The sequence below is a fragment of the Elgaria multicarinata genome, chromosome 5 (genome assembly GCF_023053635.1).
Source record: "Elgaria multicarinata webbii isolate HBS135686 ecotype San Diego chromosome 5, rElgMul1.1.pri, whole genome shotgun sequence".
NCBI classification, from domain to species: Eukaryota; Metazoa; Chordata; class Lepidosauria; order Squamata; family Anguidae; genus Elgaria; species Elgaria multicarinata.
The window spans coordinates 4,443,586-4,515,674 of NC_086175.1; positions in this window are offsets into that span (position 1 = coordinate 4,443,586).

Consider the following 72,089-nt stretch of genomic DNA (forward strand, 5'->3'; position numbering starts at 1 on the left):
AAGAGAAAAGCATTATCTGTCCATCCCCATCAAAACAGGCCAATACGCGTATACATTGAAACATGTTCTCCAGGCCTGGTTTCCCATGCGTTTCCATGGGTCTACTCTGAGTAGGACTATTTTCGTGTTTCTTTATATACATAACGTAAGTTTTGTGTTTTGTTGCCAATTCTAGTTAAACCCTTCAATAAAACGATCCACAGGTGTCTTTACTATATATTGCAGTAGTCTGAGCGTTTTTGGTAACATATCACAAAAAGTCCTTTTTAAGAGAAATGCATGCCAATCTACTGATTTACATTGAAACCCGTTCTCACGGCCTGGTTTCCAATGCATTTCCATGGGTCTACTCTGAGTAGGACTATTTTCGTGTTTCTTTATAAACATGAGGAAAGTTTTTGTTTTGTTGCCAATTCTATTTACACTCTGTAATAAGGCACTCTATTGGAATCTCTACTATACTGCAGGAGATTGAGCGTTTCTGAGGTCACTGGTAACATCTCATTAATAAGCCCTTTTTAAGAGAAAAGCATTATCTTTCCATCCCCATCAAAACAGGCCAATACGCGTATACATTGAAACATGTTTTCCAGGCCTGGTTTCCCATGCGCTTCCATGGGTCTACTCTGAGTAGGACTATTTTCGTGTTTCTTTAATACATAACGTAAGTTTTGTGTTTTGTTGCCAATTCTTGTTAAACCCTTCAATAAAACGTTCCACAGGAGTCTTTACTTATTGCAGTAGTCTGAGCGTTTTTGGTAACATATCACAAAAAGTCCTTTTTAAGAGAAACGCATGCCAATCTACTGATTTACATTGAAACCCGTTCTCACGGCCTGGTTTCCAATGCATTTCCATGGGTCTACTCTGAGTAGGACTATTTTCGTGGTTCTTTATATACATAACGTAAGTTTTGTGTTTTGTTGCCAATTCTATTTACACTCTGTAATAAGGCACTCTATTGGAATCTCTACTATACTGAAGGAGATTGAGCGTTTCTGAAGTCACTGGTAACATCTCATTAATAAGCTCTTTTTAAGAGAAAAGTATTATCTGTCCATCCCCATCAAAACAGGACAATATGCGTATATATCGAAACATGTTCTCCAGGCCTAGTTTCCAATGCTCTTCCATGGGTCTACTCTGAGTAGGACGATTTTCTTGTTTCTTTATATACATAACGTAAGTTTTGTGTTTTGTTGCCAATTCTAGTTAAACCCTTCAATAAAACGTTCCACAGGAGTCTTTACTCTATATTGCAGTAGTCTGAGCGTTTTTGGTAACATATCACAAAAAGTCCTTTTTAAGAGAAACGCATGCCAACCTACTGATTTACATTGAAACCCATTCTCACGGCCTGGTTTCCAATGCATTTCCATGGGTCTACTCTGAGTAGGACTATTTTCATGTTTCTTTATAAACATGAGGAAAGTTTTTGTTTTGTTGCCAATTCTATTTACACTCTGTAATAAGGCACTCTATTGGAATCTCTACTATACTGCAGGAGATTGAGCGTTTCTGAAGTCTCTGGTAACATCTCATTAAAAAGCCCTTTTTAAGAGAAAAGCATTATTTGTCCATCCCCATCAAAACAGGACAATATGCGTATACATTGAAACATGTTCTCCAGGCCTGGTTTCCAATGCGCTTCCATGGGTCTACTCTTAGTAGGACTATTTTCGTGTTTATTTATAAACATGAGGGAAGTTTTTGTTTTGTTGCCAATTCTATTTACACTCTGTAATAAGGCACTCTATTGGAATCTCTACTATACTGCAGGAGATTGAGCGTTTCTGAAGTCACTGGTAACATCTCATTAATAAGCCCTTTTTAAGAGAAAAGCATTATCTGTCCATCCCCATCAAAACAGGCCAATACGCGTATACAGGCCTTGTTTCCAATGCGTTTCCATGGGTCTACTCTGAGTAGGACTATTTTCATGTTTCTTTATAAACATGAGGAAAGTTTTGTGTTTTGTTGCCAATTCTTGTTAAACCCTTCAATAAAACGTTAAAAAGCATTAAAAAGCATTAAAAAGCATAAAAATACACGTATACATTGAAACATGTTCTCCAGGCCTGTTTTCCAATGCGTTTCCATGGGTCTACTCGGAGTAGGACTATTTTCGTGTTTCTTTATAAACATGCGGAAAGTTTTGTGTTTTGTTGCCAATTCTATTTACACTCTGTAATAAGGCACTCTATTGGAATCTCGACTATACTGCAGGAGATTGAGCGTTTCTGAAGTCACTGGTAACATCTCATTAATAAGCCCTTTTTAAGAGAAAAGCATTATCTGTGCATCCCCATCAAAACAGGCCAATACGCATATACATTGAAACATGTTCTCCAGGCCTGGTTTCCAATGCGTTTCCATGGGTCTACTCTGAGTAGGACTATTTTCTTGTTTCTTTATATACATGACGTAAGTTATGTGTTTTGTTGCCAATTCTAGTTAAACCCTTCAATAAAACGTTCCACAGGAGTCTTTATTATATATTGCAGTAGTCTGAGCGTTTTTGGTAACATATCACAAAAAGTCCTTTTTAAGAGAAACGCATGCCAATCTACAGATTTACATTGAAACCCGTTCTCACGGCCTGGTTTCCAATGCGTTTCCATGGGTCTTCTCTGAGTAGGACTATTTTCGTGTTTCTTTATAAACATGAGGAAAGTATTGTGTTTTGTTGCCAATTCTAGTTAAACCCTTCAATAAAACGTTAAAAAGCATTAAAAAGCATTAAAAAGCATAAAAATACACGTATACATTGAAACATGTTTTCCAGGCCTGATTTTCAATGCGTTTCCATGGGTCTACTCTGAGTAGGACTATTTTCGTGTTTTTTTATAAACACCAGGAAAGTTTTGTGTTTTGTTGCCAATTCTAGTTAAACCCTTCAATAAAACGTTCCACAGGAGTCTTTACTATATATTGCAGTAGTCTGAGCATTTTTGGTAACATATCACAAAAAGTCCTTTTTAAGAGAAAGGAATGCCAATCTACTGATTTACATTGAAACCCGTTTTCACGGCCTGGTTTCCAATGCATTTCCATGGGTCTACTCTGAGTAGGACTATTTTCGTGTTTCTTTATATACATAACGTAAGTTTTGTGTTTTGTTGCCAATTCTATTTACACTCTGTAATAAGGCACTCTATTGGAATCTCGACTATACTGCAGGAGATTGAGCGTTTCTGAAGTCACTGGTAACATCTCATTAATAAGCCCTTTTTAAGAGAAAAGCATTATCTGTCCATCCACATTAAAACAGGCCAATACGCGTATACATTGAAAAATGTTCTCCAGGCCTGGTTTCCAATGCGTTTCCATGGGTCTTCTCTGAGTAGGACTATTTTCCTGTTTCTTTATAAACATGAGGAATGTTTTGTGTTTTGTTGCCAAATCTAGTTAAACCCTTCAATAAAACGTTAAAAAGCATTAAAAAGCAATAAAAAACATAAAAACATACGTATACATTGAAACATGTTCTCCAGGCCTGGTTTCCAATGCGTTTCCATGGGTCTACTCTGAGTAGGACTGTTTTCGTGTTTCTTTATATACATAACGTAAGTTTTGTGTTTTGTTGCCAATTCTTGTTAAACCCTTCAATAAAACGTTCCACAGGAGTCTTTACTTATTGCAGTAGTCTGAGCGTTTTTGGTAACATATCACAAAAAGTCCTTTTTAAGAGAAAGGAATGCCAATCTACTGATTTACATTGAAGCCCGTTCTCACGGCCTGGTTTCCAATGCATTTCTATGGGTCTACTCTGAGTAGGACTATTTTCGTGTTTCTTTATATACATAACGTAAGTTTTGTGTTTTGTTGCCAATACTATTTACACTCTGTAATAAGGCACTCTATTGGAATCTCGACTATACTGCAGGAGATTGAGCGTTTCTGAAGTCACTGGTAACATCTCATTAATAAGCTCTTTTTAAGAGAAAAGTATTATCTGTCCATCCCCATCAAAACAGGCCAATACGCGTATACATTGAAACATGTTCTCCAGGCCTAGTTTCCAATGCTCTTCCATGGGTCTACTCTGAGTAGGACTATTTTCGTGTTTCTTTATATACATAACGTAAGTTTTGTGTTTTGTTGCCAATTCTATTTACACTCTGTAATAAGGCACTCTATTGGAATCTCTACTATACTGCAGGAGATTGAGCGTTTCTGAAGTCTTTCTTGTCCATTAAAACAGGCCAATACGCGTATACAGGCCTGGTTTCCAATGCGTTTCCATGGGTCTACTCTGAGTAGGACTATTTTCTTGTTTCTTTATATACATAATGTAAGTTTTGTGTTTTGTTGCCAATTCTAGTTAAACCCTTCAATAAAACGTTCCACAGGAGTCTTTACTATATATTGCAGTAGTCTGAGCGTTTTTGGTAACATATCACAAAAAGTCCTTTTTAAGAGAAACGCATGCCAACCTACTGATTTACATTGAAACCCATTCTCACGGCCTGGTTTCCAATGCATTTCCATGGGTCTACTCTGAGTAGGACTATTTTCGTGTTTCTTTATAAACATGAGGAAAGTTTTTGTTTTGTTGCCAATTCTATTTACACTCTGTAATAAGGCACTCTATTGGAATCTCTACTATACTGCAGGAGATTGAGCGTTTCTGAAGTCTCTGGTAACATCTCATTAATAAGCCCTTTTTAAGAGAAAAGCATTATTTGTCCATCCCCATCAAAACAGGACAATATGCGTATACATTGAAACCCGTTCTCACGGCCTGGTTTCCAATGCATTTCCATGGGTCTACTCTGAGTAGGACTATTTTCGTGTTTCTTTATATACATAACGTAAGTTTTGTGTTTTGTTGCCAATTCTATTTACACTCTGTAATAAGGCACTCTATTGGAATCTCTACTATACTGCAGGAGATTGAGCGTTTCTGAAGTCTTTCTTGTCCATTAAAACAGGCCAATACGCGTATACATTGAAAAATGTTCTTCAGGCCTGGTTTCTAATGCGTTTCCATGGGTCTTCTCTGAGTAGGACTATTTTCGTGTTTCTTTATAAACATGAGGAAAGTTTTGTGTTTTGTTGCCAAATCTAGTTAAACCCTTCAATAAAACGTTAAAAAGCATTAAAAAGCATTAAAAAGCATAAAAACATACGTATACATTGAAACATGTTCTCCAGGCCTGGTTTCCAATGCGTTTCCATGGGTCTAAACATCAGATTAATAAGCCCTTTTTAAGAGAAAAGCATTATCTGTCCATCCCCATCAAAACAGGCCAAAACGCGTATACATTGAAACATGTACTCCAGGCCTGGTTTCCAATGCGCTTCATGGGTCTACTCTGAGTAGGACTATTTTCGTGTTTCTTTATATACATAACGTAAGTTTTGTGTTTTGTTGCCAATTCTATTTAAACCCTTCAATAAAACGTTCCACAGGAGTCTTTACTATATATTGCAGTAGTCTGAGCGTTTTTGGTAACATATCACAAAAAGTCCTTTTTAAGAGAAACGCATGCCAATCTACTGATTTACATTGAAACCCGTTCTCACGGCCTGGTTTCCAATGCATTTCCATGGGTCTACTCTGAGTAGTACTATTTTCGTGTTTCTTTATAAACATGAGGAAAGTTTTTGTTTTGTTGCCAATTCTATTTACACTCTGTAATAAGGCACTCTATTGGAATCTCGACTATACTGCAGGAGATTGAGCGTTTCTGAAGTCACTGGTAACATCTCATTAATAAGCCCTTTTTAAGAGAAAAACATTATCTGTCCATCCCCATCAAAACAGGCCAATACGCATATACATTGAAACATGTTCTCCAGGCCTGGTTTCCAATGCGTTTCCATGGGTCTACTCTATTTTCTTGTTTCTTTATATACATGACGTAAGTTATGTGTTTTGTTGCCAATTCTAGTTAAACCCTTCAATAAAACGTTCCACAGGCGTTTTTATTATATATTGCAGTAGTCTGAGCGTTTTTGGTAACATATCACAAAAAGTCCTTTTTAAGAGAAACGCATGCCAATCTACAGATTTACATTGAAACCCGTTCTCACGGCCTGGTTTCCAATGCGTTTCCATACGTATACCAATACGCGTATACATTGAAAAATGTTCTCCAGGCCTGGTTTCCAATGCATTTCCATGGGTCTTCTCTGAGTAGGACTATTTTCGTGTTTCTTTATAAACATGAGGAAAGTTTTGTGTTTTGTTGCCAAATCTAGTTAAACCCTTCAATAAAACGTTAAAAAGAATTAAAAAGCATTAAAAAGCATAAAAACATACGTATACATTGAAACATGTTCTCCAGGCCTGGTTTCCAATGCGTTTCCATGGGTCTACTCTGAGTAGAACTGTTTTCGTGTTTCTTTATATACATAACGTAAGTTTTGTGTTTTGTTGCCAATTCTATTTACACTCTGTAATAAGGCACTCTATTGGAATCTCTTCTATACTGCAGGAGATTGAGCGTTTCTGAAGTCACTGGTAACATCAGATTAATAAGCCCTTTTTAAGAGAAAAGCATTATCTGTCCATCCCCATCAAAACAGGCCAAAACGCGTATACATTGAAACATGTACTCCAGGCCTGGTTTCCAATGCGCTTCCATGGGTCTACTCTGAGTAGGACTATTTTCGTGTTTCTTTATATACATAACGTACGTTTTGTGTTTTGTTGCCAATTCTAGTTAAACCCTTTAATAAAACGTTCCACAGGAGTTTTTACTATATATTGCAGTAGTCTGAGCGTTTTGGGTAACATATCACAAAAAGTCCTTTTTAAGAGAAACGCATGCCAATCTACTGATTTACATTGAAACCCTTTCTCACGGCCTGGTTTCCAATGCATTTCCATGGGTCTACTCTGAGTAGGACTATTTTCGTGTTTCTTTATAAACATGAGGAAAGTTTTTGTTTTGTTGCCAATTCTATTTACACTCTGTAATAAGGCACTCTATTGGAATTTCGACTATACTGCAGGAGATTGAGCGTTTCTGAAGTCACTGGTAACATCTCATTAATAAGCCCTTTTTAAGAGAAAAGCATTATCTGTCCATCCCCATCAAAACAGGCCAATACGCATATACATTGAAACATGTTCTCCAGGCCTGGTTTCCAATGCGTTTCCATGGGTCTACTCTGAGTAGGACTATTTTCTTGTTTCTTTATATACATGACGTAAGTTATGTGTTTTGTTGCCAATTCTAGTTAAACCCTTCAATAAAACGTTCCACAGGAGTCTTTATTATATATTGCAGTAGTCTGAGCGTTTTTGGTAACATATCACAAAAAGTCCTTTTTAAGAGAAACGCATGCCAATCTACAGATTTACATTGAAACCCGTTCTCTCGGCCTGGTTTCCAATGCGTTTCCATGGGTCTTCTCTGAGTAGGACTATTTTCGTGTTTCTTTATAAACATGAGGAAAGTATTGTGTTTTGTTGCCAATTCTAGTTAAACCCTTCAATAAAACGTTAAAAAGCATTAAAAAGCATTAAAAAGCATAAAAATACACGTATACATTGAAATATGTTTTCCAGGCCTGATTTTCAATGCGTTTCCATGGGTCTACTCTGAGTAGGACTATTTTCGTGTTTTTTATATACACCAGGAAAGTTTTGTGTTTTGTTGCCAATTCTAGTTAAACCCTTCAATAAAACGTTCCACAGGAATCTTTACTATATATTGCAGTAGTCTGAGCATTTTTGGTAACATATCACAAAAAGTCCTTTTTAAGAGAAAGGAATGCCAATCTACTGATTTACATTGAAACCCGTTTTAACGGCCTGGTTTCCACTGCATTTCCATGGGTCTACTCTGAGTAGGACTATTTTCGTGTTTCTTTATATACATAACGTAAGTTTTGTGTTTTGTTGCCAATTCTATTTACACTCTGTAATAAGGCACTCTATTGGAATCTCTGCTATACTGCAGGAGATTGAGCGTTTCTGAAGTCACTGGTAACATCTCATTAATAAGCCCTTAAGAGAAAAGCATTATCTGTCCATCCCCATCAAAACAGGCCAATACGCGTATACATTGAAACATGTTCACCAGGCCTGGTTTCCCATGCGTTTCCATGGGTCTACTCTGAGTAGGACTATTTTCGTGTTTCTTTATATACATAACGTAAGTTTTGTGTTTTGTTGCCAATTCTATTTAAACCCTTCAATAAAACGTTCCACAGGAGTCTTTACTATATATTGCAGTAGTCTGAGCGTTTTTGGTAACATATCACAAAAAGTCCTTTTTAAGAGAAACGCATGCCAATCTACTGATTTACATTGAAACCCGTTCTCACGGCCTGGTTTCCAATGCATTTCCATGGGTCTACTCTGAGTAGGACTATTTTCGTGTTTCTTTATAAACATGAGAAAAGTTTTTGTTTTGTTGCCAATTCTATTTACACTCTGTAATAAGGCACTCTATTGGAATCTCTACTATACTTCAGGAGATTTAGCGTTTCTGAAGTCACTGGTAACATCTCATTAACAAGCCCTTTTTAAGAGAAAAGCATTATTTGTCCATCCCCATCAAAACAGGACAATATGCGTATACATTGAAACATGTTCTCCAGGACTGGTTTCCAATGCGTTCCCATGGGTCTGAGTAGGACTATTTTCTTGTTTCTTTATATACATAACGTAAGTTTTGTGTTTCGTTGCCAATTCTAGTTAAACCCTTCAATAAAACGTTCCACAGGAGTCTTTACTATATATTGCAGTAGTCTGAGCGTTTTTGGTAACATATCACAAAAAGTCCTTTTTAAGAGAAACGCTTGCCAATCTACTGATTTACATTGAAACCCGTTCTCACGGCCTGGTTTCCAATGCATTTCCATGGGTCTACTCTGAGTAGGACTATTTTCGTGTTTCTTTATATACATAACGTAAGTTTTGTGTTTTGTTGCCAATTCTATTTACACTCTGTAATAAGGCACTCTATTGGAATCTCTACTATACTGAAGGAGATTGAGCGTTTCTGAAGTCACTGGTAACATCTCATTAATAAGCTCTTTTTAAGAGAAAAGTATTATCTGTCCATCCCCATCAAAACCGGCCAATACGCGTATACATTGAAACATGTTCTCCAGGCCTCGTTTCCAATGCTCTTCCAGGGGTCTACTCTGAGTAGGACGATTTTCGTGTTTCTTTATATACATAACGTAAGTTTTGTGTTTTGTTGCCAATTCTAGTTAAACCCTTCAATAAAACCTTCCACAGGAGTCTTTACTATATATTGCAGTAGTCTGAGCGTTTTTGGTAACATATCACAAAAAGTTCTTTTTAAGAGAAACGCATGCCAACCTACTGATTTACATTGAAACCCATTCTCACGGCCTGGTTTCCAATGCATTTCCATGGGTCTACTCTGAGTAGGACTATTTTCGTGTTTCTTTATAAACATGAGGAAAGTTTTTGTTTTGTTGCCAATTCTATTTACACTCTGTAATAAGGCACTCTATTGGAATCTCTACTATACTGCAGGAGATTGAGCGTTTCTGAAGTCTCTGGTAACATCTCATTAATAAGCCCTTTTTAAGAGAAAAGCATTATTTGTCCATCCCCATCAAAACAGGACAATATGCGTATACATTGAAACATGTTCTCCAGGCCTGGTTTCCAATGCGCTTCCATGGGTCTACTCTGAGTAGGACTATTTTTGTGTTTATTTATAAACATGAGGGAAGTTTTTGTTTTGTTGCCAATTCTATTTACACTCTGTAATAAGGCACTCTATTGGAATCTCTACTATACTGCAGGAGATTGAGCGTTTCTGAAGTCACTGGTAACATCTCATTAATAAGCCCTTTTTAAGAGAAAAGCATTATCTGTCCATCCCCATCAAAACAGGCCAATACGCGTATACAGGCCTGGTTTCCAATGCGTTTCCATGGGTCTACTCTGAGTAGGACTATTTTCTTGTTTCTTTATATACATAACGTAAGTTTTGTGTTTTGTTGCCAATTCTAGTTAAACCCTTCAATAAAACGTTCCACAGGTGTCTTTACTATATATTGCAGTAGTCTGAGCGTTTTTGGTAACATATCACAAAAAGTCCTTTTTAAGAGAAACGCATGCCAATCTACTGATTTACATTGAAACCCGTTCTCACAGCCTGGTTTCCAATGCATTTCCATGGGTCTACTCTGAGTAGGACTATTTTCGTGTTTCTTTATAAACATGAGGAAAGTTTTTGTTTTGTTGCCAATTCTATTTACACTCTGTAATAAGGCACTCTATTGGAATCTCTACTATACTGCAGGAGATTGAGCGTTTCTGAAGTCACTGGTAACATCTCATTAATAAGCTCTTTTTAAGAGAAAATTATTATCTGTCCATCCCCATCAAAACAGGCCAATACGCGTATACAATGAAACATGTTCTCCAGGCCTAGTTTCCAATGCGCTTCCATGGGTCTACTCTGAGTAGGACTATTTTCGTGTTTCTTTATATACATAACGTAAGTTTTGTGTTTTGTTGCCAATTCTAGTTAAACCCTTCAATAAAACGTTCCACAGGAGTCTTTACTATATATTGCAGTAGTCTGAGCGTTTTTTGTAACATATCACAAAAAGTCCTTTTTAAGAGAAACGCATGCCAACCTACTGATTTACATTGAAACCCATTCTCACAGCCTGGTTTCCAATGCATTTCCATGGGTCTACTCTGAGTAGGACTATTTTCGTCTTTCTTTATAAACATGAGGAAAGTTTTTGTTTTGTTGCCAATTCTATTTACACTCTGTAATAAGGCACTCTATTGGAATCTCTACTGTACTGCAGGAGATTGAGCGTTTCTGAAGTCACTGGTAACATCTCATTAATAAGCCCTTTTTAAGAGAAACGCATTATTTGTCCATCCCCATCAAAACAGGACAATATGCGTATACATTGAAACATGTTCTCCAGGCCTGGTTTCCAATGCGCTTCGATGGGTCTACTCTGAATAGGACCATTTTCGTGTTCTTTATAAACATGAGGAAAGTTTTTGTTTTGTTGCCAATTCTATTTACACTCTGTAATAAGGCACTCTATTGGAATCTCTACTATACTGCAGGAGATTGAGCGTTTCTGAAGTCACTGGTAACATCTCATTAATAAGCCCTTTTTAAGAGAAAAGCATTATCTGTCCATCCCCATCAAAACAGGCCAATACGCGTATACATTGAAACATGTTCTCCAGGCCTGGTTTCCCATGCGTTTCCATGGGTCTACTCTGAGTAGGACTATTTTCTTGTTTCTTTATATACATAACGTAGGTTTTGTGTTTTGTTGCCAATTCTAGTTAAACCCTTCAATAAAACGTTCCACAGGTGTCTTTACTATATATTGCAGTAGTCTGAGCGTTTTTGGTAACATCACAAAAAGTCCTTTTTAAGAGAAACGCATGCCAATCTACAGATTTACATTGAAACCCGTTCTCACGGCCTGGTTTCCAATGCGTTTCCATGGGTCTTCTCTGAGTAGGACTATTTTCGTGTTTCTTTATAAACATGAGGAAAGTTTTGTGTTTTGTTGCCAATTCTAGTTAAACCCTTCAATAATACGTTAAAAACCATTAAAAAGCATTAAAAAGAATAAAAATACACGTATACATTGAAACATGTTTTCCAGGCCTGATTTTCAATGCGTTTCCATGGGTCTACTCTGAGTAGGACTATTTTCGTGTTTTTTATTAACACCAGGAAAGTTTTGTGTTTTGTTGCCAATTCTAGTTAAACCCTTCAATAAAACATTCCACAGGAGTATTTACTATATATTGCAGTAGTCTGAGCATTTTTGGTAACATATCACAAAAAGTCCTTTTTAAGAGAAAGGAATGCCAATCTACTGATTTACATTGAAACCCGTTTTCACGGCCTGGTTTCCAATGCATTTCCATGGGTCTACCCTGAGTAGGACTATTTTCGTGTTTCTTTATAAACATGAGGAACGTTTTGTGTTTTGTTGCCAATTCTAGTTAAACCCTTCAATAAAACGTTCCACAGTAGTCTTTACTATATATTGCAGTAGTCTGAGCGTTTTTGGTAACATATCACAAAAAGTCCTTTTTAAGAGAAATGCATGCCAATCTACAGATTTACATTGAAACCCGTTCTCACGGCCTGGTTTCCAATGCGTTTCCATGTGTCTTCTCTGAGTAGGACTATTTTCATGTTTCTTTATAAACATGAGGAAAGTTTTGTGTTTTGTTGCCAATTCTTGTTAAACGTTTCAATAAAACGTTAAAAAGCATTAAAAAGCATTAAAAAGCATAAAAATACACGTATACATTGAAACATGTTCTCCAGGCCTGTTTTCCAATGCGTTTCCATGGGTCTACTCGGAGTAGGACTATTTTCGTGTTTCTTTATAAACATGAGGAAAGTTTTTGTTTTGTTGCCCATTCTATTTACACTCTGTAATAAGGCACTCTATTGGAATCTCTACTATACTGCAGGAGATTGAGCGTTTCTGAAGTCACTGGTAACATCTCATTAATAAGCCCTTTTTTCAGAGAAAAGCATTATCTGTCCATCCCCATCAAAACAGGCCAATACGCGTATACATTGAAACATGTTCTCTAGGCCTGGTTTCCAATGCGCTTCCATGGGTCTACTCTGAGTAGGACTATTTTCGTGTTTCTTTATAAACATGAGGAAATTTTTTGTTTTGTTGCCAATTCTATGTACACTCTTTAATAAGGCACTCTATTGGAATCTCTACTATACTGCAGGAGATTGAGCGTTTCTGAAGTCACTGGTTACATCTCATTAATAAGCCCTTAAGAGAAAAGCATTATCTGTCCATCCCCATCAAAACAGGCCAATACGCGTATACATTGAAACATGTTCTCCAGGCCTGGTTTCCCATGCGTTTCCATGGGTCTACTCTGAGTAGGACTATTTTCGTGTTTCTTTATATACATAACGTAAGTTTTGTGTTTTGTTGCCAATTCTAGTTAAACCCTTCAATAAAACGATCCACAGGTGTCTTTACTATATATTGCAGTAGTCTGAGCGTTTTTGGTAACATATCACAAAAAGTCCTTTTTAAGAGAAATGCATGCCAATCTACTGATTTACATTGAAACCCGTTCTCACGGCCTGGTTTCCAATGCATTTCCATGGGTCTACTCTGAGTAGGACTATTTTCGTGTTTCTTTATAAACATGAGGAAAGTTTTTGTTTTGTTGCCAATTCTATTTACACTCTGTAATAAGGCACTCTATTGGAATCTCTACTATACTGCAGGAGATTGAGCGTTTCTGAGGTCACTGGTAACATCTCATTAATAAGCCCTTTTTAAGAGAAAAGCATTATCTTTCCATCCCCATCAAAACAGGCCAATACGCGTATACATTGAAACATGTTTTCCAGGCCTGGTTTCCCATGCGCTTCCATGGGTCTACTCTGAGTAGGACTATTTTCGTGTTTCTTTAATACATAACGTAAGTTTTGTGTTTTGTTGCCAATTCTTGTTAAACCCTTCAATAAAACGTTCCACAGGAGTCTTTACTTATTGCAGTAGTCTGAGCGTTTTTGGTAACATATCACAAAAAGTCCTTTTTAAGAGAAACGCATGCCAATCTACTGATTTACATTGAAACCCGTTCTCACGGCCTGGTTTCCAATGCATTTCCATGGGTCTACTCTGAGTAGGACTATTTTCGTGGTTCTTTATATACATAACGTAAGTTTTGTGTTTTGTTGCCAATTCTATTTACACTCTGTAATAAGGCACTCTATTGGAATCTCTACTATACTGAAGGAGATTGAGCGTTTCTGAAGTCACTGGTAACATCTCATTAATAAGCTCTTTTTAAGAGAAAAGTATTATCTGTCCATCCCCATCAAAACAGGACAATATGCGTATATATCGAAACATGTTCTCCAGGCCTAGTTTCCAATGCTCTTCCATGGGTCTACTCTGAGTAGGACGATTTTCTTGTTTCTTTATATACATAACGTAAGTTTTGTGTTTTGTTGCCAATTCTAGTTAAACCCTTCAATAAAACGTTCCACAGGAGTCTTTACTCTATATTGCAGTAGTCTGAGCGTTTTTGGTAACATATCACAAAAAGTCCTTTTTAAGAGAAACGCATGCCAACCTACTGATTTACATTGAAACCCATTCTCACGGCCTGGTTTCCAATGCATTTCCATGGGTCTACTCTGAGTAGGACTATTTTCATGTTTCTTTATAAACATGAGGAAAGTTTTTGTTTTGTTGCCAATTCTATTTACACTCTGTAATAAGGCACTCTATTGGAATCTCTACTATACTGCAGGAGATTGAGCGTTTCTGAAGTCTCTGGTAACATCTCATTAAAAAGCCCTTTTTAAGAGAAAAGCATTATTTGTCCATCCCCATCAAAACAGGACAATATGCGTATACATTGAAACATGTTCTCCAGGCCTGGTTTCCAATGCGCTTCCATGGGTCTACTCTTAGTAGGACTATTTTCGTGTTTATTTATAAACATGAGGGAAGTTTTTGTTTTGTTGCCAATTCTATTTACACTCTGTAATAAGGCACTCTATTGGAATCTCTACTATACTGCAGGAGATTGAGCGTTTCTGAAGTCACTGGTAACATCTCATTAATAAGCCCTTTTTAAGAGAAAAGCATTATCTGTCCATCCCCATCAAAACAGGCCAATACGCGTATACAGGCCTTGTTTCCAATGCGTTTCCATGGGTCTACTCTGAGTAGGACTATTTTCATGTTTCTTTATAAACATGAGGAAAGTTTTGTGTTTTGTTGCCAATTCTTGTTAAACCCTTCAATAAAACGTTAAAAAGCATTAAAAAGCATTAAAAAGCATAAAAATACACGTATACATTGAAACATGTTCTCCAGGCCTGTTTTCCAATGCGTTTCCATGGGTCTACTCGGAGTAGGACTATTTTCGTGTTTCTTTATAAACATGCGGAAAGTTTTGTGTTTTGTTGCCAATTCTATTTACACTCTGTAATAAGGCACTCTATTGGAATCTCGACTATACTGCAGGAGATTGAGCGTTTCTGAAGTCACTGGTAACATCTCATTAATAAGCCCTTTTTAAGAGAAAAGCATTATCTGTCCATCCCCATCAAAACAGGCCAATACGCATATACATTGAAACATGTTCTCCAGGCCTGGTTTCCAATGCGTTTCCATGGGTCTACTCTGAGTAGGACTATTTTCTTGTTTCTTTATATACATGACGTAAGTTATGTGTTTTGTTGCCAATTCTAGTTAAACCCTTCAATAAAACGTTCCACAGGAGTCTTTATTATATATTGCAGTAGTCTGAGCGTTTTTGGTAACATATCACAAAAAGTCCTTTTTAAGAGAAACGCATGCCAATCTACAGATTTACATTGAAACCCGTTCTCACGGCCTGGTTTCCAATGCGTTTCCATGGGTCTTCTCTGAGTAGGACTATTTTCGTGTTTCTTTATAAACATGAGGAAAGTATTGTGTTTTGTTGCCAATTCTAGTTAAACCCTTCAATAAAACGTTAAAAAGCATTAAAAAGCATTAAAAAGCATAAAAATACACGTATACATTGAAACATGTTTTCCAGGCCTGATTTTCAATGCGTTTCCATGGGTCTACTCTGAGTAGGACTATTTTCGTGTTTTTTTATAAACACCAGGAAAGTTTTGTGTTTTGTTGCCAATTCTAGTTAAACCCTTCAATAAAACGTTCCACAGGAGTCTTTACTATATATTGCAGTAGTCTGAGCATTTTTGGTAACATATCACAAAAAGTCCTTTTTAAGAGAAAGGAATGCCAATCTACTGATTTACATTGAAACCCGTTTTCACGGCCTGGTTTCCAATGCATTTCCATGGGTCTACTCTGAGTAGGACTATTTTCGTGTTTCTTTATATACATAACGTAAGTTTTGTGTTTTGTTGCCAATTCTATTTACACTCTGTAATAAGGCACTCTATTGGAATCTCGACTATACTGCAGGAGATTGAGCGTTTCTGAAGTCACTGGTAACATCTCATTAATAAGCCCTTTTTAAGAGAAAAGCATTATCTGTCCATCCACATTAAAACAGGCCAATACGCGTATACATTGAAAAATGTTCTCCAGGCCTGGTTTCCAATGCGTTTCCATGGGTCTTCTCTGAGTAGGACTATTTTCCTGTTTCTTTATAAACATGAGGAATGTTTTGTGTTTTGTTGCCAAATCTAGTTAAACCCTTCAATAAAACGTTAAAAAGCATTAAAAAGCAATAAAAAACATAAAAACATACGTATACATTGAAACATGTTCTCCAGGCCTGGTTTCCAATGCGTTTCCATGGGTCTACTCTGAGTAGGACTGTTTTCGTGTTTCTTTATATACATAACGTAAGTTTTGTGTTTTGTTGCCAATTCTTGTTAAACCCTTCAATAAAACGTTCCACAGGAGTCTTTACTTATTGCAGTAGTCTGAGCGTTTTTGGTAACATATCACAAAAAGTCCTTTTTAAGAGAAACGCATGCCAATCTACTGATTTACATTGAAGCCCGTTCTCACGGCCTGGTTTCCAATGCATTTCTATGGGTCTACTCTGAGTAGGACTATTTTCGTGTTTCTTTATATACATAACGTAAGTTTTGTGTTTTGTTGCCAATACTATTTACACTCTGTAATAAGGCACTCTATTGGAATCTCGACTATACTGCAGGAGATTGAGCGTTTCTGAAGTCACTGGTAACATCTCATTAATAAGCTCTTTTTAAGAGAAAAGTATTATCTGTCCATCCCCATCAAAACAGGCCAATACGCGTATACATTGAAACATGTTCTCCAGGCCTAGTTTCCAATGCTCTTCCATGGGTCTACTCTGAGTAGGACTATTTTCGTGTTTCTTTATATACATAACGTAAGTTTTGTGTTTTGTTGCCAATTCTATTTACACTCTGTAATAAGGCACTCTATTGGAATCTCTACTATACTGCAGGAGATTGAGCGTTTCTGAAGTCTTTCTTGTCCATTAAAACAGGCCAATACGCGTATACAGGCCTGGTTTCCAATGCGTTTCCATGGGTCTACTCTGAGTAGGACTATTTTCTTGTTTCTTTATATACATAATGTAAGTTTTGTGTTTTGTTGCCAATTCTAGTTAAACCCTTCAATAAAACGTTCCACAGGAGTCTTTACTATATATTGCAGTAGTCTGAGCGTTTTTGGTAACATATCACAAAAAGTCCTTTTTAAGAGAAACGCATGCCAACCTACTGATTTACATTGAAACCCATTCTCACGGCCTGGTTTCCAATGCATTTCCATGGGTCTACTCTGAGTAGGACTATTTTCGTGTTTCTTTATAAACATGAGGAAAGTTTTTGTTTTGTTGCCAATTCTATTTACACTCTGTAATAAGGCACTCTATTGGAATCTCTACTATACTGCAGGAGATTGAGCGTTTCTGAAGTCTCTGGTAACATCTCATTAATAAGCCCTTTTTAAGAGAAAAGCATTATTTGTCCATCCCCATCAAAACAGGACAATATGCGTATACATTGAAACCCGTTCTCACGGCCTGGTTTCCAATGCATTTCCATGGGTCTACTCTGAGTAGGACTATTTTCGTGTTTCTTTATATACATAACGTAAGTTTTGTGTTTTGTTGCCAATTCTATTTACACTCTGTAATAAGGCACTCTATTGGAATCTCTACTATACTGCAGGAGATTGAGCGTTTCTGAAGTCTTTCTTGTCCATTAAAACAGGCCAATACGCGTATACATTGAAAAATGTTCTTCAGGCCTGGTTTCTAATGCGTTTCCATGGGTCTTCTCTGAGTAGGACTATTTTCGTGTTTCTTTATAAACATGAGGAAAGTTTTGTGTTTTGTTGCCAAATCTAGTTAAACCCTTCAATAAAACGTTAAAAAGCATTAAAAAGCATTAAAAAGCATAAAAACATACGTATACATTGAAACATGTTCTCCAGGCCTGGTTTCCAATGCGTTTCCATGGGTCTAAACATCAGATTAATAAGCCCTTTTTAAGAGAAAAGCATTATCTGTCCATCCCCATCAAAACAGGCCAAAACGCGTATACATTGAAACATGTACTCCAGGCCTGGTTTCCAATGCGCTTCATGGGTCTACTCTGAGTAGGACTATTTTCGTGTTTCTTTATATACATAACGTACGTTTTGTGTTTTGTTGCCAATTCTAGTTAAACCCTTCAATAAAACGTTCCACAGGAGTCTTTACTATATATTGCAGTAGTCTGAGCGTTTTGGGTAACATATCACAAAAAGTCCTTTTTAAGAGAAACGCATGCCAATCTACTGATTTACATTGAAACCCGTTCTCACGGCCTGGTTTCCAATGCATTTCCATGGGTCTACTCTGAGTAGTACTATTTTCGTGTTTCTTTATAAACATGAGGAAAGTTTTTGTTTTGTTGCCAATTCTATTTACACTCTGTAATAAGGCACTCTATTGGAATCTCGACTATACTGCAGGAGATTGAGCGTTTCTGAAGTCACTGGTAACATCTCATTAATAAGCCCTTTTTAAGAGAAAAGCATTATCTGTCCATCCCCATCAAAACAGGCCAATACGCATATACATTGAAACATGTTCTCCAGGCCTGGTTTCCAATGCGTTTCCATGGGTCTACTCTATTTTCTTGTTTCTTTATATACATGACGTAAGTTATGTGTTTTGTTGCCAATTCTAGTTAAACCCTTCAATAAAACGTTCCACAGGAGTTTTTATTATATATTGCAGTAGTCTGAGCGTTTTTGGTAACATATCACAAAAAGTCCTTTTTAAGAGAAACGCATGCCAATCTACAGATTTACATTGAAACCCGTTCTCACGGCCTGGTTTCCAATGCGTTTCCATACGTATACCAATACGCGTATACATTGAAAAATGTTCTCCAGGCCTGGTTTCCAATGCATTTCCATGGGTCTTCTCTGAGTAGGACTATTTTCGTGTTTCTTTATAAACATGAGGAAAGTTTTGTGTTTTGTTGCCAAATCTAGTTAAACCCTTCAATAAAACGTTAAAAAGAATTAAAAAGCATTAAAAAGCATAAAAACATACGTATACATTGAAACATGTTCTCCAGGCCTGGTTTCCAATGCGTTTCCATGGGTCTACTCTGAGTAGAACTGTTTTCGTGTTTCTTTATATACATAACGTAAGTTTTGTGTTTTGTTGCCAATTCTATTTACACTCTGTAATAAGGCACTCTATTGGAATCTCTTCTATACTGCAGGAGATTGAGCGTTTCTGAAGTCACTGGTAACATCAGATTAATAAGCCCTTTTAAAGAGAAAAGCATTATCTGTCCATCCCCATCAAAACAGGCCAAAACGCGTATACATTGAAACATGTACTCCAGGCCTGGTTTCCAATGCGCTTCCATGGGTCTACTCTGAGTAGGACTATTTTCGTGTTTCTTTATATACATAACGTACGTTTTGTGTTTTGTTGCCAATTCTAGTTAAACCCTTCAATAAAACGTTCCACAGGAGTCTTTATTATATATTGCAGTAGTCTGAGCGTTTTTGGTAACATATCACAAAAAGTCCTTTTTAAGAGAAACGCATGCCAATCTACAGATTTACATTGAAACCCGTTCTCTCGGCCTGGTTTCCAATGCGTTTCCATGGGTCTTCTCTGAGTAGGACTATTTTCGTGTTTCTTTATAAACATGAGGAAAGTATTGTGTTTTGTTGCCAATTCTAGTTAAACCCTTCAATAAAACGTTAAAAAGCATTAAAAAGCATTAAAAAGCATAAAAATACACGTATACATTGAAATATGTTTTCCAGGCCTGATTTTCAATGCGTTTCCATGGGTCTACTCTGAGTAGGACTATTTTCGTGTTTTTTATATACACCAGGAAAGTTTTGTGTTTTGTTGCCAATTCTAGTTAAACCCTTCAATAAAACGTTCCACAGGAATCTTTACTATATATTGCAGTAGTCTGAGCATTTTTGGTAACATATCACAAAAAGTCCTTTTTAAGAGAAAGGAATGCCAATCTACTGATTTACATTGAAACCCGTTTTAACGGCCTGGTTTCCACTGCATTTCCATGGGTCTACTCTGAGTAGGACTATTTTCGTGTTTCTTTATATACATAACGTAAGTTTTGTGTTTTGTTGCCAATTCTATTTACACTCTGTAATAAGGCACTCTATTGGAATCTCTGCTATACTGCAGGAGATTGAGCGTTTCTGAAGTCACTGGTAACATCTCATTAATAAGCCCTTAAGAGAAAAGCATTATCTGTCCATCCCCATCAAAACAGGCCAATACGCGTATACATTGAAACATGTTCACCAGGCCTGGTTTCCCATGCGTTTCCATGGGTCTACTCTGAGTAGGACTATTTTCGTGTTTCTTTATATACATAACGTAAGTTTTGTGTTTTGTTGCCAATTCTATTTAAACCCTTCAATAAAACGTTCCACAGGAGTCTTTACTATATATTGCAGTAGTCTGAGCGTTTTTGGTAACATATCACAAAAAGTCCTTTTTAAGAGAAACGCATGCCAATCTACTGATTTACATTGAAACCCGTTCTCACGGCCTGGTTTCCAATGCATTTCCATGGGTCTACTCTGAGTAGGACTATTTTCGTGTTTCTTTATAAACATGAGAAAAGTTTTTGTTTTGTTGCCAATTCTATTTACACTCTGTAATAAGGCACTCTATTGGAATCTCTACTATACTTCAGGAGATTTAGCGTTTCTGAAGTCACTGGTAACATCTCATTAACAAGCCCTTTTTAAGAGAAAAGCATTATTTGTCCATCCCCATCAAAACAGGACAATATGCGTATACATTGAAACATGTTCTCCAGGACTGGTTTCCAATGCGTTCCCATGGGTCTGAGTAGGACTATTTTCTTGTTTCTTTATATACATAACGTAAGTTTTGTGTTTCGTTGCCAATTCTAGTTAAACCCTTCAATAAAACGTTCCACAGGAGTCTTTACTATATATTGCAGTAGTCTGAGCGTTTTTGGTAACATATCACAAAAAGTCCTTTTTAAGAGAAACGCATGCCAATCTACTGATTTACATTGAAACCCGTTCTCACGGCCTGGTTTCCAATGCATTTCCATGGGTCTACTCTGAGTAGGACTATTTTCGTGTTTCTTTATATACATAACGTAAGTTTTGTGTTTTGTTGCCAATTCTATTTACACTCTGTAATAAGGCACTCTATTGGAATCTCTACTATACTGAAGGAGATTGAGCGTTTCTGAAGTCACTGGTAACATCTCATTAATAAGCTCTTTTTAAGAGAAAAGTATTATCTGTCCATCCCCATCAAAACCGGCCAATACGCGTATACATTGAAACATGTTCTCCAGGCCTCGTTTCCAATGCTCTTCCAGGGGTCTACTCTGAGTAGGACGATTTTCGTGTTTCTTTATATACATAACGTAAGTTTTGTGTTTTGTTGCCAATTCTAGTTAAACCCTTCAATAAAACGTTCCACAGGAGTCTTTACTATATATTGCAGTAGTCTGAGCGTTTTTGGTAACATATCACAAAAAGTTCTTTTTAAGAGAAACGCATGCCAACCTACTGATTTACATTGAAACCCATTCTCACGGCCTGGTTTCCAATGCATTTCCATGGGTCTACTCTGAGTAGGACTATTTTCGTGTTTCTTTATAAACATGAGGAAAGTTTTTGTTTTGTTGCCAATTCTATTTACACTCTGTAATAAGGCACTCTATTGGAATCTCTACTATACTGCAGGAGATTGAGCGTTTCTGAAGTCTCTGGTAACATCTCATTAATAAGCCCTTTTTAAGAGAAAAGCATTATTTGTCCATCCCCATCAAAACAGGACAATATGCGTATACATTGAAACATGTTCTCCAGGCCTGGTTTCCAATGCGCTTCCATGGGTCTACTCTGAGTAGGACTATTTTTGTGTTTATTTATAAACATGAGGGAAGTTTTTGTTTTGTTGCCAATTCTATTTACACTCTGTAATAAGGCACTCTATTGGAATCTCTACTATACTGCAGGAGATTGAGCGTTTCTGAAGTCACTGGTAACATCTCATTAATAAGCCCTTTTTAAGAGAAAAGCATTATCTGTCCATCCCCATCAAAACAGGCCAATACGCGTATACAGGCCTGGTTTCCAATGCGTTTCCATGGGTCTACTCTGAGTAGGACTATTTTCTTGTTTCTTTATATACATAACGTAAGTTTTGTGTTTTGTTGCCAATTCTAGTTAAACCCTTCAATAAAACGTTCCACAGGTGTCTTTACTATATATTGCAGTAGTCTGAGCGTTTTTGGTAACATATCACAAAAAGTCCTTTTTAAGAGAAACGCATGCCAATCTACTGATTTACATTGAAACCCGTTCTCACAGCCTGGTTTCCAATGCATTTCCATGGGTCTACTCTGAGTAGGACTATTTTCGTGTTTCTTTATAAACATGAGGAAAGTTTTTGTTTTGTTGCCAATTCTATTTACACTCTGTAATAAGGCACTCTATTGGAATCTCTACTATACTGCAGGAGATTGAGCGTTTCTGAAGTCACTGGTAACATCTCATTAATAAGCTCTTTTTAAGAGAAAATTATTATCTGTCCATCCCCATCAAAACACGCCAATACGCGTATACAATGAAACATGTTCTCCAGGCCTAGTTTCCAATGCGCTTCCATGGGTCTACTCTGAGTAGGACTATTTTCGTGTTTCTTTATATACATAACGTAAGTTTTGTGTTTTGTTGCCAATTCTAGTTAAACCCTTCAATAAAACGTTCCACAGGAGTCTTTACTATATATTGCAGTAGTCTGAGCGTTTTTTGTAACATATCACAAAAAGTCCTTTTTAAGAGAAACGCATGCCAACCTACTGATTTACATTGAAACCCATTCTCACAGCCTGGTTTCCAATGCATTTCCATGGGTCTACTCTGAGTAGGACTATTTTCGTCTTTCTTTATAAACATGAGGAAAGTTTTTGTTTTGTTGCCAATTCTATTTACACTCTGTAATAAGGCACTCTATTGGAATCTCTACTGTACTGCAGGAGATTGAGCGTTTCTGAAGTCACTGGTAACATCTCATTAATAAGCCCTTTTTAAGAGAAACGCATTATTTGTCCATCCCCATCAAAACAGGACAATATGCGTATACATTGAAACATGTTCTCCAGGCCTGGTTTCCAATGCGCTTCTATGGGTCTACTCTGAATAGGACTATTTTCGTCTTTCTTTATAAACATGAGGAAAGTTTTTGTTTTGTTGCCAATTCTATTTACACTCTGTAATAAGGCACTCTATTGGAATCTCTACTGTACTGCAGGAGATTGAGCGTTTCTGAAGTCACTGGTAACATCTCATTAATAAGCCCTTTTTAAGAGTAAAGCATTATTTGTCCATCCCCATCAAAACAGGACAATATGCGTATACATTGAAACATGTTCTCCAGGCCTGGTTTCCAATGCGCTTCGATGGGTCTACTCTGAATAGGACCATTTTCGTGTTCTTTATAAACATGAGGAAAGTTTTTGTTTTGTTGCCAATTCTATTTACACTCTGTAATAAGGCACTCTATTGGAATCTCTACTATACTGCAGGAGATTGAGCGTTTCTGAAGTCACTGGTAACATCTCATTAATAAGCCCTTTTTAAGAGAAAAGCATTATCTGCCCATCCCCATCAAAACAGGCCAATACGCGTATACATTGAAACATGTTCTCCAGGCCTGGTTTCCCATGCGCTTCCATGGATCTACTCTGAGTAGGACTATTTTCGTGTTTCTTTATAAACATGAGGAAAGTTTTGTGTTTTGTTGCCAATTCTAGTTAAACCCTTCAATAAAACGTTCCACAGGAGTCTTTACTATATATTGCAGTAGTCTGAGCGTTTTTGGTAACATATCACAAAAAGTCCTTTTTAAGAGAAACGCATGCCAATTCTATTTACACTCTGTAATAAGGCACTCTATTGGAATCTCTACTATACTGCAGGAGATTGAGCGTTTCTGAAGTCACTGGTAACATCCCATTAATAAGCCCTTTTTAAGAGAAAAGCATTATCTGTCCATATCTGGTTTCCAATGCGTTTCCATGGGTCTACTCTGAGTAGGACTATTTTCGTGTTCTCAGTCAGCCTCAGTATCACCATCATTTGCAGCATCAGCATCATTATCAATATCAGCATCCTTTATCATTATTAGCATCACCATCATTAGCAGCAGCAGCAGCAGCATTATCAATATCATCAACCCTCCCCTCTCCCATGATTTGATTAAGATCATTCCCATCCTCCACCCCCAAGTGGCTATTAAACCTTTTCCCTAGGGGAAAACCCCCCAGTCTTACATCCTATTTCCTACTTCTCCTCCTCCTCCTTGGTTGATGATCACACCAGCCCAAGAGAAGAGGATGAAATCGCGCTGGGGGGGAGCTTGAGGACAGAACACGTCCTCTGCCCTCCCCACCATGGGCCTGGGCAGGCACAATTGCACCCGCCCAGCTGAAGCCTACAGCAGCTCTGGGAGGGCTGCTCCATGGCACACACATTCCTGGAAGTCCGAGGATGCATGGCGCAACCCCTTTTTGCCCGGACAAAACCAGGAAAATGGGGATTTCTCCCCGGATCAGGTTTGGGCCTCCCATTTCCAGTCATGTCCGGGCAAATCCGGACATATGGTCACCCTATCTTAACAAACTGTATCTTGCTGCTTTAGGAACATGAAATATATAATGTATAACTTAGCACAAAATGGTACTAATTTTAATTTTAATTTTAATGGAAGGGAAAGAACTCCAGGTGCACACAGCCAGAAGTTGCTTTGCAATTGCCATCATTATATTTCCACTGTGCAATGAAAACTAAAGCGCTCCCATCATAGGCTTGATCTTCTCAGCGAGATGTCTGGCTCACCACTAGGTGGCAGTAATGTTCCATTCAAACACCAGCTCTGCTGTCTGCCTGGGCTTTCTCTTATAGGTTTGCTTTCAGTGTTATCAAGCATGCAAGAATTCTCATACGTGTACAAAAGAGAATCATGGGCTGCTTGTTGCAATAATAATCTGGGTGGCATGGCAGCAGTTCTCCATGTAGAGTATATGAGGGAGAATATGCTGGATGGCTGGAGAGCTTTCTCTCTTTTGCCATTCCTGTTTCTCCAAACAGCTGTGCAAAGGAGAATTCTGGTCCTTTATCTTCTCCCTTGCCAAGAGCAGCACCTAGAGCGATAAAGGCCTATGAGGGAGGGCCTTTTTCCAGCTGGTCTAGGTTGGTGGTTTGTGGGTTGCTTCCCTCCTCTGGCAACACTGCTGGAGAAGTGGAACAGAGTGGGAAAGGCTGAGGCCAGGCTGTTTCATCAGGAAGAAAGCTGATGGGGTGGGATAAGAAAGCAGAGCACAGGCTGACACAACATGCCTTTCAACTAGGTTAGGCACGAGGGCAGTGGGCCGGCCTGCCCTCACTGAGGAACATGTGGGCTTTTCTAGGGTGTGGGTGACTTGACTGACGTAAGCTGTTGGCCACAGATAAAACCCTTACTATCCATGCCAAGTCGTAATGCCGCCTGTTCACAAATAGCATTATCACACCACTGGGGTATAACACTTCTACGCATGCTGTTGTAGAGTCCTTAGAGTGAGCCAGAGAGCAGGGGGCAGCAAGTGGGGCTAGTGTGTGGGCATGCAGTAGCAGTGGGGATTGCGGGAGAGGTGGTGGGGCTGGTGGAATCTGATGACAACCTCAGGACAGCTTGTAGCGCTGCTGGTCAGAGGACAGACCTCTATTTGAAGGTGTGCTCTGTTCCATGGGCTGGTCAGTCCAAGTCTGGTTGAAAGCCGAAGAACTATAAGAAGGGAGAAGCCGGCAGGGACCTGGGAGTCACCTGTAGCCCTTTAGCATCTAGATGCCAAACTGAGCAGGCACACGCCAGTCACCTAGTTAATCTCCTCCACCATGGGGAGCTGTGCTGTATTTCTATTTAAACTATTTATTTATTTATGACATTTCTCATCCACTTTTCATTATAAAGAAATCCCAAAATGGAATACAAGCAATAAAACATGTTGCCTCCAAATAGAGAGGTGGCATATAGCCATCAGGACTAGAAGCCATTGACAATTTTATCCTTGTTGACTTTCTCTAATCCCCTTTGAAGCCATCCAAGCTGATGGCCATCACTACATCTTGAGGTAGCAAATTTCGTAGTTTAACTCTGCATTGTGGGAAGAATTTCTTCTGTTTATCTGTCCTGAATTTCACACCATTCAGGTTCATTGGATAACCCCACATTCTAGTATTTTATTTAATTTAAACTATTTCTAAGACACTTCAGAGCAGGAGCCCTCCTAAGGCAAGAGAGGGAGAAAAACACATTTTTACAGCTCCATCGTGTTCTTACTCCCTATCTCTCTCCCTTTTTCTAAGCTAAGCCCTATCCCCAATGTTGTAACCTTTTCTCAAACGGGCATGGCTCCTGCCCCTTTATCATGTTGGTTGCCCTGTTTTGTTTTGTTTTGCAATTTTACAATATCATGTTGAGGTGGTGTGACTAGAACTGTGCATAGTACTCCCAAATGTGGTCATACCATAAATTTGTATAACAAAATACCAATATTGGCAGTTCTAACTTTTTAGCTCCTTCCTAATGATCCCTGGATTGGAATTTGCTTCTTTCAGAGTGGATGCATATAAGGCCAACGTTTGTACTGGGCCATCCACCATGGTCCCAGAATTGCTTTCTTGGAGAGTCACTGCTAACCCTTAACCCCTGTCAATGTATATGTAAAGTTAGGGGGTTTTGCTCCAGTGCTGCTGAACACTTTGCACTAGGGATGTGCTCTGCTTCTCCTCGAACCGGAGAAGCAGGAGCAGAGCAGGGGGCTTCGCCTACCCTTAAGGCAGAGGCGAAGAGAGTCAGGGGGCTGCGGATCGAGGCGAAGAGGATCGCCTCAATCCGGAACTTCGCCTGCAGGTAAGTGGGGGGGAGGGGGACTAAACTGGCGCTGCCGGCGCCGCCATCCATGCGGCTGTGGCGGCGGCAGCACCAGGTAAGGGAGCAGGCAGGAGGGACGCTTACCTTCCTCCATTGCCGGCTTCAATTGAGGCCCCATTCTCTTGCGCCACTGCCGTCCATATAATGAGGGCAGCGAAACCGGATCTCGCTCCGCAGAGTGGAGCGGGAGATGGGCGGAGCGGCGCAAAGAGGATCGGGCCCGATCCGGATTTTCTGGATCGGGCCATGAGGCGGATTGGGGGGTCCGTGCACACCCCTACTTTGCACTTGCTTATAATGAACTACATTTTCCATTTTGATGCCCATTTCTCCCAGTTTGGAGAGAGAGTTTTGGAGCTCTTTGTAATCCTATTTTGTTTTTACCACCCTGAATAATCTGAGGTGCTTTCAGATGGAGTGCTCCCAGTCCGAACCGTCAAAAGGCATTGTACAGCTATTCTGACTTTTTGCACTTTAGCTGATTTTCTTTCTTGTAAGGAAAAATATATATTAGAATTGGTGGGAAAATAAAGGAGGATTGCAAATCGAAGGCAATGTTGTCTGAGCTGCTTCCAAATGAAGGGCTCTTAGTGCTAGCACTCAGAAGGCACTGTTCAGCAATTTTGTATTCCCTCCCCACCCCCACCCCACCCCATCTGCTAATGGAGTGTGTTTTGTTGGAATGTGGTGATTTTCATGTGGTCATGGTGGAGGAGAAGACCACCCCTCTGTGGCCCTTCTGCTAAACCACAGGGACTTGGGATATTTACAGAATAAAACATGCAAATTAACTGCATTTACGCAATTAACACCACATGTAGTTGAGCCCTACGGGGGCCAACTCCCTGAATCAGCCCAGCACAGAAGGAAGGCCTGTGGATTAGAGTATATTGATAATTTGTTTGCATGAGAGTTCTCCAGCACCACTGGTAAGAAGATTTTAATGACTTGTTGTGGTTTTTTTAGCGTTTTAAACAACTTTAAAACAAATTTTAAAATTTTATTTATTTATTTATTTATTGCATTTCTATATTGCCCAATAGCTGGAGCTCTTTAAAATAATAATCATGATTTCCCACTTTTTCTACATTGTTGCCATGTTTTTTCTCCTATCAAATTTCTTAACAGTAGTGAAAACATTCCCTTTTGTTTCACTTCCAACATGAATCATTAATGGAACAAAAGGGAACGTTTTCACTACTGTTAAGAAATTCGATAGGAGAAAAAACATGGCAACAATGTAGAAAAAGTGGGAATTCATGTTTAAGAAAATGTAGTATTCTTATGTTGAAAAGCCCCTTAAAACTTTGTTTAAAAGAATGAAGGTGTTGTCCACAAGATAGTACTCTTATGGTTAATTTGTTTGTTTTATAGCTCCTGAAGAAGGAGGTAATCCCTCCAAAACATGTAGAGCATAATTATTTCTGTCCGGAGCACCGGAGTTCGCTCTCTCCTTTGCCTTCGGTCTACAGCGGCTTTCACTCCACATTTCATCGCTATTGCGGGATAGGAGTAGCAGGCAAAGGTATGGGAGGGAAATGCAATTTTCAGCCCATCTGAGGAAGCTCTCATATATATATGAGAATATATATATATATTCTATGAGCTCTCTGGGTGGTTTTGTAAACCGCCCAGAGAGCTTCGGCTATGGGGCATTATATTATACACACACACACACACACACACACACACACACACACATGGCCTGACAAACATCTTGTTACTTTAGACCATGCTTATGCCTCCAGGATTTCCATAGAGCTGCTCACAGAAAACAATGACGAAATCCAGAATTTCAGCGGTGGTGGGCTGAAGTAGGTTTTCCTTAAACAAAAACGTAGCAGCCAAAAAAGGAGTTCCTGCCTCTGGTACTGAATGTGAACCAAAAAGGGAAGTTTCCCTTACAGCGGGGCTACTGAATTCCATTTCAGAGAAGCTCTTGGTGGCTGCTTTTCAGTGATGGGCCAGGGCCAAACATGACATCCCATTTCGGGTTCAAGCTCTTGCCGCCCGTAACTCAGACTCCAGAGAGGCTGTTCCGGCCGTCTGGAATGGGCCCGAACTGTACGAAAGCTGGGAAACTGCAAAACGATGGATGGTTAGGGGGGAATGGGATGGGTGCCCCAGGTGGGCTGGATTTGACCCCTGGGCCTGAGATTCTGCACCCCTCTGCTTTCCAGGCAATGGGGTGAGTTACTGTTGTATTTTCTTATCTCTGACTCTTAACTCTAGAAATTTACAGGCTTTGGTATGGCCACCCCCTACATTTATTTTTCTTTTAATTTACAAACACCTATACTTCTGAGTGCCTAGGGAGTACCCCAAGTATGTAGAAATCATGCTCCTATTTGGGGGCAAGCCCATTTTGCTTCCAAATAGGCATCCAACCACTCAGTTTTGCTATTCAAAGGGGTACCGAATAAATGGTAAATTCTATCAGTTGTTTTACTCATAGTAACATGATGTTTGAGATGCAAGTTGAGCACTTCTACAACAGCAATCAAGTGTACCTCATTTTAGCAGCTGACATCTTTGTAGATTTCCTGAAGCAACTTCATTGACTTCATTGTTATGCAAGGCTTGCAAAGCCTTGTGAACCTTGTGAACCGCCCAGAGAGCTTCGGCTATTGGGCGGTATAAAAATGTAATAAATAAATAAATAAATAAATAAATAAATAAAGAGATAGGGCCAGGAGGGCAAGGGCCCTGCCATCTCACCCATGGTGTAGCAATGGTGTAGCGAGGGCTTGGCCAGGGTGCACTAGGAGGCTTTTCCTGCAACATGTACTCAAAATGTAACTCTACCAAAAGTTACAAGTTCTCTTGCCATTGCCATTCTGGATTTATTCCACAAGATGGCACCAAAGAACACGGAAAATGAATTCCAAGTCATTCTGACTACTGTAAAGCAGAAACCTCTTCTATCTCACATGTGTTTCTCTTTCCGCTTCTCTTACTCTCCATCCACCCCACGCCACCCCACCCCACCAGCCCCACTCCTAGATAATTAGCAGAACTTTGTCATTTTGTTTATGAAAGACTACAAAATAACAATGAAGTACAGCGTTACTGGAAATGTTAATTTTATGCTAATCAGTTTATAACATCATTCAAAAATGTGTCACAAGTACAATATATCATCATCATCATCATCATCATCATCATCATCATCATCATCATCATCATCATCTCTCCCTGCCACTTCACATTTGCATGGCCATAACAGTACGACCTGGTTGTGCTGTGTTTTGGTTTTGAATGTAAGAGACGTAGGTTCAAATCCTGCTCTGTCCTAATAGCATAGTTCTAAATAGAGTCATCAATTTCACTTGTGACTTATTTGTAGGTGTGTATGCTTAGGATTGCAGCTAACTCTCACAAGTGACATTTTTTCAAACTGGGGAGGGGGAAGGGGACTTACCTGGCTCTGTCATCAGCTGTGGTCCATTGGGCAGCTTCAACTGCTGCCCAGGCCTAAGGCTGGAAATAGGCTGCGGGGCCTGGGTGGCAGTTGAAGCCGCCCAACAGACTGCGGCAGTCAATGGAGCCAGGTTAGTCCCCTTCCCCTCCACCGCCATTGCCGTACGGACCGCAGCGGTGATGGAGCCAGGTAAGCCCCCCTCCCCGCTTACCTGGCTTTGACTGCCGCCCAGGCCTAAGGCCGGAAATAGGCCATTGTAGCAGTTGAAGCTGCCACACGGACCGCGGCGGTGACGGAGCTGGGTAAGCCCCCCTCCCCACTTACCTGGCTCCAAAGCTTTGGAACAGTCCGAATCGCTTCGGACCATTCCGAACCACTTCAGGCTGATCTGGACCTCCCCCAATCTGCTCTGTAACTGGGCTTTGGAGGACCGGATTGGCCTGCTCCGCTTCGGATCCATAATGGAGTGGAGCACACCCCTAGTTGTGTTTATCAAACTCTGACTGGATTTAGACAACACAATAACCAACAGTGGGTTAAATAGTCATTGGTGGGATAAATAGTCAACAGTGGGTTATTTTGTCATCTGTTGGGACTTTGAGCTTTCTCACGTTATACTGTGCAATCACTGCAAATTGCATGCAAAGGACTCAGAAGTTTTCCACCTTATAATCTGCTTTGATTGTGAAGGACTCCCATGCATCCTGCCTTAATTGCACTATAAAGCAAAAAGATTCACTGTATTTAGCCCCTACTTGTTGAGCGTATCTTCCGAGCCGCTGCTGGGGCGCAGGAGCAGGATTTTAAAGAAATGTTTACATCTGCGTAAGCTTTAAAGTTAAAGACACCAAAATTGGCACAGTAATAGATATTAGGGAGTGCTTTAAGCATACCAAATTTGAATTGAATTGGGTCATCCATTGATTTTTTATTATTTTTTACATTTCCCCTCTAACTCACTTTACCCTAACTCACTTCCTGGTATGCAAAGGATTGCTGATGCCCAGTAGCAACAACAACAACAACAGCGAAAGCTTAGTGCTACGGGGATAATCTGAGGGAAGCAGGTACGTGGGATGAAGCTTTTTTAACACCACTGTCTGTTATTCGGCCAAAGTAACACAAATAACCAACAACAATTATTATTATTTCTTACCAGCCTCTCCTCTGGATCAAGGTGGGTAACAAAAATACCATACAATGAATAAGACTGATACAAAAATACCATAAATACAATGTATAAGACTGATACAAAAATACCATAAAATGTATAAGACTGATAAAAAAACATATAAACTGATATAATATTAAAATAACAATGTTTCTTTTATCTTGGCCAGTGCTTTAACCTTCACTTTGAGAGGTGTCATATGTTATTTGGGATCAACTATGTGCAGAGTTGTTCTTTTGAACAACTGTTGGTTATTGTGTCATGTGTCAGGCACCACTGACTATTTCGTTGCACACAGTTGATTATTTTCGGGGACTATAGAGTCCCCTGGCAAGAGGGACCAAAGCAGTGGCTGCTGCTCTAGTCCAGCCAGCAGAACTCGCAATGGCTGATGGGATACCAGTGGGAGGACTGAGTGGGGTGGGTGGGGGGATGTGTCAATCAAACACACTGTTGACTAATAGTCAACTCCACGCTGCCTTAATCCACACCACGGTTTATTATAATCCTGTCATGTGGGGACTGCCCCCTCTATTATCAACCATGGAGTTGACTATTAGCCCACATTGACTATTGTGTTGTCTGAACACAGCTTCTGTTTCTTTTAAAAAATATTAATTATTTTAACATTGTGTTTTTATTTTGCTGTTCACTACCCTAAAATCTGTGTATGTGGAGCAGTATACAAATATTGTAAATAAGTCCATTAAATAAATTTAAGGTTGACCTCCGGGAGGCAAGAAGAGTATGAAAATGTAAATGACACCAAGTTAGAAGAAATCATTAACATCAGTGAAAGTTCAGGAAATTGCACAGGTGTAATAGGATGTCCTCATGAACCGAAGTAACAGAAATGGAATAGAATTCCATAGTACAAAGCACAGCTAAAAACATCAGTTTAGGAAGAACAAGATTTTGTTGTACTGATTAATTAGAAAACCATTATTGTGGTGTAGTTGCTAAGAACCTTAGACATATTACAGCTGACATTTCTAGTTGTCATAGGGCAATATTGATTCCCCTTTGTACAGGAAGTAATATTGTATAGGAAATTATTGATAGGATGGGCGAGGAATACTGTGTCAAATTTTGATAACCATTTTCAGGAAAAGTGAAGTCAAGCCGGAATATGTGCAACGCAATCAAAATGATTACCAGACTGGAAAATATATCTTATGAGCAAAGGTTTTAAAAGCCTGGTCTCTGTTCAGAAGCTAAAAGGGGGGATACGGAGCAGAGCATTTCGAGAGGAGGCGTTCGCCATTCCTCACGTACAGCAGTTTGTGGGGTGCTTGTTGTAATCCTCCACGGCTCTCTGGTGCTTTCAAAGCATTATTGCTGAGTATTTTTTGACCAGGAAAAAAATGGCATTTGGAGAAATGGCGGGATGGAACACTTCGCGTTGTTGCACAATTGCACAGTTGCACTAAAACAGAGCACCACCTAGAGGTTATGCAGCAGCACATACAGAAAGTCAGAGAAGGAAAACCAAAACCAAAACTAGTCTGCAGCTATCCAATTCTAATCACACAACGGAATCCAGAAGCAGCAGTAGAGTGGTGATATGCCCATAACGCAGAGGGTAAGAGCTATGTATCTTAATAGAAACAAGCAATAATTGTGACAAGCTGGACACAAACACATTTAGATGGGGAATCAGATAGAGTATCAGACTTTATGGTTTTAAATTAATGATTGTTGGTATTGTTTCTATTGGGTCTGTGACCGCATAATAAAAATCTATCTAGACTACTCTCTCCTTCAGCTGTGGAATCAAAGAATCACCCAAAAATATTTTCTTTTTCTTACTTATGGATAAAACAGGACTTCTGACTAGTGATTTGAGATTCACAGCACAGCACCCTGACCCGATCAAAACCTAACCTTTCCTCTGGCTGGAACAGTCACCAATGAATGTAGGGCTCGTTATCCTCCTCCTCCTTATAGCCACCAATGAACGCGGTCTTTCAGACGATTGTTCTCTATTAATGCCAAGGCATTTTATTTATTACATTTATATCCTTTTTTCTCACTAAAAGATGGGAGCTGGATTGGGGCAGGGCTGCTAATGATATTCTCCACATGGGTTATTCTTCGGCCTGTTCCATGTCGCAGTTGCAATATCTTTGGTAGCTTGCCGCACAGATCATTGTGACTGTGTTGAGAGTTTCCACATAATCAGCCTCCATGTAGAGAAAGTAATAGGAGGACCACCAGGAGTTTAACAGTCCTGAGGACCCTGTAATCCTCACATGGTCACTCCCAGCTGGAACTCCAGATGTGGGTGGGTGGGTGCGCACACACGTGTGCTCTCTCTCACTTTTTATAGCCCTGTCAATATTTCTGTTTGTGTAAATTGGGGTTCAGTTATTTGAGTATATTGGCATAGGATTTAAGACTGTAATCCTAAACACAATTACTACATAGGCATTGTTCACATGATCATAGGGTGGTTAACAAACCACGGTGGCTTGTAAACCACCTTGTGCCTGCTGGTCATGTGTCAGCTAGGGTGACCAACTGTCCAGTTTTGCCTGGACATGTCCTCCTTTTTGTGCGCTCAGCATGGGGGCAGATGGAATTTTAAATTTTTCTTTAATGTTCAGGAAAGGGGCAGGGGAGGGGGAGCAGGGCACATTTACTGGTTGCCTATGCCATTAGTGTGGCTGGGAAGATATCTCTGCATGCACACATATCCCCCTAGTCACGCTAATGGCGTAGGTAAACTGTGCACTTTCCGGAAGCCTGGGAAATGTGCACCCTGAGCCCGTTCTCTGGGGCCCATTCTCAGAGGCCCATTCTCTGGGCCTCTGGAAATTGCCTTTCCCAGAAGTCTCAAATCTTGCGAGACTTCAGACTTCTGGGAGAGGAAGGGCATGCGTATGCACACCAAAGAGAAAGACCCTGGTTGGCTGGCTGGCTGGCTAGCTAGCTAGGTGGGAAGCAGCGGCAAGAGCAGCAGGAGGAGAAGCACAAATGTGAGGCAAGGCAGCAGCAGCTGGGGTGGCAGCACTGTCCTTCCCTATGGCATCTGCCCAGAAGAGGGGGGCACTTTTCTGGGCCTCTGGAAGGAGTACCCCTGGCCCCACTCACATATGTCCATCACAGGGGCCTCAGAAGGGCCTCTTCTGGGCCAATGCCATAGGGAAGGATTTTTCCCTTCCTATAATGGCAGCCACCATGAGAAGGGAAGGAAAAAAATCTTCCCTATGGCATCTGCCCAGAATATGCCCTTCTAAGGCCCCACGATGGATGCGCACAAGGAGGGGCACTTTTCTGGGACTCCAGAAGGAGTGCTCCCCAACCCCCCTCACATGTGTCCATCGTGGGGCCTCAGAAGGGCCTCTTCTGGGCAAAGTCCATAGGGAAGATTTTTTCATTGGAAGGGGTGCTTCTCCTTGGCCAAAAATATTTTGACATCTGCAAGTATTTCACTTTGTCCCACCTGCCCCTGGCAGGCTGCACTCCCTGTCTTCCAGGATGCACTTCATGGCAAGGGGAAGTCCAGCCTGGCCTCACAATCCATCCAGCCTGGAGGAGGAGATGCTGCCAGGAGCTGGCTTCCCCCTGCCCCCTTTGAGAAAGAACACTCAGTTCCAATGACCACAGAGCTGCAGTAACACACGCTCTGGGCCCACCTGTTGATCAGGGAACTAAGTGTGAGGACCACATATCCTTTATCTAGACGGTTATACTACCCAATGCACCCCACTCCACCATAGCTCTCTCCACATCCTCAAAACCTCCCTAGAACTGACTCAGGCCAGGCAGGTTTTATGTGGGAGCTGTTCATTTCCTCAGTAAGAACAAAGAACACAAAGGCAATCTTCTTAAACCATCAACCTGGGGTTGGGGTTTTATCTCAGTATCAATATTTGATCTCTGTAAGAACGATATTAATAAAATGTAATACAGATCTGACACAAATTGAATGTTTTAGGCACAGACAGAAACTGGGAAATCTTTACATTTGCAAGAAGGCCTTCAACTTGATATTCTTTAATAGATCGATTATGTCGTTATTGGATAAATAAAATATGTGATTGTTCAGCACATAAACACCCTTTGTTAAATGTGTCCATCAATAGACAATTCATATAAATGATACTAACTATCATCAAAGGCATAATAACACCTTTATTGATCAAATAAATCTCTAAAAGACAGATCAAATGGACGTCAACTAACCATGCATGACATTAACAGGAATTAGCCTGAAAGGCGGGCACATTTCATTTCATTTCATTTCATTTATTGCATTTTTATACCGCCCAATAGCCGAAGCTCTCTGGGTGGTTTACAAAAATTAAAACTACAACAATATTTATCAATATACAAATCAACAATATCACAATAATATTCAAAAATATACGAAATACAAGTGTACAGCAAAACAAACCAGATAAGAAAAAGAAAAAAAGAAAAAAAAGCTTGGTTAGAACAGCCCTTTCCCCCCTGAAGCAGGCACCTCCCAACCTTCAGCTCCAGCCTTGCTTTTAAAGCCTCCAGGTGGGCGGCCAGAAGAGTCAACTTCAATCAGAAAATATCATACTGGATGTTTTATCGGTATCTGTAATGTCTTAATAAACAAATACTAGTGAAGCCGTAATACTATTTTATCATATTATTTTGTATCTGTGTGTCATTATCCAACTGGGATACTGTTAACAGGCCTTTCCAAACTGGTTAAAAGCCATTCAATATTGCCCCATTCATTTAGAAAGTTGGGAAACTTTAAGAGTGATTTCATTTTCTACATTCAGCAGAATCAAGTGAAAAAGTATTTCTTGGACTATATTGACTGCAGGTGGAGGATTGCCTATTTGAATGTCCCCCATCTAAAGAGTTCCCCCATCTACCTCTGAGCCTCTTTAGCCTCGACAGGCCCCCAAAGCCTTTTCCCCCCTCGTAGCAGTGAGGCTTCAGGCCTCCCCCCTCTCACCGGCTACTTCCCGTGTTCTGCTGCTCCTCTGGCAAGGATGGCAGGGAGGGCGGGAGGGCAGCAGGGCCCCTCCCCCACACCCACCTCTCCCCTCGGTGAGGGGCGTTGAGCATCGTTACCATAAGGTCGGTGCCAGGAGCTCTTGGAAATGTATTCACAGGTTTCTCAAGTCACATCTAGTTTGGCCCTTACTTGGAAGTGATTCCCGCTGAAGTCAAACTTCTGAGTAAAAATATTAGGGATCAGGGTGTTACTATCACACCCTGCTATTTATACAGGATAACCACTTTTATAAGAGACTCCATAAACTTACCACAAGTGGGGAAGGCAATGGCAAACCACCCTGCTACAAAGTCTGCCAAGAAAACATCAGCGAAAGCAGGCGTCCCTCTAGGACTCAGTAATGACTCAAGTGCTTGCACGAGAGGTTCCTTTCCTTTCCTTTCCCATAATCTTAATATGGGGTTGTATTACATAGTTGTTCATTGAAACAAAGTCCTTTAATTTAAAAACTCATGACAGAAAAAATACTGGAGATCCATGAAATTTTCCATTATCATGATGGACAATTGATTAATATTAGGAATAAAGCTTATTAAATACACAACTTTCTTGACAAATGCCCTTTGTAAATTATTGGAACAACAGCTGTAAAAATAGCAATGTAAAACAACACTTGTTTCCTGCATTTTCAGCTTTATGGGGTGTGTGTGTGGCAGGATAATTAAAGGGGGAAAGCATCATAACAATAATGACCAAAAGGCCAACTATGTATCTGAAGACACTTTAGAAAGCAGCAGCATCAACAACAGCAAGAACAGCAACAATGGTATGAAGCTCTCTTTTTCATGCTTATGTTGGACAGAGAGACAGAAGAAATAGGTCTAATTATATGGACTGGAAGATTCTGAAAGGAAATTTCTGTACAAGATTTTCAGCACCTTTCATCCTTTTAATGAGTGCATTTTAAAGAGTGCAGGAACATGTGCACATGCATATACACATTTGCAGTGTCACTGGGTTCCTCAAACTGCCTCTGACTCAGCCTTCGTGATGATGAAGTCAAATGTGACAAAGAGATTCCCACACCACCACTAATATTCACATATATACTATATGTGTGTGGTGGGGAGAATGTACGCATTATTCCCATACTAAAATAGAAAGGCCTCCACTCCAAATTTCTGTCCCTAAGGCTCCAGTGAGAGTACATCACTTCTTCACTGGAGGTAGACAGCAACATCTCCTCCAAGGGTCTACCAGACTGTATCATCATTCAGTTGATAAAGTATGCTAAGAGCCACTAAGGTTGTAATCTTATGCAATAGGACTTACTTCTGAGAAGGCAGGCATATGATTGTACTGTGATGCTGCAGTCCTGTACTCATTTACCTGGGAGTGGAGATGTGAGGAGGTCGAGGAAAAAAGAAAGAAAAATTAGGGGTGGGGGAGGTTTTCACACCATCTCCCCAAGTACCTCTTTTGTTTTATTTCTGAAAAATTGGGGGGAATAGTTTTGGATTACGAAATACTTTCTTTTAGAATGATGAATAAAATGTTTTAGATGAAGTGTTCATATATTCCTATTTAGCTTTTCCTTTCCGAAATGATTTCTAAAAGCTACTTAATAGGAAGACTTTTATAGGAAGACCATGGATGTAAAATACCTGGAAATTCTGTAGCTATGGGTTGGTGGATTTTTTAAATATTCTCTGTAAGATTCCTAGCATAGTTATTTTCTTCCATTCCTTATTCAAATTATTGATCTAATGTATCTTTTACTGATAGATATTTAGGAATACTCAGTTTCCCAACATGTGACTACAGTCACCATGGGCTTTTTTACATAAGGCATTTCCCATGCACACATCTTTCCTTACTCATGGTTGTTTACGGGTTCTTTAGACAATGTTGTCATCCTCCAGTTTTGCTTCTGTGTCTAACCAGCACGTTTGGCAAGCTGTTTTTTTTTTTTTTTTTAGAGCAGGAAAAATGTGGCATTTGTGAAAGTACAAAAAAGTGTGATTTCCTCTTGTGTATTTGCACTATTCTGTTATACCCCAGTGCCACCTAGAGGTGGAAAAGCAGGAAAAGAAATGCTCCTTATGTACTGCTTACTTCTCAAATGAAATTGAAATTTCATACAGTGGATTAATAGCTGATTAATAGACGATTAACAGTAGAAAAGCTCCATATCATAAAAGTGCATTCTTGACAGTTTATTTTTTGTTCTGTGTTTCTGTCCTTGTTCTCGTTAGATGCTGTAGAAATCAATTAATGTGGGTCTAAAACCCATATGTGAGAGAAACACGGTATATTATCCACCACATATGATGGAACATGTGGGTTTTCTTGTCTACATTCCTTAAACACACACACACACACACACACACACACACACACACACACACACACACACTTTGGGCCTTGGGGCTATGGAACTTACTGCCAGTTTTTAATAATTTTCCAAATTAGATCTACCCTTACACAATGCTGCCTCAACTATAAAATCTTTAATTGCTGCTGCCACCAAAATAAACCTTCTATACCTAAAAGAAATCAAGAAGCCTGGTTCCTCTGCAATAGGCTGATGCCACTGCCAGAGACAACCTTTAAAAATGAACAACAAAAGTTGTTTATTAAGGAGCATTATTTACAAAAGGGAATAAATGTCACCATTCAAATAATAGGTTGAAATTAGTGCTGGGTTGGAACCTGCCCCCTATTTTTGGGAGCTTTCTCCCTGCGAAAAAGGCATTGTTTTTTCTGCTTCTTTCGCAGGGAGGAAGGGGGATTTAATTCAGAGAATTTTCTCCTTAGGGAGGGGGACAGGATTTCCATATACCTTTTTAAAGTGAAGCCAGTTGCTGGGGGCCCCTCTTCTTATTTTTTAGTGTTTCAGAAAACAGCAGCCCCCCTTCCTCCAGCATTTGGATGAGCCCAGTAGTTCTAAGTGAATGCCCATTGGAGACCACGAGACCTCGCCCCTTCCAATAGGCATCCAATAAGCACTCCTGGGCTCTTGAAAATATGGGAGAGTGTTTTTTAAAAAATAATAATGATTTTTTTTAAAAAAGAAGAGCCCTCAATAACTGGCTACATTTAAAAAGGTATGTGGAAAACCTGTTCCCCTACCCAAGGAGAAAATTCTCCAAAATTCTCACCTCTCCCAGCCTCTTGAACCTGCATTTTCATCGCCCCCCCCCCCGCCATGAAATGCCAAAAATGGAATGGTCAAAATTTTCTGCACCGCATTGGTTGGAATTGCTTAAAGGTTCTTAAATTAAATATGCTTTGTTACCATTCCTAATATGTTAGAGAGTCTTTACCCAGCTAAATAAACTCTCTGTAGCTTTCTCCTCAGATCACGTTTCCCTAAACTCTGCCCCAACCAACTTCTTACAAATGGGAACTGATGCTGTTAAGCAGGTCTTCTTTTGCCTCTCTCCCCCGCTGGCCCCTGGGTCTTTCAGGTTTTTCTGGCTTTTAGAGTGATTCAGATGTTTCAGGGATGAATTCTGACATCTCTAAAATGTATTATGTATAACTGGGTTTGCTCATAAAATTATCATGTTTGGCATATTAAATTTTAAAGTATAGTTTATTCAGACAATAATTACAAATCTGCTGAGTGTACTTTTAAATCTTTTTAATTTTAATGATAATTTTATGAGCAAATTTTATTTGTAATACATTTTATGTTCCCAAGGAAACAAACTGACTTTAGATCTGTAAAGAGTGCTAAAGAGAGATATATGCATATTTTTTTATTTCCCCCCAAATTTCAATTTCTCCTTATGGCTTCAAAATATTGAGAAATGTTCCATCTCTACTTGAAAGTATGTCTAATTGAATCCAATGGAGTTTACTTCTGAGTAGATACGTAAAGGATTGCAGTGTAAGGTAGCAATCGTATACACACTTACCAGGGAGTAAGTTCACTGACATCAAATGGAACTTAATTTCAATTAAACATTCTTAGAATTAGACTACATTTGACTACCTGGATTTGCTTCCACATCAAAGCCCTGCTTTTACATAATTAACTGGAAGAAAGTTGAATAAAACAAATGTTCCACAAAGCATTTAATATTGTTCTGTGCAATTGCAAATTTGTGTGGTCAAATGTCCATGTGTTTAGTACCAAAACTGGGCTACCTAAAGGTAGGAGAATGGTTCCTAAATATTCTAGTGATTCCTTAGTAAGAAGCAATGTAGAAATTTGTAAATTACAAGAAAAGCATATTTTAAAAACAAACACACTCCCCAGTAGCTATGAGTTTCCAAGGATTGAGCACATACAGAAATAAAAATTCTTGAGTAATTCATCTCTTTGTCTGGAGAGAGAACTTCTCAGTTGCTGTTATAATATTATTCACTTATAAAGCAATTTTGCCACACCGCATGTCAAAACACAAACTCTTGCCTTTGCTGTCACCTACATTGCTGCCAAGTCACAGGTACATTAAAATTCTGGATTTCTTGGTTATTTTCTATACATAGCTCCCACTTCCACCCTGGGGGTAAAATAAGGGATCTTAAAGAAAGTGGGGATTCTATCAATTTAGTCTGTGGCTGAGATAGGTAAAGTGGAAGTGACAGTTAAGGCAAACATACCAATGCACTCTTCACATGGAAAGTCTGAAGCAACTCTCCTTTCTGCTGCAAGTGCCTTTCACCCTTTCGCCAGCTCCCAGCTTGTTTTGCATGGCCACACAGCTCCTTCGTTTTCCTGGCTCTTTGTGACATTTTTTCTCTCAATAAAGCCATAGCAGCCCCCTCATCCCTCTCCACTCTATACTTTTGGTGATGTAATGTTGCAGGCTGTGTTCTAAGAGCCAAGACGCCCCTGGTTCAAATCTCATCTCAGCCATGAATTTACTGGGTAGCTTTAGACAAGCCACTGTCCTCTCAGCTTAAACGCCTTGCTTAACAATCTGCATTATGGAGAATTATACTGCTGGCCTTCTTTACATAGCTCTTGTTAGGGTTTCTGTATGTGAAGCAACTTGAGCACTCTAAGCACATCTGGAGCAGCACATTCCTCTTGAGAAAGTATGTGGTGTGTGAGTGTTTGTTTACAGGCAGCTGCACTGAGCATTGCCCTTTGCTCCCAACATGTGAAGTGGTAGTCTGCTACTGGGGGAGAGGGGATATTGCGAACACGGTAATAGTTGCAATGAACACTCACCGGGCTTGCATTTCAGCAAGTGCCCTCAAATCGTATCTGTTCAACAAGGCTAGTTTAGAGTTAGTAAATCTCTGTAGTATTTATGATAAACTCTTTTGAATTCATCAGAAATTAAATGAAGACTTTAAATTGTCCAAACCTTGCACATTTAAACAATAAATTACAAATCTAATTTGTAGTTGATCACTTAGTTACTGTATGTTTAGAGTCCCTTGTAAATGGTTACGGGCAGGAGCAGGGTTTGGCTGACGTATTTTTGGATTTAGTATTTCACCTAGCTCCATTTTTCTTTGGTGCAGCTCACACAATCTGATTTCAAAGCACAAAGATGTTTTTTGAACAAAAAACCCAGATGCAAAAACAAACAAATTAAATCCAAGAACCCTACAATGCTCACATTTTGGTGAGTAATAATAATTCTTGAATAATAATGGACATGATTTGAACTCTAAGTTGTGTCTTACTGTATTGAGATCACAGCAGTGAGAAGGCCAGGGAACTGTTCCTAGACAGGCTGGATGATCCATGCTTCTTCCTTTCTACCTGTGATGTGCAAAGAAGGTGAGATCCCTGAGCCTCAGATGGCCAATGGATCTTGCAGGAGATATAATGTGCAAATCCAACTCCAAACGTTATAACATCTCATGTAGAAAGAAGACTCACAAACCCAGTAGCACTTCTCCTGTCTCTACTCCTAGCTAAGGCAGCTGATTCTCACTGCAGGTGGCCCTGCGGACACTCAGCTACAAGTCTGTCTCTCTGAACGGTGATTACAGAATTTGATGTCAGGCCCTCACCTGCCTCGTCCCCTTCCCCTGCAGCAGATTAGTGCATTTCCAATGCCAGCCTTTCTGCCCTCCACCCCCACATTTTCTTTGTGGACGTAGCTTTTTAAAGGCAGCCCATTTTCCTCCATAGGGAAACATTGTTTTGTTTGGGTAACCTCCTGGTTCTCATTACCTGCCAACAGCTTTAAGCTAAACAATCAATGCTGTCCTTCTCAAGTTTTTCCCTTTCCAATTAATTAATTTAAATTGACCATTAAGTCAGCAGAGTTTTTGATTGATATTTTCATTAACGACCCTCTCATGCAGACCTGTCCAACACCTAAGAAATGTATGATAATGTCCAATCTGCATGAAGGGGTCTGAGCATCTCCCTTCACCTCTCAGTGCAAGTGAGTTATTACTTGAATTGTGCTTGCTGTTTCATTGAGTGTAATTTGAATACAGATTAGCTGCCCTGGTGTTCCAGAGCTTTAGCATTATCATTACTGGGGACAGTAATTTGACTGATGAACACTTGGGTTATCACAAGGTTATCACCTTCACAGAGCTGGAATGGTCCGCCATCCCAATTCTGGAGGGAAGGAGGCCAAAGCCTTCAGTGGCAAAATTAAGTCCTGTAAATTAGCTTGTCCAATAACTTATTGAATACATTCTTTACTAATTAAAGAACCAATATGCCCCTTTATTCTCAGATATTCTAAGGCTTTATTAAAATCGATGAATTAATATCAATTTAACCGTATTTTTGTGTGTAATGTGAATTAAGATCCTTCATCTAATTATACACAAATGCTCTATACATGTACAATGATTTAGAAAGTTAAATGGACAAAGGAAATATATTGGTCTAAGCCAATGAAACCAATTATCAGTCGACCACTCCTTCTCAAAAGGCATGCTCTTTCTTAATTAGGAAAGAATAAAAAAAAGAACATGTCTCAATAGATTTACAGTAAAAGAAATCAGAAACAGGGGAAGTTATTGAAATTTCTATTCAAGTTATAATATAGTCAATCTACTCCAATGTAATTATCCAGTGCTGTGATTAGGTGAACTACTCAAGACATTAAATCCTGGCTCTATTATAACAGAAAGCCAGTCAACTACACTAATCTTCCAACTCAGGGAAGGTGAATGATACCTAAGAGATGAATATGTAATCTGAACTGAACTGAAAGCATTAAAATAAGAAAGTTGCAACAGAGATGGATTCACTGGGACAAACGGATTCATATGTTGTGATAAATGTACCAGTCAAAAAGCCAAATAAATCCAAAAGCCATTGTGCATCAGAAATGTCCAAGTTCAATTGGCAGGATACTGGCAATGTTATTTTCAAATCAGCAAACATCAGACTTTGACCTGTGCTGAAAGCAAGTTGGATTCATAATGGACAATGGGAATTTAGTAAAACTGAGATTGCATTTCATAGGCTTAAATTGTTCGCGTGCCACATGCTCAGAACCTAGAAACTAGAAATATGTTTAGACAACAATGACTGAGAATCAGCATAGTCCACAAATGCTTTTCATGAGAGAATTTCAAAATATTGTCCAAAAATTGTAGATTTTTTTTTAACCTCTTGATAGCTAATTGGGGGGAAAACCAGTAGCAATGATCTAAAAAAAAATTGTGCTGCCAATGCATCCAGTTGATGTAAATCAATTAGTCATGAAAAGAATTTGGCACGTGGAAAATTGAAACTTCAATTAGATGTTATCTTCCCAATATCCTTTATATCCTCCCTGGGTAGAGATAACACTTCCGTTATCTTGCTGAGAATCCACCTCCCCTACTTTAGCAGAAATGATCAAGTGATAGTTATAAAACCCTTGATGTTTGTCCTTGGATGAAAGAGTCCCACAGAGACATAAAAGCATTAGCAACTCTGGGATGAAACATTAGTTACTGGGGCATCAATAGTGAGATTTTACAACCTGGTTAAAGTGAGAGATTCTGATCCCTCTGCAGCGTCTGTGATTTAGAGATGGCTTTATGCTGGAAATGGCTCTAAACCCCAGGTAGTGACAGAAATGTCTTAAAGCTGAGAAAAGTTATAACATACCTGGCTAAAGACCTGGCAATTCATTCCACCTTGAAAACAGGAACAACATATGTGATGCAACTGACAACAGTGATTCTGAAGTCAGTGGAATTGGATCCAGTTGACATTTCACTTTGTCCTGGATTCAGCCCATCTCCGTCCTCGTAGGATGGAATCCAAGACGCGTCCTCTTCCATATAGGAACGCAATGAAAAGAGAGCTCTCTGAGCCCTCTTGCCTGTGGTATTATTGTCAGTGCAATGGGACTGCTTGTTCCAAATCTCACCTCTGGCCCAGTCCCAGCACAATGCTGCCTTTGTTTTTCAGGCCAGCCACTCTGCAATGTGGGTTTGTCATACAAGAGTCGTATATACATTTGCCAGAGCTGGGGCAGGATCCACTCCAGGCCTCTAGGCTATGACTTCTTTTCAACACAGAGGCCAATAGTGACACAGGTATAGTTAAGAGACCATGGCTGTCTCTTCACAAGTGATTTATTGCATACTCGTGATTGGCCACTCTCAAGTTTACAGGTCCATTAGATGACATTGTCAACCTCCAGGACATCCCCTGGTAATCCCATTCCCTCCCCCCCGCCCCCCGATATCCTGATTCTTCTGAAATATTCCAGGATTTCCTAATGTGTGGGCAACAATTCAAACTACGTGGTCACCCTTCTCCACTTATCTAATGCAGCCAATTACAATTGCGCAAAAGAAGCAGGAAGCACAAAGCCCTGGTAAGGCAACACAATTTCCCCTTAACATAGAGATGCCCAATGTGGGGTGCACTGGGTGGTTAGAGTAGGGGTACATGAATCTGTCAATTTTGACTTTTCTTCATTTCTCATTTTTCTGTTCTTAAACATTTTTCATCCTATTTCCTTTTCAGTTTGTGAATTGATTTTAAAAGTCCACATGAAAATTCATACACATGCTTGTGCGAATTTTCCATATAAAATGCAAGTAAATTCCCCTAATATAAAACATTTTTGCATGCTGTTTTCACTAATGTGCATTTTTGTGTGCACATTTTCCTGATATACACATTTTTTGTCCACAGGTTTTGACTTGAGAAGTGCAAATACTTTTTGTTTTGCACATTTGTTCAGGAAAACTACTTTTTGTTTTGCACTTTTTGTTCAAGAAAGGCAAATTAGGTTGGTTTGCATTAAAGTAAGAACCAAATGACTCTCTCTCCTTAGCTAGGAGGAGGAAGGACAGCCAGGATTGGGTCACCAGACATGTTTAGGATTTATCCATGTGGTTGTTTCAGACATGCATGTTTATAACTTGATGACTGCAGCATCAAGCAATAAATAGTGTGAAATAGTACAGATGGACATTTCACCTCACTCAAACACAATGTTTTTCAAAGGATTGTCTTCATATGTTCAACTGCCATTCCCCAATGGGTAAAGAATCAAGTGATGTAGTTGTAAAGAGTCCATGGTGGTCTTTGCCACTGATCACCGTTTCAGGTAAAGCTGAGGCATCGGCTGACAGAATCAAATGAAGGTCTAGCTTGCCAAGACAGGTTAAGAGACATGGATGTGCAATTGGTAGTGATCGTGATGAGGGAGCTATGGCTGTGGTGGGAAGGCAGTGCAAGCAATTTACAGGCTTGTCTCAACATTCTTATTGTTATCAAGAAATGGGAAGATAAGTACAGAGCAACAAATTGAAATTCACCTTACACATGTAATTAGGGATCTGAAAGACGCCAAAAGATCATCTAGTTCAATCCCCTGCCCAAGGAAGTACTAGCCCCACCCACCTCCTTCAGCCTATGTAATCCAGCCCTCAGGGTGTGCCACACAGATTAGATGCATTATGGGAAAGGCCTGAACAGGGAAGCAACATGGGATGATTTACGCAGACAAGGCAAACAACAGGAGAACACACACACAGAGAGCTCTCAAAGCCCTAGAGTCACTCCCTGCTAGTCTAACATGGGTAGTCTAATGGCTATATGCCACCTCCAGCATCAGAGGCAGTGTGCCTGTGTACATCAGTTCCTGTGGAACATGGGTGGGAGGGTGCTGTTTAGTGCTGTGCCCAAAATTTCTCCCACATCTTTTTCGACCATTTCCACTCAATTTTATAGAAAAGAAATTGCCTTCGAAAATAAATTCGGTTATGAAGAAAATTTTGGAGAACTTCTTATGGATTGGGTTTGGGTTTCTTATCTTACTTAGAGGTGGCCAAGGATTGTGTGTGAGCATCCTGTTTACATTGGGCAATCATCTCAGCTTCCTACACTTCAGTTGGAGCTCAGGGAAAGATATCCTGATTCCTCCAGCAGGGCTTTTTCCGAGTCAAGAAGTGCAGGCAGCCTGGGAGGCTGCAGAACCATTGAGAAATGTGTAATAGAAAGGAAACACACATGCTGAACCCTCGGCCACCTTGCGGTGATTAAGTAAGCTTAAAATTATAAGACATCTTAAGAATGAAGCAGAATGATGGAACCCTCCTTCATAGGGGAAGAAAACATTCAGGATATTGGAGGACAGATTTGGCCTATAACTAGTTCCTCCTCTTCCCTGGAGCTGTTTACAACACTCACAGCTGCATTGTTATGGATGCAAAATCGGGGCCGTCCTGCCAACGCAGTTGATGCTGTTGCCACTTGCAGTGGTAGCAACCCCGCCTCCAAAATCCTTACAAAAAAAAAGAAAGGAGCGGTGCTACAACCCTGCTAAAGGTGAGCCCTACAGGTAAAAAACTCTTGGAGAATTTCTTCTCCTCCTGGAGAAATTCAGTGAACTTGTCCCCTTAATTTCTTTGCGCACATATACGGTGGAGAATTTCAAAAGGCTATTTGCACACAGCTCTAGTGCTGTTGCACTCATGTCCTACTTGTGGGTTCCCTGTGAGCAGCTAGTTGTCTTCTGTGTGAACAGAGTGCTGGACAGGATGGACCCTTGGTCTGATCCAGCCTCAGGGCTCTTCTTATGTTCTTAACCAGCTTCCTCAGCTGCAAATGTGGTCAGAGGGGGCAAGTGCAAATGTTATGTGTGAGTGTGGTGATCCCAAACTTAGCATAAAAGGAATCACAACAGATCTTTCATCAATGTATCCAAGGCTTTTTGCCCCTTCAATTGTTCTGGGGAATATTTATCTATTTATTTATCATTATAAAGAAGTATACCCCACCTTTCTAATAATTACTATTTTCTTCTGATTTGGTTCTTGTATTCATCACTTTATTCTAAAAATTCCATGTCCCATATCAAATATACGTATGGAGGTCCATCACACCAGTGTTTTATCGCACTGTCTTGTTTACCATTTTGCTACGCGACCCTCACATGACGTTGGCCCTGTCCTGCAGTCATCTTGCCTCTTCCCCTCATTTCCCGTATTTTCTAGGGTGGGGAAAGTGCAGCATTTTTCCTATGCAGGATAGAACTGCTCTTCCTCGTGTGTTGCTGGCCTTGTGCTATGTCGCAGAACCTCCCTTCTTGGGGGCATCTGTGTTGAAGGGTGGTCTTGCTGATGAAAGAGGAGGGTGTGCTGAGCTCAAATGACTGGGCTTGTGCTGAGTCACTTGAGCGTACTTCCGCTGCTCCAACTCCACTCTCATTGCTGTCTCATTGCTATTTCTCCCCCTCGAAAGGCAGAAATGGTGGCTAAATCGAGCAAATGCTAAATCGTTAAAACAGTAGACAACAAAACCAGAGCGAGGGAGGGAGGCGCCTAGAGATGTGAAGGCTCAGAAAAAAAATGGAAAAATTCAGGAAAAAAACAGTTTTTTCCCGTTTTTTTCCAAAGCTTTTTTTATTTCCCCCCCGAAAAATTGGAAAAATTGGAAAAAATGAAGAAAAAATGGATTACGGGATGTTTTATTTTAGCATGATGAATAAAATGTTTAAGACAAAGTGTTCAGATATTTACTTCTCCAAATGATTTCTAAAAACTGTACAGTATCAGATTATTACAATGTCTGTGCACCAGGGACAAGCAAGTCCTAAGTTGCAAACTGAGACTACAACTCTCAAATGCAAAAGCAAGATGCATTTCTGCCTCTAGGGGATTGCACCACTGCCAATGAAGCAGAGACTGAAACTAATAGTGATAGCTATAGGTCAGAAAATGAGTCTGATTAAATTTCATCCCCCCCTCATTTTTCTCAGTTCTTTTTATGGGAATGGGGGCTTTATGTCTTGACACTGGAGGACTAGCGGAGACATAAATAATTTTCTTTGTTACTAATGTTGGTGGTTTCTTCAGTTGTTGTTTTTTAAAATTGTTTTTTGTCTGCTCCTCATAAACTGGCAGAACCAAAGAGGTTCCTTACAGTTCAGGTGTTCCTAACAGTTCAGGAGCTTGTAGCTCCATTTGTTACCAAAAAAAAAAAAAAAAGTAAAAAAAAAAGTAAATTAAATTTGTAATAATTGTTTGAATACACTAGTTTTTAATATACCAAATGTAATAATTTTATGCCAAACCAACTTGGACATAATTACATTTTATGTTCCTAAAGTAACAAAGTGACTTTCAATCTGTAAAAAGTGCTAATATTGCATTATTTCATTTTTTTCCGAAAATTTCCGTTCCCCCCGAAAAAAATAGAACACCCCCCCCCCGGGGTTTTTCCATGGCTTCAAAATTTCTGGAACTTTTACATCTCTACAGGCACCCACATCCATCACAATGCCCATCAACCACAAGAACCAATGAACTGGAAGGGGAAGGAAAAGGGGCGGGGCGGGGTGAGCGCAGTGGCGATACCAGAAAGTGCAAGCCAGCACAGGTGAAAAAGTAAACAAGGCAAAATAGCGCAAGAATAATGTGAAAGTGAAAGTGACCAGCGCTTGACGCACTAAGGAAACGGAGGTGGAAATCATGGTTGCATACCAGGAAGAAAACTAGGTGTGATGGAGTTCATTTAGTGCTACCCTATCTTCTTCTAGAATTGTTTTTCTTTAAAGTGCTAAGCCAATTGCTTTATTTGTATTCTGTATTGTTTTATTTGTATCCAGCAAGGAGGGCAGAAATAGCACTCCTTCAGCATCTTTCATACTAGAAAGACTTCTGTGAACTCAGTGCTAGTTCAGATATGATGCTGCTACTTGGACAGTGCCCAAAAGCTGCATATAAAAGAAGGAACACCCAAAAGCTTATTGTATCCCTATTCAGGTTTTTAAAACTTGAATAGGGTAGATACATGAGAGAAGGGAGCAATTCAGCCCCATCTGTCTCCCTCCCTGTGTTTTAGCACCATCTACTTGTGGAGGGCAACAGTTTGAAGAGCAGAGCCTCTACAGATACAGGAAGCTCTCTCCTTCACAAAGTTGCCCTCCACATAAACAGTGCCACAAGAATGACAACAGAAGTGCTAGTGTGCTTTCCTCTTCATATGTTTAAACAACATACTTTTTAGAACACCTGAATAGGGCTTGTGGTCCTCCTTGCCTAATAATTACAGCATTCACACATTATGTTGGATGCAGCACATCCAGGATGGATTCGGAATGTTAACTAGAACTAGCTGTGGGGGGGAGCATACACACCGGTGCTCTAAAGGGTGAGGGTACCTGCGGGTATAACTCTCTCATTTTATTTGTTGCATATGTATCCTTCTCTTCCTCCAAGAAGCTTAGGCCAGTTTAACACCCACCAACCCACTTTCTCCTTTCAAGGATCAGTGAAGCTAAGAGAGTGACTAGCCTAAAGTGACCCACTTTAGAGTAGGTGGGATTTTGAACTCCAGCCCATGCTATTCTATACACAACAGTGGCTCTCAACACTTCAGAGAGCTCTAGAGAGGTCCTGAAGTACTCCTGCTAAAGATGAGGTGTAACTTTAAAACAATAAGGGCGCAACCGTTTTGGGTTGCTGCCTGCTAGATGGAAGCCTCCAATGTTGGAGGCTTCTGAGATTCTTATGCTGTGCTAGGCTCCTACCAATAGGGCGGAAGGCACAACAGAGGTGATTTTGGCCTCTCCATCTTCCTTTCAAATTCTTCCACTAGACAGGCCTCTGAGCCCATCTAGTGGAATTGTTCTGGTGAGGGTGAGCCCAGGGATGGAGAGGCCACAGGATACTCCTTTCTCTCCTCCTTTCTTCCCTCCCACTGGCATGCCTCATTTTCTTCTCCCCATCCTCATCCATGGTCTTGACACCAACCTCGGAAGATTGACCATCGTGGAACTTTCTATGGCGGCTGGGAGGTGAAGATCGGAGCAGGGATTTTCACCTCCAAGGTTGAAGCTATGTCTATGGCCTTGGAAATGAAAACCCCCAGTATCCTATTGCCCCTCAGACAATGTCTAGGGGCCATAGGTTTGTACTGTAAATTAATTAATGAACAAATAAATGAAATGACAGCTTTAGACATGACTACTGGAACATATCTGAATTGAACCCTATATTAGCAATGCTACTGCCTAAACTGTTATCTCACATGTAAACTCTGTACAGCCATATTTAAAAAAACATTGGAAGACCAAAAGAAAGCTAGATAAATAACATGAAGTAAGAACAGTGAGCAGGTATGACACAAATCTTAATCTAGTTGCGGTAAGAATCCCCTTTGCTTTAAATGCAACCCAATAGAAACAGGGATGTATTTTGAATCTGTTCTCTGTTCTCAGTTAGGCATGTGCCCAAATGCAGATCACAAATGCTGAAAATTAAGGCATTTTAATAAGGAATTTAACCTTCAAAAGCTCTCTTCTTTCATAAAGCTGTATTAGTTGCCTGGTGTAAATATAGCAACAACAACATCAGATAAAAGCGAGATGCATCAAAAGATTTAAGGCACTTGTTGTGTATTTAAAAGAATTATATCTTGTTTATAGTACAGTATAAAATGCACAACTGATTTATATAGCAGCTAGTCTATTGCTGAGGAAATCTCATTTCAATCATAAATGGCAGAATTTGATTTAAGAATTCATTCTTTAATGGGTCTGCAATGTTCAAATTTAAACTCACTCAATTCATCAGCAAAATATTCAATATGGGGCACAGGGAACTCATTTAGGCAAACAGTGACTTTTAATATAAATTTTCCAGGAGATTTCTTCATTGATTCAGCAGTTTAGTGCAAAATGATTTGTGCGATACATTCTCAAGGATCGATGCAGGCTGAGTCAATGGCTAATATAAAACCATCATCATACCAAGTACAGGGAACATATCAATGAACTTTGACTTCATACTGAATTGCTTGGAAGGAAGAGGAGAGTCTGCAAAAATCAAGATGTGTGGATTTTGGTATTTATTTATTTTTTAACGTTCAAGTAATTCTCCTTTCTTGTTATGCTTGAAATTATGGCCAGGGCTTCATTGTCCTGTTGAAGACCCTATCAGAGAGACAGTGCATGACAGTTCAGTGCCTACTCGGGTATAGAAAGCTTAAAGGAAGACAGCTGGCCCTCTCAAACAGGGCTGTTGGAAGGAGAAATGAGATGAGTGTATTCACCACATCATACCACTGAAAGATGTGAAAGACAAGCATTGTCACTACTGGTTGAGTATTCCATGAGGGCAACATTTCGAGATCATAGCTTAACTTTTAGAATGAGAAGCATTGGGGCTCAAAATTCCCTGCTACTTGGTAGGCCTGTCTGCTAGACCTAGACATGTCTGTGGACTAACTGTGATCACTCAGTTGCAAATGAAAGTCTCCACATGTTCAGTGGTGTTTTCTTACTGGTGCTAGCCTCCAAGATCTCTAGCACAAGTTGGGTTCTGTAAAAAAAATTCTAGTGTAGTGACCCCCTAAACAACACACAGAGCTGCTCTTATTGTTCATTCCTACCTTGCTACTCCCTGATATTATCCAGGAAAAAATGAACCAAGGCCTCATCTACACCAAGCAGGATATAGCACTATGAAAGCGGTATGAAAGCAGTATACAAGAGGCAGGAGCCACACTACTGCTTTGTAGTGGTATTAAAGTACACTGGCAACTGTTGGGGACCATTGACGCATCCCATATACCGCTTTCATACTGCTATATGTTGCTTGGTGAAGCTCCTGCCTTTTATATACCACTTTCATAGTGCAATATCCTGCTTGGTGTAGATGAGGCCAACATCTAATTAACTTACATCCCTATTTTCTTTTCACCCAGTTGATGGTGTTCGGTCTGTCATCAGATTGATTGTAACTTAATTAACTCATGAATAAATGAATTAACTAACCAACCAACCAACTAACTAATGTTCTAGAGGGGCTCACACTTTTTTTATTTGAAAGAACGTATTCTCCCTTATGAGCCTGCCCGTGCTTTGAGATCTTCTGGAGAAGCCCTTCTTTCAGTCCCACCATCTTCACAGGTGCACCTGGTGGGAACATGAGAGAGGGCCTTCTCGGTGGCTGCTCTAGTACTCTGGAACTCTCTTCCCGGGGAAGTGAGGCTGGCTCCCTCCTTGATGGGCTTTTGGAAGCAGGCTAAAACTTTTTTGTTCCAGCAGGCCTTTGGAGAATAATCTGGCCCTCCATCTATGTTAATGTCTTATAATTTTGTTGTGTGTTTTAAACGTTTATGGTTCCCCCCCCCCAATGTATGTTTTAAACTTTGTAACGCTGCCTTGAGGCCCAGCATTGGGCAAAAGGCGGGATACAAATTATTATTATTATTATTATTATTATTATTATTATTATTATTATTATTATTATTAATAATAATAATAATAATAATAACAACAACAATAATTTCTCTAAACGATCGGCTTTTCATTCTGAGGGTGCTTATTCATCCAGCATTGTCATTAGAGGCTCAAGTGACTTCTGTGGCTCAAAGCATCTTTTATCAGCTTCTCTTGGAAGAAGGTAGCTTGGCCACAATTGCCAACTGCTTAGACCTATTTTACATGGGCCTTTTAAAACAGTTTGGAAAATGCAGTTGTCCAGAATAGGACAGCAAGATACTTAACTGACAGTAAGAGCTTTGACCACATTACTTCCATGCTTTGTCAGCTGCACTGGTTCTCAGTCCATTTCCAGGCCCAATTTAGGGTGCTGGTTTTAATTTTTCAGTACACAAACCACTTCAGAACAGGTTACCTGAAAGAGCCTTCTCCTATCTGTAACTGCCTGAAACTTTTCTTCAGAGGTCCTGCTCAAACTACCCACCAAATGAAGTGAGACAGGTAACCCACAGTGGTGGCACCCCATTATGGAATAACCTCCCCAAATGGTGCAACAATTGTGACATTTTTCCAGTGCTCAGTGAAGACTTTTTTTTAACCACCCAGGCTTTTAAAATAATTTAATTTTCTTTATCTGGGGCCCCTCAGCTTAAAATTCTGTGGTTTTAATTGTATTTTAATTTTAATATATCCTTATTATATTTTTATTTCATTGTAATGTTATATTTGTTTGTATGCAACCCGTATAAATACAGAAACAAACCAACCAACACATGTTGAAATTCTCCACTATTTGATGCATTAACATTTTGGTCTTGCTTTTAGTGATTACTAATTCTTTGGGAATAGTTATTATTATTATTATTATTATTATTATTATTATTATTATTATTATTATTATTTACATTTATATACCACCCCATAGCTGAAGCTATCTGGGCAGTTTACAAAAGTTAAAAACAGTGAACATTAAAAAGAAACATACAAAATTAAAAACCATAAAAAGCATAAATTGCAAACAAAAACAGACAATATCCATTTAAAAACAACTATTCCGGGGTCAGTTAAAATATGCTGTTAAAGGGTCTCCCAAATATAAAATTATACTACGTAGCAAATAGATTAAGACATATCGTAGAAGCAATTATAGGAGTAGGAGATTTATATTGGATGGAGGAAAAAACTATAAGTAACGTAGAGATGAACTTGGACAATGTCTTTTTTAAAGATGGAGGGAGAAAGTGGGTTGGAAGTATAGATAATCCACTCCTGAGGACTCAATGGGAAATTTGGAGTAAATTTAAAGGGAAGCTGCTTCCGAGCAACTCTCCCTTAGCGCCGATAATAATGTTAAAGAATTTCCCAGAGGATCTGAAGGGTAGATTATGTAAAATATTAAAAGAGAAAAGTAAAATGAAATTAAAGGATTGGTTAAGAGATATAAAAACAAGAGAAGATATGGAAAAATTGTTAAAGGAGAAAAAATTATCTTGGTTAGAATATGGGCAATTAGAGCAATGGAATAAAAAGTGGATTAAAGATAATAAAGTTTGTAGAAAGATGACGAAGTTTGAAGAGTTAATAGTAAATAAGGAAAAAGGGAAAGGAGGTAGTATAGTTTTAAAAGGGTTAATGAGTGAAATATATAAATTACTGTTAGAGAAGGAGTTTAGAGAGAACCCAGAGAAAATGGTATGGGAATCAGATTTGAAGGTACAAATAGGGCGACAGAGCTGGGAGGGACTATGGAAACAAAGAGTGTTGAGAAGTTTATCAGTGAGAATAAAGGAGAACTATTTTAAAATTTTATGGAGGTGGTACCTAACCCCGATTAGATTGAATAAGATAAATGATCAGCATTCAGCAAATTGTTGGAGAGGTTGTGGGGAAAAAGGAACGTATTTACATATGTGGTGGCAATGCAAATATGTACAAAGATTATGGAAGATGGTGTTTTCAGAAATTGAAGAAATAGTGGGAATGAAAATAGAACAAACACCAAAGATTGCATTGCTGTCACTATTTGAAGATATAAAGTGTGGAAAAGAAACTATAGAGCTGATATCGAGTTTGCTGGTTGCAGCGCGATTGATGGTAGCTAGGAACTGGAAGATTCAAGGGGAATATTCTATTGAAGAATGGTATAAAGAAGTATGGGATATAGCCATTAATGATAAATTGACATGTAATATTAAGTGGAGAAAAGGCGTAACTAAAATAAATGAGTTTGAGGGAATCTGGAAACAGTTCCTAATATTTGTGTTTACTAAGGGAAGTGGGAAACTGCCAGCAGAAGGAACGATTAGATTTTGGACTCAGGAATGATCCCGAGGTGGGGGGTGCACTTTTATGTTAAGAATGATGTTGTTGTAGTATGATAAGGTATAGGTAATAGTTATTCAACATATATGTACTCAACATTTATTCAATATGTATGTAGCAGTTGTTTGATGTTTTTCTTTTGTTATTATTATTATTATTGTAATGTTTTATGTATGTTTATATAGTGTAGAAAACAAATAAAAATTATATATATAAAAAAATGCTGTTAAATGCCTGGGAGAAGAGAAAAGTCTTGACCTGGCACCAAAAAAATAACAATGTTGGCGCCAGGTGACTGAAAAGGCCCTCTCCCGGGTTGCCTGGAGATGTTGCCTGAGGTCAACCTTAGATGTTGAGCGTAGGTTCATGTCAGGAGAGGCGTTCCGTCAGGTATTGTGGTCCCATGCCATGTAAAGCTTTATAGGTTAAAACTAGAACCTTGAATTGGGCTCAGAAACATACAGGCAGCCAATGCAAGTGGGCTAAAGTCGGTCTTATATGCTCGAACCTTTTGGTTCCAGTTATCAATCTGGCTGCTGCATTTTGCACAAGCTGCAGCTTCCAAAACATCTTCAAGGGCAGCCCCACAAAGAACGCATTGCAGTAATCTAATTTGGAGGTTACCAGAGCATGGAAAACTGAAGCTAGGTTATCCCTGTGCAGATAGGGATGTAGCTGGGCCACCAACCGAAGCTGGTAGAAGGCACTCCGTGCCACTGAGGCCACCTGGGCCTCAAGTGACAGAGATGGTTCTAGGAGAACCCCCAAGCTACGAACCCCCAAGCAACCCCATCCAGAACAGGTTGAACACCCTCCATCCAGTCAGCAGAACCACCTACTAACAGCATCTCAGTCTCGTCTGGATTGAGTTTCAGTTTATTAGCCCTCATCCAGTTCATTGTCGCAGCCAGGCACTGGTTCAGCACATCCACAGCCTCACCTGAAGAAGATGAAAAGGAGAAGTAGAGCTGTGATGACAATGCACTCCAAATGACTGCACCCAATGGTCTCAAGTAAATGTTAAACAGCATGGGGGACAAGACTGACCCCTGCAGAACCCCATAATGGAGAATCCACGGAGCCGAGCAATGTTCCTCCAGTACCACCTTCTGGAGCCGACCAGCCAGGTAGGAGCGGAACCACTGCAATGAAGTACCTCCCACTCCCAACTCAGCCAGAGATTTTCTATTAAAATGTTTGGACTGTTTGTCTGTATTTGCTTCTTATGACTATATTAATGAATTAATGTTTGATTAATGTTAAATTATGCTTAAATCGTAAATCTTTCATTTAGCAAGCTATTCAATGCCAGTCTAGGTAAAATTGGATATATAAGGGAGCATCTAGATATTTAAAAGTAATTTTCATCTAAATTAACAGTTAATTAATGTTAAACTTTGGGGAGAGGTTTAATTAATTGAATATTTTGATATATTTATTTTCCTTTTAAGGAGCTTGACTATTTGGATAATAGTTATATTGAAGAAGTATGTCATTGCCTCGTTGAATATTGAACAGTAATCTTCTGATAATTATGAGGGAGATCATTGGATTACAATAGTGATTGATCAGTATTTCAAAAGACCAAAAATGTGGCAAGCAGATGGAAGAAGAAAAATGTCTGGGGGACTCACTGCTGAGGTTACGAAATCAACTTTTCCTAACAAGCTAGAATATGAAAAGACAGAACTAACCAAAAGTAAAGGAAAAAAGCATTGAATGATAGAAGGAAAGAAAAAGATTTAAGCCTACAAACTGGGGGGAAACAGTAGAAGAGAAGAAAAATGGATTCACCCCTGCTCCCTCTACTTACGAAACTAAACTAGAAACAATACATACAAAATGAGGAGTTCAATCCAGATTTATGCTGGATCGACTATGCTGGTGGAAGTGCTGGTGGAAGCACCCTAAGAAAGGCTATGCCGGGCTCCGAGATGCGTGCCACCCTCCATTTCAAACATGCAAGCCATGGCAGGGGTGAACCGTGGCTTTTCATGTCATGTGATCTCAGGCATTATGGGTTATTTGAGGGCTAAATAACTCTTGGATAACCCTAGAATAATCCATGGATTCCATGGGAAGGAAGAAAGCAGGTAGCTGGAAGTGGTGCTTTGCTTTTCAGCCACCCGCTCAATTTATTTATTTATTTATTTATTTATTTATTTATTTATTTATTTATTTATTATATTTATATGCTGCATTTTCCTCTTGAAAGGAACCCAAAGCAGCTTAAATGGTCATCTTCCTCTCCATTTTATTCTCACAACAACCCTATGAGGTAAGCTAGGCTGAGAGTCAGTGACTGGCACAAAGTCACCAAGGGGCTGCCTAGACAGTCTGAAAGCCCCATAGTGGGTGCGCTGTGGTGCTGCGTCAGTTATACGACGCAGCAGCCACCTTGCAGCCATCATGGGGCTTTCCCGCAAAGTTGCAACTTTAAAAAGTCAGGGACTTATTCTAACTTCCCCCCCCCAGAGCTAGGCGAGTATAGAGCATCTGCCATCCATCCTCTCTCCAGAGTCACGGCGGAAGCATTCCCAGGGAGACGGCAAACCCTGATTGGTCGGCATCCACCCAGGCAGAAGGCGGGCCCAGTGAGCCAATGGCCACTGGAAACCCCATGCCCTCCCTCTGCGTGGGGATTAGCCACCGCCATCCCTTTTGCTTAAGGTTAGAGCAACCCGGCACTGTGTAGGCAACCCCCTAGTGAGCTTAGTGGCCAAGTATATATCTTCTCCAAGATATAGTAATAAAAAGGAGAGAACTTAGATTTTTAAATTTTAATTATATGAATGCAAATAAAATTTGATATAGATGGAGAGCTCTTAATGGGTAGTATCCAATGCTGGCAATCCACCAGTGCTAAACACATCTACTAGCACAACAGGAAACTAACACTTGCTAGTGCAATGCAAGAAATGAGCCAAAACTACCACTTCCAGAATGGGACCAGTCAGCAGAGCTCCCGTCTGTGAGGAAGTGGATACTACCCACTGTGTATGGTAGGAAGAACTGTATTGAGATTAAAATAAAATGCAACACAGCTCATCTAAAGGATTTCATTTTTAAATAAAGTAAATGTAAACAATTACTGAAGCAAGAAAAGTAATGGATATTTGCTTCAGGAGATGCATCAACTTGCTTGAGGAAAGGTCTAGAGCAGCCTTCTCCAACCTGATTCCTTCCAAATGTCTTGGACTACAATGCCATGATCCCCAGAAAACATGGACATCTGGAGAGCACCAGGTTGAGAAAGCTGGGCCCTGTCTTCACTGCACCACTTTGCCACTCCTTGTCACTGAACCCCCACATTATCACTACTGCGAGGTGTGGGTGGGAGTCCCCATGCCAGCAGGGAGCATGGGGTTTCTGGGTATTGGAGCCCACTCTCCATGCCCTTCCTGGCATCCAGTGACCAATCATGGTCGCCCTCGGTCCCCGGATCGACCCCTGAGCAAGGACACATGGCAGAAGAGCCATGGTAGCCTCGCTCCCAAGGCAAAAGTCAGGGTAAGTCCATGATGTTTTTACACCACAGCTTTGGGGAAAAGCCCAGCAGTGGCTGTGAATTGGTGGCTGCATTGTACAACCAACATAGTGCCAATACATAGCCATCGCAGGGCTTTGAAGGCATATAGATGGCCACCTGGTCTATTGTCTCAGCTAATGTGAAAGAAAAGAGAGTAGCAATTCTGTTTAATCATAAATTAGGATGGGGAAAAGGTGATGGGGCCATGGCTATCTGGGGAACTTGGAAGGGCTCAATGTAGCCTCAGGGAATGAGGTTTTGCAGCCCTTTCTTTGAGGATTGGGTTCCCACTCTCCCCCCCCCCACTCCCACTTTTCTTGCTGGAGATTTTTTTTGTCCCCCCCTTTGTCTGCTTTTGTGGGGAGATAGAGAAAACAAAAAAGGATATAATGCAAACAGATAGGTTATACCTGTATGGTTGGTATATTGATAATGATCACCAATTTGTTACACTCTTGGTTATATTCTTGGGTAATTCAACAGAATACATAAGCAGTAATTTTGGGACATGGTAGTAATTTTGGGCCATAGTAGAAAGTCCTACAGAAATGTAGAAAATGTAATTTCAAAATTAAAATAGATTTTTCCCCTTTCACGACTCATGAAATATATGGGATGGGATTGTGGTGTGTGTTGGGGGGGCATAATGGTTTTTGGACCCCAAAGAAAGCCACATAAAAGACAGGTGTTGGGCTTTAGGCAGTCGCTGCTGCCATGTTTCTATAAATGTCATGAGGGGTGGGGCTGGGAGAAAGGTTTGAAAATTAGAAGCAGTAATTGTAGGGTTGCAGTTGTATCCTCATCTTACCGAAGATCATAGTTTGTCATACTACCAACTCTCCTTTGCAGTCCAGCCATTTGCTCAGATTATTTCTAACTACTCAGTGAGAAGAACAAGGGTCAATTCACACAACCTTTTCAACAGGATGAAATGTAGGGTTAACTTGGGCTAAATTGCAGTCATTGCATGGCACTGTTTCAGCATGTCACTGCAAAGCTTTAGAAAGTGGAATAACAGCAGTGTATTTGATGTGAGGTGAATCATGATCAGACAAGAACTTTTTGAGCTCTTCTTTAATGGGTGTTGACTTTCCCTAAGGCCACCATTCACCAAGGGCTGTGTTTTAGATGCACAATATCTTCTGCAATTGCAGCTGTGCCCCATCCTCTTGACTCTTGGGCCAGATCTACACTAAGCAGGATATAACACTTTGAAAACATCTTTGAAGACTGTACCTGGAGCTCTGTGTCTTGGGCCCCAACAGTTGTCACTACTGTTATAAAAGTACTTTAAAGCAGTAGTGTAGATCCTGCAGAGCCATTCATTTGGGGATTTCTCACCAGAAGTTCATTAAGAAAATGTCAAATAGCCATTGTTTATTATTTTAGCCTGGGAGTTTTATTTAGATTTGGAGATGTAGATAGTTCCTTTACTCTGTTTTGCCTTATATTTCCAGGACTGAGGCCATGTTTCCTCTCATTGCACAGCAGGTGCATCGACAAGAGAAGCTGAGTCAATGCAGTGTATGTGATCCATCAGCTTGACCAGCAATGGAGGCTGCATGTGTCCAACCCTGCAATGTCACACCACTTAGCTGGAGACCGGGGAGAGTGACGCAGAGTGGTCATGGGCTAAGTCCAACCCCTTCTTCCTGGATATCTGCCCTGGTTGTACCAGGGTTTCTATGGTTCAGCTTCAAACACCATCAACAAAATCTTTCTGAGCAGATCCCACTCTAATGAAATCCAGCCCGTATTGATTTCATTTCCAAATTATTTACAGCTGAACAAGTTGTGTTGTTCAAGTCAAGCACATCCTATCAACCATCTCACAAGCTATGAGGCAAAGAGTTGATGAATGACAAATGGAAATATAGTATGTTATCCATTACCATCTAACAAGTCACACCTAGACTGTACCAGTGCCCAGTAATATGTATCTGTTTCTGGGGAGCAAGTGTTTTGCACTCTCGCTGAAAACATTGGGATGCCAAGCAGCTGAATTAAACCAAATACCTTATTTTGTTCACACAAACAATTTCATTAATCAAAAGCATTTCAGAAAATAATGGTAAGTTTAGCAGTCAACAGTCAATATGTGAGGCAAGAAAACTCCAGATAGTAGTAGTTTAACCTCTATCCTAGATAAATTGATGGAAAACGTTACTGATTACTAAGTATACAGAACAATCAACTTTCAGTCTTACTCTGTGTTGTTGATGGCAGTGAAGAAATCTTATTTCACTACCACGATTGCATCTGCTTAGTGTGTTTCACTGCAGCTTGTTCAGGTAGTGAAAGGCCTTCTTAGTATAGTGCAAGAGCTGGAACCCTCAAAGGCCCACTGTGAACAAATTTGTAGTACATTTTGCAGACAAAGTCATCTGCATTCATTCCAACTTAGATGCCATAGTTTTGACAGACTCCAATATGGGTAGAGTTAGAGTACAGTTTGACCATGCTGTTACGGATACTTGGCAGCTTGCACAGCCTGGGAGTTGGATGTTTGAGGCCTACTACCACATGTTCTCTTGATCCTTGCCCATCCAGTTTGATGATGTAGGTGCAGGTTCACAGCCACCGCAGGGCTTCCCTGCAATGTTGCGTTTTGAAAAACTCAGGAATTTATCCTGACTTTTTCAAGGGGAGCAACGTCAACACCAGCGATTGGTCACCTTCCACCAGGAAGAGGGTGGGGACAGCTCCAGGACCCGGATGGCTGCCCAGAAGCCCCACGCTCTCTCCTTGGCATCGGAACTACCTGGTGGTGCCTCAAGAGAGAGAAAGCACAGGGTTGAGGAGGGAGGCGGTGCCAACTCAGCGTTGTGAAGACAGCCCCTGGGGGAATAGCATGGTCCCCACTGTCTTGAAGGAGACAGTGGTGAGGTCTTTTTTTATTTTTCTAAAAGAAACCACATTTAAATTGAACGGTTTGGGATAATTTCTGCCAAGTGTCAAATCTTGGGCAAGATGTTGGAGCATGTGTTGGCTTCCTAACTACATGCAGTGTTTGATGCTAGGTGATCAGATCATATATTTTACCAGCTGCAGTGTGTTTGCCAATGTGTTTTCTGGACCCAATTCAAAATGCTGGCATTGGCCTTTAAAGCCCTAAGTAGTTTGGGTCCAGGTTACTTGAATTGCTTTCCCCCCAACCAACATGCCTGCACTCTGTGATCAGCACCAAAGCTTATATATCCACCTATAAGAGGAATTCAGCTGGTAGGCAGAAGAAATAGGACACAATGATGGCAGAGAGAAGAGATGCCATCATCACTGTAGCGTAGTCTCTAGAATGAGCTCTAGCCCAATGCTTAGTTAGACTCATCACAAATCTTCTTCCCTCAGTCCTCCCAGTTGCTTGTTGCTCCTAACTCCACAGAAACTTAGGAGTTGGTCCTCCTGCAGCCAAGAGGGTGTTTAGAAGCAATGGCTTGGACCATTTGCCTATTTCAAAGACGAATGGGACTTCAATACAACCATCAGCCATAGCAACAGGAAAATCCTCCAGATCAGTCAGTCCTCAAATGCAGACCAACTTAATTGGCCCTCCTCCCCTGCAGAGGTCAGGAGCCCCTATCAGGTTGCTAAGTCCCCATCAACAGATCATAATTATCCTGCTTAGCAAGGGCCAAGGGGCTGTCTTGACATCACCATTGCCCCCAGGGTGGCTCTGAATCCACGCTGCATTGGTTATATGACACAACTACAGATTCAAAGCCACTCCAGGGCAAAATGGTGGAGCTGCGTGTGTGAAAAGTCGGGTCTTAATCTGACTTTTCCAGCCACAGCAAGGTCAGCCCAGTTTTTCCTTGGGTCTGTCCTCACTCAGAGACACTCCAGGGGTGTTCCCGGGTGGAAGGTGACCTCCTGGAGGCTGTGGGAGGAGATGGGGGTGGGCTCGGCCAGCCTAATGGCCGCCGGAAAGCATGTGGGGCCTCCCCTTGTAGAGACAACTTGCTGCCACCACGCACTAGTGATAGCGCAGGGCTTGGTGGCGGAGCGGTGCCAACCTGGTGCTGTGAAGACAACCCCCAAGTCAAGCTTGTGACCCACAAAATGGGAGGAACCAGATATTAACTGAAACAGACCCATGGTTGATATAGAAATCCTAAAATCCTAAACTGCTGCAGACAAGAGGGTTTAGGCATGAATATTGAAATCCCCCGCCCTGAGAAGACCCACCGCCAGACTACCTCTGCCAGCTCAGGCAAGGAGGCTGATGGGCATTAGGACGAACCATACACTAATATAATTCCAGTCCTGTCTCAGTGGCCAGTCACCAGATGCACACACTTGAAATTAGATGGCTACTGCGTAGGTTGCCTTGATACGAGCATAGAATCACTAAAGACTACTGCAATTTCATTTTGCCAAGCCACCCCCCCAGATCTCACTGCCAGGATTAGTCATGGCAACCTTGTTGACGCAGAGTTGGGGGAGATTACACCCTCCCTTTCAGCCAAATGTTACTCCACATGTTTTTCCAGGTTGTAGTCCCAGATTGCAGATGTTTCCCCATTCACAGATCTGGCATTTAGCAGGATTTAAACAGCTGGGACTTAGGACCAATTCTACATTGCTGCGATAATAACTAGACGACTGTTGGTTGGACAAAGAGCTGGAAAGGGGAACAGCATGCAGGTGCAGAGGAATGGGGACCAGAGATCAGCCAGCTCTATCTCCACCACTATACCTGCCTATCTGAACAGTAATCCGTGTGTGTTTGGGGGGATCTACAATGTGTTTGGGGGGATCTAAAGTGCTTTTAAAGCGCTTTAAGGCTTATGCAAAACGTAAACATTTTGAAAACTGTTTACTATTTTTAATTGTTGTAAACCGCCCAGAGAGCTTTGGCTGTGGGGCGGCATATAAATGTAATAAAATAAATAAATAAATATATGCAGTGTGTCCTGGGCCCCAACAGTTGTCAAAACTGTTATAAAGTGCTTTAAAGCAGTAGTGTAGATTCCCCCCATGTTCCCCTTGCATGAGCATAGCTAAACATTTGATTTCCATTTATTTCAAGTTGCTCTGAAATTTGCCATATAATTTTAATAAATTGTTTCAAAATTGCTACAATGGATAAGTGATTTCTTTATTCTGTGACTTGCTGCAGGCTACTAAAAAGCCTCCCAACTCTATTTACACTTTCATTTCTTGACATTATCGTTTCTCAGTTTATAATATAAAGGGATTCGTCAACATCCCGCTTTTTGAATATTGATAATTTACAAGCCACATCCCAGGCCTTTCCTGAGGGTTGGCTAACACAGAGAAGAGGCTTTTGGGGAGACACAGGGGGCTACAATGGAGAGGAGAGGGCAGAGGGCACAGCACTGGACGCAGCCCAGAGGCCTCTCTGTATTGGTATCCATTGGAAGACGCTTTGATAGCTGGCTCCATTTGCCTTTAGTGCAGTAGGTTGCAATAGATGATCTTTAAGTTTTTTCACACAACAGAATTAGTTAAGTCCATAAAAAATAACTGCACAGGGAATTGTGCATGATCTTCTTCATGTACAAAAATAAAATGAAGCTGCTTTTATTGAACCTGTGTTTGCCAAGAATCAGATCCCAGCGTTTTAGTACTTTTGCATTAAAAAAAAAAAAAAAAAGTGTGAGCAAATCTGCCAAGCTTTCCCTCTGGCTACAAGTCTAACAACTGTTGAAGGACAAAAGATAATCTATGTGAATCCCATTGCCATGGTCCACTGGCTTAAAACAAACGGCCCCCATTTGACCTTTAAATTGAAGGGTTTCCCTTTATATCACTAGAGGCGGAATGTGTGGACACGTCGTACAACAACAGCAACAGAAAAGGACCCGGGCAGCAGAACTCTTATTTGATTTGCGAGATTTTTATTCATTTTTATGGCTCTTTTTTTCTTTTCCTATGAAGGAGGTAGAATAAAAAGTCAAACTGATGAAGAGAAATGGAATCTCAAACTGGCCTGGTTTTGTTCCACTGCTGGTTGGTTGGTCACCCTGAGGGAAATGATATGTGTGCAGGAAGGATGATGAATTGGGTTTGTTTAAAGCCATCATTACATTGTACTTTTTTATGGACCTCAGTATTTATAACACTTAAAGTTGATTGAGTAATGTGGGCTGCATTGGCGTCCCTGCTGGTCAGCAGGGGTGACAGGCCTTGACAGCAAACATGAAGATATTACTGCTCCGACTGGTCCAGGATGTCAGGGTAATCTTAAGCAATCTGCTGCTTGCTCTAGTGTGTAATGCACTCTTGAAAACTTTCCCTCCAAATGTATATGTAAGTAGGTTTGCACATGTTTTGTTGTATGTGTGTCCAGTGCAGAACTAACAAATGCTGGAATTCAATGGCCAATTTATAGCTTCTTTAACAAGTTGATGTTTTGAAGTTCGCTTTTCTTATTTGCAGCAGCAAGACTGCACAATAGCAAAATAGCACCAGAGAAGTAATATTTTGGGAGGGTTTGCATTTGGACAGGACATACTGACAGGGGACAATTCTGTCACTTTGAATTACTTCTCAAAGTTAATTTGAATTGGAGGAGGAGGAAGAAGAGGAGGAGGGGGAAGAGGAAGAGGAAGAGGAAGAAGAAGCAGAAGAAGCAGAAGTAATCCGCATGTGAAGGCACCTTGTTTCCTTTATTTTTTCAGGGCTAGATGACATGTTATGTTTTTATACTTAAAAAAAGAAGAATGCTTAGCTCTACCACTGTCATTTTGAAGGAAAAGCAACATCAGCGCCCTGTTTTTGTACTGTTTGTCCCATTCCAAATGGGTTCCTTGCATAAACTTCCTGCCAAAAATCAACCCTCCTTCCACTGCTACTTGCTATATGGGGCAAACCTTTGTGGTAGAAGCTGAATCATGCTAGGGTACAATATTGTGCAACGTTAGGAGGAGACCTGCCCTTAGGACATGCAAAGTAGAGTTTACTGGGTAACATCAGTGGACTTAATACACCACAGCATATGGGGCTCTATTTGAATAGAAAATATGCTCTAGACTTTACTGTGAATACTGCACAAAGGAACATACATATACAGCAAAACAAACATATATAATGTGAAATAATCTGGGGAGCCCGGGCTTCTGCTGGGTACTACAGGAAGAAATTTTATTCTGTGAATTTTGAAAGCAAATTAACAATTATTTTGGGCCCATAGGGTGCTTTGGAATGGATGTTTTTGTGCATTGATGGGAAAAATCTCCCAAGATGCACTGTGGCCAACATTGTAAGTTCCATTAGACTTGTTTATCTCAGGAAAAGTATATGCTCATGCATATGTTCAGAGAGGGCAGTCATTAACAGAGGCGTTGCATTCTGACATGGGTCAGCAATAGGAAGTCTTGAATACTCTGTTTGGTGTAGCCGATGAACAATCTCTGCAGCCCTATTTAGGGATAGGATAGTAACCTGCAAGCATTTGCCTCTATGCAAGTAAGGCTAAACTGCACCCAGCTGCTTAGTTCTCTCATGTTTTCATGTCAACTGAACGCATTTACAGAGCTCCCAGAATGAGAAACCTTTGTAAGGCAGGGGAAACCCTGGGAGCACTGGGAGCATATTCGGCCAAATGCAGTGACAGAGCGCTGTGCAATTTTCCTACTGAAAACATGAAAAATTGTGACAGGGATGCAAAAATGAAAAAGAAAAAGGAGGGGGAAGTGCAGCCTGTGTGTTGCAAGCAGCTCCCAACCCCTGTCTGGTGGCCTCCCACATCCCCAGAAGAAAGAAAAGAAAACCACTCTGGAAACCGGCTCTCTGATTCCTGCCATGCAAACCTTCCTAGAGCATCCCTGGAGAATCCTAGGGAGCACTGCTTGAAGGGTCCTGACTGCTGGTTAGGGTGCCCTAGGAACAAGGTTTCTAGAGCCTGTTTCTAGAGCATTTGAAAAACAAACAAAAAACTTCTCCCCTTGTTGCTGTTTTTCAGGAAAAGTTCTATGTGAGATGTCAAGAGCCTTCAGCAAGTGAGTGGATTAGCAGAGGGAGAAGAGCTTGGAGCCAGGATGGCTGGGTGGTTTGGGAACGGAGGTTTCTGGGAGGAGTGTTGTGTTTTATCTAGAGCTGTGTGCAGGTGGCTTCTGGAAATTCTTCACCCAATTTGTGGGTAGAAAAATTGGAGGGGCAATTTCACCGACTTTCTCTAGGGGCAGGAGAAATTCAAATTCTCACAGGTATTTATTTATTTATTATTTATTTATTAATTACATTTCTATACCGCCCAATAGCCGGAGCTCTTATCATGGCCAAGGACTGCAGAACAGCTTCTTTTTTTCCTATGGTTTTTCCCCCTTTGCACCCCACTGCAAGTGGCAACGGCATCAACTGTGTTGGCAGCTTGCCCCCCCCCCCCCATTTTGCATCCTCCACCATGCCCCATATGCCTCACAGGAAAAGGGTGGAGCTAACACTGTGACCAAATCCATCCTCCAGTTTCCTGAAAGTTTTCTTCCCCTATGAAAGAGGCCTCTGAAATGCTCTTGGGTGGGAGAGTTGGATTTCAGTTTCTTTCTGCGTGTGAGGCACACGCACATGCACACCACCTCACCAATCACTCTGTATAGCCCTCTGGAATGACGATGTTATACACTGCAGTCTATGGCATAGTAAGGGCGGCGGAGGTGCTTGGGGGAAGGGCATGTGTGCTTGGGAAACCAGGCATGGCTCCTCCGTGGTCTCAAAGAGGGAGATTCCAGTGTGCACAGGAACAGTTCTGAAGAAAATGGTGGTTCAGTGTTCCTCAAATGAAGACTGAGATGGGGTGCTGTACATGCAAGATATTAAAAATCTGATCAAGCAGGTAAAGAAGATTGAGGGGAGACATTATAGCACTCTTCAAATACTGTGGAATGATCTTCCCGATGAGGCTCGCCTGGCACCAACGTTGTTATCTTTTCGGCGCCAGGTCAAGACTTTTCTCTTCTCCCAGGCATTTTAACAGCATTTTAACAGCATTTAATAATGTTAAGTTTGTTTTAATGGACCCCAGAATTGTTGTTTTAAATGAATACTGTTGTTGTTTTTATACTGTTTTTATGTTTTTTTAAAAAAAATTGTATACTTTTAATGTCTACTATTTTAATTGTTGTAAACCGCCCAGAGAGCTTCGGCTGGGGGACGGTATATAAAAGTAATAAATAAATAAATAAATAAATAAATTAAAAGGTTGTCACACAGAGGAGGGCCAGGATTTCTTCTCGATCATCCCAGAGTGCAGGACACGGAATAACGGGCTCAAGTCAAAGGAAACCAGATTCTGTCTGGATATCAGGAAAAAACTTCATGACTGTTAGAACAGTACGACAATGGAACCCACGACGTAGGGAGGTGGTGGGCTCTCCCACACTAGAGGCATTCAAGAGGCAGCTGGACAACCATCTGTCAGGGATGCTTTAGGGTGGATTCCTGCATTGAGCAGGGGGTTGGACTCAATGGCCTTATAAGCCCCTTCCAACTCTACTATTCTATGATTCTATGAAAGGCAGTGGAGTGGAATTAAAATTGCCAGATTATAACTTGGCAAACAATGTAGTTCAGCTATTCACTGCATCAGTGAGTGAAAATAAGCAGAACATCAGGGGCACTGTAAGCAGAGTATAATGATCGAAACTTAGTCGGCGTCATCATCATCATCATCATCATCATCAAATACAGACTGGTGAAGAGTCACACATGCACAATTGTCACTGCAGCCATTAAACTGCCCACTCAGCAATTTGATTACACTCCATGCATCTAGAAAAAAGCTGCAATTTCATGCATTTATTAGAATAAATACCAAATAAATTGCACATGCATGCACACATTCAACCCTGTATTAATTTATTTCAGAACAGTTTCAACATGTGATGGTCTTTAGGATGCCACATGGCTATTGTTTTCTTAAACATGCCAAGAGCAATTGCAATTTTCAGAGTTGGTATGATAAACAAAAGAATAAAACCATGCACCACATTTTTGCCACACACACCTGCAAGCTTTCCCCTTTCTTGTTTTCTCTTTGGAAGCTTTGGCATTTGGCTGGACATTCTATGCTGAGACTTCTATTGCCATTGGCAACCTACTTCCTTCACTTTTACACCTAATGATTCCTCCCAACTGTATAAGATGAGGCTGCAGGTGAGTGCTCTAAGGTGTATCTGACCTTAGAGCACACAAAGCCACTCCACAGAGTTGTCCATTAAACAAAGAAAAGCCTCAGCAACATCTACCCCTTGGGGGGCTTTGATGTGTTATTCTTCTAACCAAAAGGGAGCTGTTTTTCTGCAAGCTGCAGGGGTGAATTGTATGACTCTTTCCTGATGGTGTGAGTCTTTCCTCTCCTGGTAAAGATACCTTTTCTATAGTCAGTACCTAAGCCCCTACACATTTGTTTGGGTTGTTTAAATGTTACCTTAATTGCACAAAAGCCACTCATGGAAAAGAGTTTTTGACATAGAATCATAGAATAGTAGAGTTGGAAGGCGCCTATAAGGCCATTGAGTCCAACCCCCTGCCCAATGCAGGAATCCATCTTAAATCAGCCCTGACAGATTGCTGTCCAGCTGCCTCTTGAAGGCCTCTAGTGTGGGAGAGCCCACCACCTCCCTAGGTAATTGGTCCCATTGTCGTACTGCTCTAACAGTCAAGAAGTTTTTTCTGATGTCCAGCCGGAATCTGGCTTTGGTAACTTTTCTAGTACTTGATGAGTGCTATCATGTCTCAGTCTTCTCAAGGCTAAACATGCTCACTTCTTTCAGTCTCTTCTCATAGGGCTTTGTTTCCAGACCCCAATCATCCTTGTTGCCCTCTTCTGACCCCCCTCCACTTTGTCTGCATCCTTCTTGAAGTGTGGAGCCCAGAACTGGATGCAGTACTCAAGATGAGGCCTAACCAGTGTTGAATAGAGGGGAACCAGTACTTCACGCGATTTGAAAGCTATACTTCTATTAATGCAGCATTTTTATTTGCAACCACATTACACTGCTGGCTCATATTCAGCTTGTAATCTACAATGATTCTAAGATCCTTCTCACTGGTAGTATTGTTGAGCCAGGTATCCCCCATCTTGTAAATGTGCATTAGGCTTGTTTACCCTAGATATAGAATTTGGAATTTATCCCTATTAAATTCCATTCTGTTGTTTTCAGCTCAGCACTCCAGCCTATCAAGATCACTTTGAAGTTTGTTTCTGTCTTCCAGGGTATTAGCTATCCCACCCAATTTTGTGTCATCTGCAAATGTGATAAGCATTCCCTGCACCTCCTCGTCCAAATCATTAATAAAAATGTTGAAGAGCACTGGGCCCAGGACCAAGCCCTGTGGTACTCCACTTGTTATCTCCCTCCAGTTTGAGAAGGTTCCATTGATAAACACTCTTTGAGTCTGATTCTGTAGCCAACTATGGATCCACCTAATAGTTGTTCCATCTAGCCCACTTCCATCTAGTTTGCTAATCAGAATGTCATGGGGTACTTTGTCCATAGCTTTGCTGAAGTCAACATATATTATGTCTACAGAATTCCCACAGTCCACAACCCGATCAAAAAATGAGATCAGATTAGTCTAGCAGGACTTGTTATTGACAAATCCATGTTGGCTTCCAGTAATCACTGCATTGTTTTTAAGGTGCTTACAGATTGACTTCTTTATAATCTGCTCTGAAAATTTCCCAGGGATGGATGTCACACTAAGTAGTCTGTAGTCCCAGGTTCCTCCTTTTTGCCCTTTTTGAAGATAGGGACAACATTAGCCCTCCTCCAGTTGTCCGGCACCTCACCTGTCTTCCATGATTCTGCAAAGATAATAGACTGTGGTTCTGAGAGTTCTTCTGCTAGCTCTTCTGCTAGCTCCTTCATTACTCTAGGATGAGGTTCATCGGGCCCTGGAGATTTGAACTCATTCAACGAAATTAGGTGTTCCTTGACCATTTGTTTATCAATCTCAAGTTGCAATCATTCCCCTTCAGCTTGTACTTCACATTTGCCAGGGGTGTCATAGCCCCTCTTTTGGGAAAAGACTGAACCAAAGTAGGAATTGAGCACTTCTGCCTTTTCTTTGCCATCTGTTATTGTTTTGCCATCTTGATTGAGTAGGCAAACCACCATTTCTTTCCTCTGACTTTTACTACAAACATACCTGGGGGAAAAGTTTTTGTTGCTTTTAGCATCCTTCGTTAACCTCAGCTCATACTCAGCTTTAGCCTTCCTGATGCCATTCCTGCACTTCTGTGCTACCTGTCTGTACTTTTCCATTGCAATGTAGCCTTCCTTCCACTTCCTATATGTGTCCTTTTTTGTTTGTAGGTTATCTCTAATCTTTTTGTGGAGCCACATTGGTTTCTTCTGTTGTCTTCTATATTTTTCCTTGTTGGAATTGTTTTTAATTGTGCCTTTAAAATTTCCTTTTTCAGAAACTCCCACCCATCTTGGACTCCCTTTCTCATTAAGGTCACTTGCCATGGGACCTTACTTATCGTAGTTCTGAGTTTATTAAAATCAGCTTTCCTAAAATCCAGAGTATGTGTATGGCTACACTAAGCTTTTGCTTCCTTTAAAATCAAGAATTCAAGTATGACATGGTCACTTTCCCCCAGAGTTCCCGTAACTGTCACTTTAGCCACTAAGTCATCCCTATTGGTCAGTATCAAGTCAAGGATAGCTGATCCTCTAGTTCCTTCCTTCACTTTCTGTAGGAGAACGTTATCAGCCGCACATGCCAGGAATTTCTTTGAGGGGCCACTTTTGGCAGAATTTGTCTCTCAACAGATATCAGGGTAATTGAAGTTTCCCATTACTACTACATCTCACCTCTTTGAAACATTGGCAATTTGCTTTTCAAACATTTCATCCTCATCTCCTCCTTGATTGGGTGGTCGTAAGGGGCGTTGTGGATGTTACACTAGCCAAGCCATGTCAAAACACTTCTCTAAAAGTCCTCATCTGTGGGAAGAATGCCTTCAGTACTGTGGGACCAGACTGCACTAAGTTTACACAACTAAGTGATAGCACATTCAGAGTTGTGAAGTGGCATTAACAATAAATGTTCAAAATTCAGACATTCACCTATATAAAGAAATGTTCAAAATACATATACTTTAGATAAACAAATATATAAAACGTTTATGATAAGAGTTAATGGCAAAATGTGATTTTGTTTATATTTA